The sequence below is a fragment of the Lycium ferocissimum genome, chromosome 11 (genome assembly GCF_029784015.1).
Source record: "Lycium ferocissimum isolate CSIRO_LF1 chromosome 11, AGI_CSIRO_Lferr_CH_V1, whole genome shotgun sequence".
NCBI lineage: Eukaryota > Viridiplantae > Streptophyta > Magnoliopsida > Solanales > Solanaceae > Lycium > Lycium ferocissimum.
Window position 1 is genome coordinate 53,866,585 of NC_081352.1, and position 62,513 is coordinate 53,929,097.

Below are 62,513 nucleotides of genomic sequence, written 5' to 3' on the forward strand. Positions count from 1 at the left end.
CACCTTAGGCGAATCGCACATCGGAATGGGACAGGAAAGTGAAGAGTTTTATAAGGCATAGCTTTTGAGGCTCGATGTGGCGTAACCCGAAAGACAAATCCGTGCAGGCCTAGGCCCAAAGTGGACAATACGTACCTTGAACTTGGGTCGTGACAGAAACAACTGGCTAGATTACATCAATTTACTGCAAGAGTTGTTTTTATTACATAGGGGATCCTCTCTTTTTATTTTTGTATAGGGGGATCCCAAATTATTTGATCCCCAAGCAGTCTTAGTGCTTGGATGTTGACATTTATAAAATCCTTACCTGTTTTAAAAACACTTCTCTTCCGTCTCCTACACAAGACTACTAACTTAATGAGATAAATGCTTTACAAAAATATTTTATGAGACTTACAATTTCTGGATACGTATTAAAATTTTGTTTCAGTACACCAAGAAAGTGAAAAACATCTACATAGAAAAGGCCTCTGAATTCACTTTTAGCACTATAGTGAATCTATTTAGTCCACAATTACAGAATTAACAAAAGACATGTTACACCAATTAGACGCTATAACATCTATACTTGGAGCAAAAAATAGTCATGACTTTGTCTTCATACGAATTCTTCCTTTCGACATTATGCAAAAACTACATGTTTGGTGTACTGTGGTGTTCCCCCTTGATAGAACCTATGGGTTCACACTTTGCTAGTTCACAATCTGAGAGTTTACTAAAACAGTCTAAGGGACCTGGTCCCTAAACTGTTTTCACAGATAATAACAAGAAGTAAATAAGGCAAGAAATTTACGGGGAAAACTCCTTGCTCAAGGGATTAAAAACCACGACCCACCGGAGTAGGATTTACAACTTCACTAAAACGAGCAACTTCAGATTACAACCTAGGAATTAAACTCTTAATCCCTAACCCTTATAATACACCCATTGTAAGCACCTTTACAATAATCCTATTGCAAAGCTCCAAGTCTTGACTAACTCTAGCCAACGACTTAACTGATATTTAGCTAACTCTAGCCAAGAAAACAAAGTTACAAAGATTGAAATTTGTCCAACTATGATGCTTCTTGATAAGCAGTGTAGGAATACAAATTAAGAACATAAACAAGACTCAACTATCTTAAGGACTTCAGATGTCTTCGGTGGCAGGAACTGGTCCCTCTGATTGTTGAGATCTTGTTCTTATGGGCACCTTGAGAAAGGTGGCGGCCACACTTGAGAGAAATATAGCCTTTTAGATTTTTGAAAGTGTTAGGTCAAATAATCCCAACATGTTGTATATATATGAGACCAAGAAGAGAGCATGTGAGAAATATGTGACCATGGATGGTGACTTTTCAAGAACTTTTAGCTTTTAGCATACATCCGAAAATTTGTCTTCGATTCTTCACTGTCGGAACAATGCGGCTTACGAGTAGTATCATCTGATACTCTCAAGGAACTTTGATGGAGGACACAGTACTTGGCTTGTTTATCAAATCATCGAACTATGAAATGCTATAACTCATCAATTTTCCCCTTTTTGATGATGACAAACTTGTAAGTGATATTCCCCCTTAGGACTAGGTTTCTTCTTCATAGTAAGCTCAGGTAGGGTGGACGATGCGGCTTTTTCATTTGTTCCTGTGAGACTAATTTCTCCCTAAGTACTTTTCGCAACTGTGCAATATTCAAGCAGCTCATATCCAAGAACTTCCCCCCGAGGACATGTCCATCAGCATCATTGTACCATATCAAGACCAGGTACCTTTGCATAGTTAGCTTCAGCAATATATTGTTGAATCTTTCGTCAGCACTGGAGAACTAGGTTCCTTTTTTCAATTTAGCCTTTAGACAATATGTGACATTTTCATTCTTACTCCTGACCACAAGGAGCTGGTTAAGCAACATTCAATATTTTGAGGATTTCCCCCTGAGATCATGATTCTCAGCATCATGTACCATATCAATTTTAGACGGGACTAGGTCCCCTATTGCATATGATGGATGAGAATGCAATGTTTGCATTTGAAGGATTACACCTTCCACATTCACTTCATGTTGGAGATTTGGAACACGATTGCGAGCGATGCACTATCAAACACTTATACACGCTTAACTCTCACAACACTTCAAGCATTAACAGGAACAACACGGTTGCGAGTGATGCACTATTAAACACTTATACACGCACAACTCTCACAACAATTCAAGCATTAACAGGCACAACTTTTTCCCCTTTTAGCATCATCGAAAAGAGAAATACAAAAATACAGGCAAATAGAAGTCTAGTGGCATTAGCTTAGAGCCACTTGGGCAACACAGCATGACAAGAGCAGGGCATATAGAGTAGAGTAAACAATGCACAAAACAGAGTAGTTGCCCATAAAACAATCAATGTCATAAAAATAGAAAAAGATAGATAAAACAAGGTTTGGGAAGGACAGGATAGGGAAAGGACTGGGGTTGGAAAGGATTTATCGAGAGAAAGCTTTGAGGGCTGCTCTTTGATCCTGGATCATTTGATCACGTAGCTCATCCATCTTGTTCCTCAACTCCTCGTTCTCAGCTCTCAACTTTGCATTAGCAATGGTCAGTTCTGTGATGGGACCAGGTTCACACGAGCCTTAGCAGTCAGTTGCATCTTCAAAACAACTACCTCAGCTTAAAGCTTCTCAATTTCTGCAAGAGCACGCTCCTGTGCCTCAATAAGACCAGAGATGATTGAGTTGCTGCCAATACTTCCTTTCTTTTCCACACATTCACAGTCTTCCAAGGTTTCTATCGTGAACATCTGCTTTCTAGTCCCCATAGTGGCTTTTCCTGTCTTAATATTGAAGTGTTCAAAAACTTTAGTCAGGAAGAAGCCATATGGAAGACCATGCTTTCCTTCTCTGGCATTAACCACCTTGATCATGTGTTCAATCATTATGGCTAGTAAACTGATGCACTGATGGCTTGCTAAAGCTTCAAGAAGAACCAGATCCGCGGCAGAGGCAATGCATCATCTTTCCGCCCTTGGAAGTAGTGTTTTGTTAACCAACTCAAACAACAGCTGGTACTTAAGATGAAGCTGCTTCTTATAAAGCCTCTTCCCAGTCACAGACACACCCTTTTTGACTATCGCCTCTTTGAAAGCTAGTGAGGCTTCCCCAATAACCGTTTTTAAACCATCAGTTGGAACATCAAGAATTGCTTCCAACTTTGCTTCATAAATTTCAAACTCTATCTTGTTCACAATCATGACCAAAGTTGAGTCATCAGTATACATCAAAGAGGCATAAAGTTCACTAACTTTATCCTAAAAAACACTTGGAGCATGGGAAACAAACAGATGCTCCTATTTTTGAAATTCAACTATCTTTAGCAGCTCCTTCATCCCTTCCTTTTCAGCAATATCATCGTCAAAGACTCTTCCAAGTAAAACTTTCTGCATTTTTAAATTTTCCTGCCTTTGGAATTCCAAATCCTTAACCTTTTTCCTGTTCTTAGTAGAACCAGGTTCCTCTCTAGCACCTCTCTTTCTTTTCCTAGAGACTCCAGTCTCATTCTTCTCCTTTTCACCATCAACTTCTGCCTCATTTTCCACAACTTTCTTCCCTTTGTCTTCCTTTTGCTTTTTGGAGTTTTTCCTCTTTAATTGAGATTTCCACTTCTTTTTTTATTCAGACACATTCACAGTCTCTTCCTCATCGATCACACCATGCTTTACTAAACTTCTTCTCCTCCCTCCAACACTCTTATCTCTGCCAGCCTTTTGAGTCCCCTCACGTTGAGCCATGTTCCTTTGTCTATTTGTAGATGGCTTAGCAGATATATGCTTTCTTGCACTTTTACCACGTTGTTTCGCACGACTTGATGACCTTTTGAACACAGTTCTCAAATTAACGTCATCATCTGAAACGGCTTTAGAGAAGAATTTAGGAAACCAGGTTCCTTCTCAGGAGAAGCGTCACCTAAAGGTACAACTATAGTGGACAAGGTGTTTCCAGTGTCTACAATATCGAAATTTTCTGTCAAAGGACCAGGTCCCTTATTGGCATCCTGTTATATCCCGTATTTTGTACATTGGAATATTTTAAGCTAGTTGCGATAAGTTAAGGACGAGGCTATTTTCCGATTTTGTTTAATGCACAAGTTGCTTATGAATTTTATTGGATGGTTTGTGCATGGTGTAGTGTGTGGAAATGGATGAAATTTATGGAACTCTAGGTGTTGGTGTTGAGCCATGTATGTGTTGTGTTGTGTAGGAGTGATGAACTAATTTTACTTAATATTTTTAGATTGTTGTTGTTGTGGACTCTATGATGAAAATGAAGGTTTGATGGTTCAAGTTAAAGTTGTAATCGTTTGTGGGCTGTTTTAGAAGCTAATGTGATTTTAATATAGTTTCTTGTATTTATGAGAATGAAGTTGTTAACGTGTGGATTGTTGGTATAGTTCATGAATTTGGAAGAGAGGAATGTGTTGTTGTTGATTTTATTGAGTTTGGAAGATTGCGGGTTGTGTTGTATGTGATTGATTTGAATATAAATGAAATGCCGTCGAATTATGTAGAAGGGAGTTGCTAACGCTAGAATGCGTTTTGAATTAATTGTTGATATTGTTAGTATGGTGGTTGGTATTGTTGTTGATGATTTGGCCGAGTTGAATTCTCGGGGTTTGTTGAATTTATAAAGGAAATGCTACCCAAATTTCTGTAAATGAGGTGCTAGCCTAGGATTGGATCCTTAACTACCTATAGCTAATGTTTGGTGTCTAATGACATTGTTGTAGATCTTGGGAAGCCCGAGACTTAAGTTCGGATTAGCTTAGGAAGCGGACGAGGTATGTAAAGCTATCCCTTCTTTCTTTTGGCATGTCTTAGATGTACGTAAGCTATGATACGAGCCTTGGGAAAACTCTATTCATAAGATCCGAGCATGTCTACGATTCTTACTCACTTCTTGATGTTAGCATTCCTATTATAGTCGAACTATGGTCCTTGTGTCTTTCGTATGATTGGATAGTAAATGTTGCATAAATAGTTCTTATTCCTAAAGGGTTCTATGTCGAATAATGTCCCTAACTTTCTTAAACGGGCTCGGATTGCTTTGATTCGTTCTTAGAGGATTCTATAACGAATAATGCCCGTAACTTTCATGGGCGGGCTCGGATTGGGTTGATACATGTCTACGACCCCTGAGATTCTCTTTAACGCAGTCCTAATGACATTTAGAATGGATTTATCATGACTATCGTTTGATACTTGAGCGTTGATTTGCCTACTTATCTATAGATTCTTAAAAGATGATTTATATGCATATGGTTTCTCACTACTCTGCTCGTACGAGCTGTTATTACTTCGTTCACTGAGTCCCGGGCCAGGACACGTATTCGTGCACAACTCCACTGCATTATTCACCGAGTCCCTCACTAGAGGGCCGGGACACGTTATATGTATATGTATATGATGATATGATGACATGATGATATGATGATATGGGGATGGCAGCCAGGATGGCATATGATGATTCTATTCACCGAGTCCCTCACTAGAGGGCCGGGACACGACCGAGTCTCTCACTAGAGGGCCGGGACACGTTATATGTTATATGTATATGTATATGTATATGTATATGTATATGATGATTTTATTTACCGAGTCCCTCACTAGAGGGACGGGACACGTTATATATGCATATGTACAAGATGATTATTCACTTATGTTTCTAAGTCCCATAATGAATTGGATATGATATTGACATGCATGATTTATGTTTCAGAGGCAAGCCTTATGATTTTCTATACTCCTTATTTCAGTATGATCCTGTTTACTGTATTTCATGCTTTACATGCTCAGTACATATTCCGTACTGACCCCCTTTCTTCGGGGGCTGCGTTTCATGCCACGCAGGTGTATACAGATGAGTAGAGGATATTAGTAGAAGATGTTCCAGCTGGATTGGCGAGCTCCAGTTCTTCCGAGTGCCGCCGAGTCGAGTATCTATGTTATGGTATCTTGATTTATGTTAGAGAGACTTTGCGGACAGTGAGTCACGTATATAACATGTCGATCTTGTAAGCGGCTCTGTAAGCCGAAGTATCATTATGCATTATGTTACAGATCTCATATGATTACAGATTTTACTTGATTTGAGAAAGACGAAAAGCATGTTGTTCTTTGAAAAGCTTTCATTTTGCACTCATTTCATGATTTAAGAGTCCAGTAAGATTATGAGTATAACGAGAACCAGCGGGTTCGCTTGGCCCTAAGTAAGGGTCGGGTGCCCATCATGCCCTATCAAAAGTTGGGGTGTGACACATCCCCTGTTTCCTGAACATGAACATTTTCCCCGTGAATCCCTGCACTACCTCATTACATGTAACTTATCGACAGAACCAGTCACAATATCCACTTCATTTTCCAGACTATTAGAAATACCCGATTTTATTTCAGATAGATTCCCATCAAGAACTACAGTAGAATCTGATATTCTTTTATTACTAGCAGGAGGAGCAAAATTACCTGATTTTGGAGGGTTTTCCTCAGAATCTTCTTTATCAACTCCATTTTCTTGTTCCTGTCACCATCAACATTGATAGACTCATGCATGACCATAGGAATAGATTGTTTTGCACCCCTATTTTGATCCTCGATACCCATATTCTCCATGGCCTCAGTTTTGCTTGAAACTTCGACTCCAATGTATTTCTCCTCAAGCTTCTCAGTATTTTGAAAGAGATTTGAGATAGAGAGAGTTTGACCGCTTTCTTCTGATTTGGCCTTTTCATTCGGAGCAGGAGTTGTAGAGGAAGAGATGAATTTCTTTGGGGTTTGATTTTTGCGAGTCCAAGAGGGACCAAACACTATAGGCTTTGGTGGTGAGACGGATGAGTTTTGGTCAGTGGAGATTAGTGCTTCTGAGGGTAATTCTAGCGGTTTTAGGTCTGATGGAGTTGAGTTATCCGAAAATGGGAGAGAGGTATTCATTTCTGGTATGATAGAGGGGATGGAATCATCTTAAGACATGATCAATTTTGGAGCAAAAATGACACAGGAAAAGAGCGTTACACAGAGATAGAAGGTGAAGAGTTTTAAGTAAGAGAAGGAACAAAGGCTTTGGCTTAAGAGAGAATGTAGAGAGTCGATTTTGATAGGTCAATTTTCTTATACGTCGGGTTCCGCTCAGAGAAGATGTATCGATTGGGCTCCAATTTTGAATTTTAGGAAGGAGGAATTTAATGACATTGCACCTTATTGACAATTTAAAAAAACATATAAGTGTTGAAAACACCACTAACCTGAGTCACACGGATCAGGTTCCTGGACATTTCTTTAAAAAGTAGGCAAAAACTCTTAGAGATGCAATGAAACCAATACCTATGCTATTCGAAAGGCAACCTATGTGTATACCTGTAACGGTATAGAAGTGAGTTAGATGCCACAAAAAAGACACTTTTAGCATTGTACCTTTCCTTTTGACATAGCCAATCAATTAGGGAATTTTGATGAGGCGCAACTAGTTGAGCTTGATAAGCCCAACTCCAAGCGGTTTCTGTCAAAACTTTCCCTGCCCAGTGTCTTGGTGAAAATGTCAGCTAACTGGTACTTTGTCTTGCACTTTTTACTATTACATCATAAGGGCACATAGTCGATAAACACACCCAAAACCTCAAGCTATTGTTTGATCCATAGCAATTTAGCACAATAAGAGGCAACAACCACATGCTTAGCCTCAGCAATAGAAATAGCCACATAATTATGTTCCTTTGTGACTAATGAAATCAAGCGTTTCCCCATAATATATGCCACACATATTCTCTTTCTATCAAGCATCCAGCATAATCAGCATCAGCATCTCCAGTCCAATCAGAATTATCTCCTGAAGGATAGTAGAGGACCAGGTCCTGAGTCCTCTTGGTACCTCAAGATTCTCCTGCAGCTTTCAATTGAGATTTCTTTAGAATTGATTTGAACCTTGCACACTCAACATATTTCTTCCTCTTTTCATGCCCGAAAGGCTTGCTTTAAGCTATAAAGAGCCTGGTCAAGCTTGAATAATGCTCTGGATGCTCATGACTTTCAAAACCAAGAGGTTGCTTCTTCTTGACTGAATCGTTGAACCTCCAGCCTTGCCTTGTTCCTTGTGGTGTTTCCAGATTCATCAAGCTTATTGTGAAAAGGCCACCTAGTCCCAACACTGTTCTGTTTGAAAGCATGGGGACCAGGTGCGACACCATGTTTCTCTCAAATTGATGGAGCTCTTTTTGTATAGAAGCTATCTAGTCAGCATCCTTTAATACTTCCTTGATATATTTGAGTTCAATTTGAGACAGGAAGACTGAGAAGACAAACATGTTTCTCACCCTAGACCTAGTTTGAATTCCAGAATCTAAGGGAGTAATTACACTGGAGTGGATGAGATCCTTTGTGCTTCCAATTTGATAGTTGGACCTCAAGGTTCAAGGGACCAGGTACCTTCATGTTTGATTCATCATTGACATCTATAGATCCATGACTTCTGCTTCTTTGATCATCCTCAAGAGTGCATGAGACAAAGATCAGCTATCTTATGTTCAGCTTCAAGTGAAATAACGGAGGGACCAGGTTCCTCTGTGCCTTCTGGAGATTCTGCTGCATTTTACTTCATTGACCTGCTTGACTTGACTCGTTAATTCATTCTTTCCATTTGAGATTTCTATGGCTTCATTAGGAACTTTTGAAAATTCCCCATCTACAGCTTCATCATTGTGTGTCCCATTGTCACCCAATTTATTTGATTCATCAAAGATCCCATGCACACTATCTTCCACACACTGCGTGCTCTTGTTGTAGACTTTGTATAACTTGCCATGTGAAGAGTAACCAAGAAATATTCCTTCATCACTCTTTACGTGAGTCCTTGCAATGACCAATCTGATTATAGTGAGTGCACAACCAATTTTCAGTCGCAGTAACATGCTTGTTATGAGGATTGTAGGAGGTTTCAACCTTTGAAAATCAATCCCCCTCCTGCCACCACAATAACTCTTGTACATAGAGGCAATTTCATCAGAGGACCAGGTCAAATGAAGTGACTTATCAAGATCACCTTTAACCTTCTTTAAATCCTCCTGTAGGTGTCTATTCTTATCTAGGTCGGAGGTGAGATTCACTTTAATTTTCTTAAGCTCATTTTGAAGCTCAAGTAGAGTTTCACAAGCTACCTCTTTTCCTTTCAAAGTGTTCATCCATTTTTTCATTTGGCTTTTTAACAATAGAATTTTCTCTTGTTAATTCATCTATTTGTTCTTTTAGATCTACAATGGAGACTGCCATATCATCCCTTTCATGTACTAAACAACAAATTTCTTCATTTAGAGCATTCTTCTCTTTAACAAGGATATGAAAGGCATCGATTAGCATATTTGCAGGAGATATTAATTTCTTTTGGAAAAAGCTTTTCAGATTTTTCTGAACATCAAGAGAGTTTACCTCATATTGCTCATTGTTATCATTAGTATCAGATCTGGCCATAAGTGCAAGGGTTGACTCATATTCTGAAGGTTCTTTGTCAACAACTATCATAGATGTATCACCCTTGTCATCTTCATCTTCAGATTCACTGGAGAAGTATCCCCAGGCAGCCAGAGCTTGATTTACCACGTTGTTAGCAGCATTTCTTTTGTTGATTTTCTTGTCAGGGACCTGGTTCCTCTTAGCCGCCTTTTCAGTGTTGTTTTTGTAATAATCCTGCTTATGAAGAGGTCACTCTTTAATGAAGTGTTCAGGCTTTTCACACTTGTGACAACAATCATTTCCTTTGCAGTTCCTGCTGGATCTTCCTTTCTTTGGGATCCCACTATTTTTTCGAGCCATATCTTGGAACCTCTAAGTGAGATACTCTATGTTGAGGTCGTCACCTTTTGAGTCATCTTCAGCATCTGAGAAAACCAGGTTCTCATCTTTCTTTGACTCTCCTCTCTCAAGATCTTGAATAGGCTTGCTATCCTTCATTTCTATAACCTCCTGCACTCTTGCCTTCACCATTCATAATATTCTACATTGAATCTTGGTGGTCTTGTGCTAGATTCTCCTTCCTCTAGGTTTGGTGAACTGGCCATAAGAGGATCCTTTCTAGGTATTACCCTTTTAGAAAGTCTCTGCTCTGGTACCAATTGATAGAACCTATGGGTTCACACTTTGCTAGTTCACAACCTGAGAGTTTACTAAAACAGTCTAAGGGACATGGTCCCTAAACTGTTTTCACAGACAATAACAAGAAGTAAATAAGGTAAGAAATTTACTTAGAAAACTCCTTGCTCAAGGGATTAAAAATCACGACCCACCGGAGTAGGATTTCCAACTTTACTAAAATGAGCAACTTCAGATTACAACCTATTGCAACCTAGGAATTAAAATCTTAATCCCTAAACCTTACAGTACACCCATTGTAAGCACCTTTACAATAATTCTATTGCAAAGGTCCAAGTCTTGCATACTTTTGCCAACGACTTAACTGATACTTAGCTAACTCTAGCTAAGAAAACAAAGTTACATAGATTAAAATCTGTCCGACTATGAAGCTTCTTGATAAGCAGTGTAGGAATACAAATTAAGAACATGAAACAAGACTCAACTATCCTAAGGACTTCAGATGTCTTCGGTGGCAGTAACTGGTCCCTCTGATTGTTGAGATCTTGTTTTTGTGGGCACCTTGAGAAAGGTGGCTGCCACACTTGAGAGAAATATAGCCTTTTAGATTTTTGCAAGTGTTAGGTCAAATAATCCCAACATGTTGTATATCTATGAGACCAAGAAGAGAGCATGTGAGAAACATGTGACCACAGATTGTGTATTTTCAAGGACTTTTAGCTTTTAGCATACATACAGCTATGCTACTGCAGTTCTGCTTGTCGGAACAGTGCAGCAGCTTTACAACTGTTAAGTATCGTGCAATACTCCCAAGGGACCTGATGGAGGACATGGTCTTTGGCTTGTTTGTCAAATCATCAAAACTATGAAATACTATGACTCATCACCCCTTAACGAATATGTGATGTTTCTCTCAATAATGTTCATGTAGTAGCTTAACAGATAATTCTCGTTAGACTATCACTTTCTGTGCTTTCAGGTTATGGAACAAAATGACACAGATGGCAGTATGAAATGAGCTTGCATTAGACCTGACCCCTCGTAGACTATCAATAACTCCTGGATATCATATGGTAACTCCAAATGTATGGATGGTTCATTCCTTATGAGGGACAACTGAGGCTAATTTAATCCGAAATCTAGAGTTAGTGGATTCATAATGAGTGTAATCTTATTATATATAAACCTTATAATTTTTTCTTCATATATATACATCATTCGAGCCAACTCATAAAATAAGCTAAATGTTGAAATCCCCTGGAAAACCCATTAATAGTAATAGTTCTCCAAATCCAATAATCATGGAGTAGTTAGTATAGCATCTTCAGTATTACTCTCCATTTCCTTGATATTAGGTACCTCAAACACAACCTACACCGCCTATGTGTGATGAGAATCAAAAACTCCATTATTTCTCTCGTTCAAACCTTCAAACCTGCAACATCTTTTACCAATTTCTGAATCTACACATGCCAAAAGTACCATGTGCTAAGTTTGAATTTCCAACTTCCATGAAGATTATATTTCTGCCACAAATCTGTAGTTCCTATAGAAGTGAAAATCCATTTGAAACACTTAAATTGCAGGAACGCTGCTGGTCATGGTTTGGGATCCAGATATTAGCATCCTCTCCATATCCACACTACTCAGGTTTACTTGCCAAGAACATTTTTGCCTTTTTTCCTCGGTTTTATGCAGCTTCCTGCATATTGAGATGCTGTATAGCCAAGTTTAGTATAGAAACAGGCTCTGGAGACCTTTTTCCTTCTAAAATAAAATTGTTTTCATGTAGTTTGCGACATACTGGAAAATTTTGCGTTTGAAATGTCACAATTCATGGATTTGGATTTGAGAACAGAAATTTTTATCATAGAATTTTAAGTAAGTTTTTTGGACAGTCAAACCAACCTGAATAATGATTAGTTGTAATTTTCTTGGCAATCTATAGATAAGTAATAGCAAACATACCATGGAAGAGCTGACAAAGAGATCAAAGCCTCTTATTTTGAGAAAGTACAGAATGATCAAGACGCTGAAATGGACTTTCTTGGAGCTTGGTGTATTGTTTGATGGGTTAAACCAAAGAGAAAAAAAGGATGACAGAACTGATTTTCATTATATATTTATCGGAAAAGGCTCAAATTTGCCATCAAACTATCAAAAATGGTTCGTTTATGCCACTCGTCAATAATTTGGTTCAATTATGCCATCGCCGTTACCAAATAGCTCATCCATGTCATTTTTCATTAACGTCAGTTTTACAATACCATATATGACATGTGATCTCCAATTTTTCATGATCAGTAACTTCAAGATGAATATGATCATACTATAGGCATACAAAGATCTATATTTTGTATACGGAAAAGGCTCAAATATGCCTTCGAACTATCTTAAATGACTCATTTATGTCACTCGTCAATAGTTTGGCTCATTTATGCCATCGACGTGAACCTTTAATTGGAGGCCACGTGTCATATTTGGTATTCTAAACACGGAAGAAGGATCAGGTAAGCTTCTTCTTCCTGTATTCTCTAGAAAAGAACGTAACTTCTTGACTGCATAGTGAGTTGGTGTCTATGGTCATTAAGCTCTAAGTTAGAAAGGAAACCAAAGAATTTGAGAAGGAAAAAACCTGTATCAACCATAAATCTGTAAGTGGTAAACAATCTTCCACGCTTCCCACTTTATAAGATCTTGGTGAAGGTATTTTTTATTTAAGATTATGATAAAAGGGCTTCACTTCTGTTACTATTGTTGACCAAGGTAGCTGGTAATAACTGTCTAAATAGGTTTCATAATGACAAAACCAAGAAACAAAGAAAAATAGTCATATATGTTGAGGATGACATAACATACACCAAAAGTTGCATGTTTTATATTCTATAAGGTGATAATTTGGATGGCTAATGTTAATTTAGCTCATTTTGTTTGCAGTTATAAAACAACAACATACCCAGTGAAATTCCACAAAGTGGGTCTGGGTATTGTGGAATTATACAGTAATGAAAATCATGTTGTCACCCGTAATGTAAAACAATAATCAGTATACCAGTTTTTGTTTATTAATCAAAACCAGAAACGTAAAATGTAGAAGAAGTATAAAATCTTCCGAGCCCACAAGTTGCTTGTGTATCCTTAAGGAATTATAACCCCCTCACTGTTGCTGAAGGAAATGGGTTACTTCCTCCCAGGATAGAACAGAAGAACGTTTCTGTAGTAGCAGTAATACAAACCACAGAACTCCGGCGAACTCAAATAACGGAGCAAATAACAGGACACTTACAGTGGTTTGGTGAAAAAAAATAATGCAGAATAATTGTCACGACCCAACCGGAGGGCCATGACGGGTACCCAGAGCTAACCTACCGAGCACCTCTTCACATACTTCTCATAGTCATAACTAGATGGGCCACGAAAGGTAACTCATAATATCATAATCTGTAAGGGCATGAGGTCAAAAGATAAATGCATATCTATATATAAACATCATCAACTATGCCAATATGTACAAGCCAACAAGGCTGCCAAAAATGGTATACAAAGATATGAACCGATGAGGCTACAGAACATTTAACTACCTACATCTGTCTACGAGCCTCTACATAGAGTGCATATCATCATAAGAATGGGACAAGACCCAAAATATGTACTTAAAAGAACAATACCACTAGACTGCAGCTCCGAAGCAAATGGACCGCTCTTGAGAAATCGCTAATGTAGCACCTAAGGATTTGATCCATCTCCCTGCTTACCTGCGGGCATGAACGCAGCGTTCACAAGCAAAAGGACATCAGTACGAATAATGTACTAAGTATGTAAGGCATGAATAACAATATAATAAAAGTATGAAAGAAGTATGAGATAGGAGAAATTACCTGTACATCTGATTGCCTCTTGAGGCGGATGTCATGCATGCTTAGCTTCTAAAAAAAACATTTTTCATACATACATATATATATATTGCTGCGGAACGTACAGCCCGATCCATATATCATATCATCCCGCGTCTAGGGCATCTCGCGTCCGGGGCATCCCGCGTCCGGGGCATCCCACGTCCGAGGTAACATCATAAATTACCCACTGCAGTGGTGTGCACATCTACGTACCAAACCCGGCCGACTATAGGGCGGCTCGGTGTGAGAAAATAGCTACATATAAATATAAAGCATGCATGAGAGCCCAAATGAAATGGTACTACTCTATCGGAGTGACGTAAGGTTGGTAAACCTCCGATTTCTATTATGGAATCATCATCATCGCTATATCCCACCTTGAAAGAACAATTACTATAAGATGAGATCAACAACAATGAATAAAATCAATAATCATGGAACAAGCTCAATAATATCAAGAGAACATCAAGAACTATAAGCTTTGGTATCTTTAGAAATGGAATCATCATCATCATCATCATCATCATCATCATCATCATCATCATCATCATCATCATCATTATCATCATCATCATAGGGAACTTTTATCAACAATACCATAAGAACCTTGAGAATTATGAGTTTCTAGCAATTTTAGGAAATAGGACATTATAGATATCATGTATGGGTTTACGATAAGAGAATCATGCATTTTGAAAGAAAGGATTAGCCTTAACATACCTCGTCGTCTCCTTAACTACTCAACGCCTATCCTTCTGAGCTCGTAAATCTACATTCAAGATAATTTGCACTTCGGGTAAGTCATTGAAACACTTTATGAGGTCAAACTAGACTTAATAAATGAGCCAACGAAATTCGGGCAACATTTCCCCTATACCACTTACTTGCTCCAAATCTTAAAACAATGTCCAAACAAAACAACAATATCAACAATACCATAGCCAACAGATTATATTCAAATTAAACTTAAATCAATCCACAACTCTCTTTAAAAATCAACCTATAGTCATCAACTTCAACTTAATACCTCATGACTTCTCTATCTCCATTCTCTTGACTTTAAAACTTACTAAACCTCCAAATCAACTCAAAGATAAGCACTAAGATGAAGAATATACCTTGTATTAGAAGAACTTCAACTCACACAACTTGTTTCAAGGCCAAGTTCACCACAACTCCATGTAGAAACAAGAGCAAGCACCTTTCTATAAACTAGTTGAGGCTTTAGGAGTTTGATCCTTTCTTGATTTGATTTGGGGTTGTTATGGATGTTAAAGGAAGCTTAGAGAGGCATTAGGGATTTATTTTTGGGTGAAAAATGAAGCCTAGGTCATGGAAATAGCTATTTATAGGCTTAGAAAAAAATTTCACCGACTTCAAATTCTGAAAATTTTGGGCAAAGTACAAGTTAATGTTCATCTCATACTTCAAAGTACAGGTTACTGTTCATCCCGTACTTTGGAGGTAAAATTTTTTTCAAATTTTCAACTTTCTGGAAATTTTGGTAAAATACACCCAAAATGTACGGGACTACATTTTTGTGCGGGCCGTACTTAATCCCGTACTTCACAGAAATGCGATTTGTCAGTTGCATTGGAAAGAAGACTCGCTGAACTTTAATTTACATAGGTTATGGATTCCATAAATCCTCATATTCTAGGAGATATGCCTCTTTGAAGTTGGACCAAAAATCTTGTCCAAAATTCTGCCAAGTTTTTCCAAATTTTCAACGAACCTAATTTCTTCGATTCGCTTGATCCCGAAACCTTTAAATACTTGTCTAACACTTATTAAAAGTCTTCCTTAACCTAATAAGGGTATCATAGCCTCTCTGGACGCACGTTAGTTTTCTTACGACGACACAAAAATTTACGAGGTGTAACAATAATATTGCAATGCAGGAAGTATCAGAAATTTTTTTCATTGTGAGTGCTGAAAATGAGGAGAAGCCTTTGCAATTTATAGCCAAGATTTTTGAACGAAAATTTATGTTCCGAACAGGCATGGTGCCTATTCGGAGAAGACTTGCCTTTTCTTTTCAGAAAAATGGCCGTTGGGGTGAAAATTAAATTTCGCACGAAAATGATATTTAAATAATATACGAAATGAAGGTTAAATTATGAGTTTGGAAAAATAAATTTGGTCCAAAAAGATTATCAATCAATCAGATCATTTGACCAAATCAAAATCCAAATCCGAAGCCGGGCGACGACGACGGCGCAAGGGGAGGTGCTCTTCTTAACCCTTTATGAGCTAGAGGATGTGCTTTGACATATAAACACACAACTCTCCGTTTCCACTACCAATGTGGTACAAAGTGCTCTTCTAAAAGGAACTTTGCTCAAATTTTTAATTTTCCCTCCATTTTTCTTCCCTTCATTTCTCATTCACACCAACTTATCTTTAAAGCTTGAGCTTAAAATCCCAACAATCCCCCACATGAATGGGGAATAGCTATAATGAAAATAGGCATGAAAAAACTGTGTGATTTGCAAATAAGGATTAATCGCATCTAGATAAGTAGGTTTCCCTTTGAACTTTTCATAGTGAACATATATCGGGTATACTCGGTCAATCGGTAGATTTGATATCTTTGAACCGTCGAGCTTTGGTGTATACCTAGACAACATATGTCACACAATTAATCCTTAACCATCTTTGGTTCTCATTATTGTGTTCGTTTCAGCCGTGAACACTGCCTGGTTTCATAAGTGTGTAGAGAATTGACCTTACAAAACTCTCTTTGAAACGGCTTCCACTTCTCACTTACATAGGTGATTCCTAAACGTGTAATCCTTTAAAAACACAATTTGATAGACCTTGTATCAAACTTAGAAACCATTAAAAAGCCTTAATACTTTATCCTTGGTACTAAACATTGTCTTCATCATAAGAATGGAGCAAAGTTGTAGTTTGACAATGTTGAACCATCAATCATAACTTTGTTTGATCTCTTTGAACCTAGAGCTTGGGATCTCCAGTCTTCTAGGTAGAGTTACTGCCATGATGGCTTGTCCTCGGCCATAGTCTCATTCCCTTTAATGATGTTTCAACTGTCTCTCTAGCTAGGCCTTTTGTAAGTGGATCCGAGACATTATCCTTAGACTTGACATAGTCAATTGTAATGATTCCACTAGAGAGTAGTTGTCTAACGGTATTATGTCTTCGTCGTATGTGACGAGATTTTTCGTTATACATAACGCTTCCAGCCTTTCCTATTGCTGCTTGACTATCACAATGTATGCATATAGGTGCCAAAGGTTTGGGCCATAATGGAATGCTTTCTAAGAAATTCCGGAGCCATTCAACTTCTTCACCTGCTTTGTCCAACGCTATGAATTCAGACCCCATGGTAGAGCGGGCAATGCACGTCTGATTAGGCGACTTCCATTATATTGCTCATCCACCAATGGTAAAAACATATCCACTAGTGGATTTAGTTTCGGTTGAACCGGTGATGCAGTTTGCATCACTATACCCTTCAATTATCGCGGGATACTTGTGATAGTGTAATGCATAATCTTGGGTATATTCCAAATACCACAACATTCGTTTCATTGCCATCCAATGATTTTGGTTAGGATTACTTGTGTATCGACTCAGTTTACTTATAGCACAAGCTATATCAGGTCGTGTACAATTAATTATGTACATCAAACTTCCCAACACTCGAGCATAATCCAATTGAGACTTGCTTTTACCTTTATTCTTTACAAAGGAATGGTTCAGATCAATTGGATTGAAATTCAAATATTTGAATTTTTCAAGTACCATTTTAATACAATGAGACTAAGACAATGCTAAACCTTGAGGAGTTCTTTGAATTTTAATTCCTAGAATTAAATCAGCAACTCCTAGGTCTTTCATATCAAATTTGCTAGCAAGCATGCGCTTAGTAGCATTTATGTTGGCAATGCCTTTACTCATTATCAACATATCATCTACATATAAACAAACAATGACTATATGATTTGGAGTGTTCTTAATATACACACATATATTACACTAGTTAATCTTGAACCCGTTTGCCAACATTGTTTGGTCAAATTTTGTGTGCCATTGCTTGGGTGCTTGTTTTAGTCCATAAAGAGACTTAACAAGTCGGCACACCTTCTTTTCTTTTCCTGGAACTACAAACCCTTCAGGTTGTTCCATATAGATTTCTTCTTCCAAATCTCTATTTAAGAAGGCTGTTTTAACATTCATTTGATGGATTTGAAGATTGTACACGACAGTTAACTCTATTAGCACCCGAATGGATGTAATTCGCGTTACCGGTGAGTATGTATCAAAATAATCGAGACCTTCTCGTTGTCTAAATCCTTTGACAACAAGTCTTGCCTTATATTTATCAATAATGCCATCATCCTTTATTTTCTTTTTGAAGATCCATTTGGAACCTAAGGGTTTATTTCTCGGAGGAAGATCAACCAATTCCCAAGTATGATTGTTTAAAATGGATTCTATTTCACTATTGATTGCCTCTTTCCAATATTGTGCTTCTGAGGAAGACATATCTTCTTTAAAAGTCCGAGGCTCATTTTCCAACAAAAATGTTAGAAAATCTAGTCCAAAGGATGTAGACATCCTTTGACGTTTGCTCCATCTTGGATTTTCCTCACTATGAATATTGTCAATTACTTCTTCTCGAGGTCATTTAGATCTTATGCTAGACGTCTCACATTCATTTTTATGCGGATATATATTTTCAAAAAATTCAGCGTTGCCTGATTCAATTACCGTGTTCACTTGAATCTCGAGATTTTCTGATTTATGAACCAGAAATCGATATGCTTTATTATTCGTTGCATATCCAATAAAAACACAATCAACTGCTTTTGGTCTTATTTTTACCCTCTTAGGTTTAGGAACTTGTACTTTTTCCAAACACCCCACACTTTGAAATATTTCATGTCAGGATTTCTTCCTTTCCATTTTTCATATGGGATGGATTGTGTTTTGCTATAGGGAACTCGATTAAGTATTCTATTGGCAGTAAGAATAGCTTCCCCCCACAAGTTCTGTGGTAAACCAGAACTTATTAATAATGCATTCATCATTTCCTTTAAGGTTCTATTTTTCCTTTCTGCAATCCCATTGGATTGAGGTGAATATAGAGCAGTTGTTTGATGAATAATGTCATATTCCAAACAAATTTCTTCAAAAGGAGATTCATATTCACCACCCCTATCACTTCTGATCATTTTAATCTTTTTATTTAGTTGTGTCTCCACTTCATTTTTATATTGCTTGAATGCATTAGTTGCTTCATCTTTACTATTAAGTAAATAAACATAGCAATATCTTGTGTTGTCATCAATAAAAGTTATGAAATACTTTTTTTCACCTAGAGATGGTGTTGACTTCATGTCGCAAATATCAGTGTGAATTAAGTCTACAGGATTTGAATTACTTTCAATTGACTTAAAAAGGATGTTTAACATACTTTGATTCCACACATATTTGACTCTTGTTTTTATTACATTCAAACTTAGGCAATATTTCTAAATTAATCATTTTTCGCAACGTTTTGAAGTTGACGTGACCCAAACGTGAATGCCATAAAGAATTTGACTCAAGCAAGTAAGAATAAGCAACATTTTAATTCATTTCAATCGATGTTACATTGAGTTTGAAAAGGCCCTCATTCAGGTAACCTTTTCCTAAGTACATATCATTCTTGCTAAGTAGAATTTTTTCAGAAACAAAAATGCAATTAAACCCATTTTTAACGAGAAGTGCTACAGAAACTAAATTCTTGCGAATATCTGGAACATGGAGAACTTTATTGAGCGTCACCACTTTTCCTGACATCATCTTCAAGCAGATCTTTCCAACTCCTTCGACCTTGGCAGTTGACGAGTTTCTCGTAAAGATAGCCTCGTTTAGACCTGCAGGAGCATAGGATGAAAAGAATCCTCTGTTAGAACATACATGATGAGTAGCCCCAGAGTCAATCCACCATTCTTTAGGTTTCCTACCAAATTACATTCGGAGAGCATGGCACATAGGTTCTCCACTTCCTCGTTTGTTTCAATTATTTTCGCTTGACACTTTTTGTTTTCTTTCTTCGGAGCTCTGCACTCCACAGCCTTGTGTCCTATTTTTCCGCAATTGTGGCAACTGCCTTTAATTTCTTCTTTGGCGGAAAATTCTTAGGTCCAGATGACCTCTTTCTCTTTTTGTCGTTCTTTGGTGCCTCTTCAACAACATTTGCCCCCGCAATTGTTGAACTTGCTCGTGACTTCTTATCCCCAGCCTTATTATCTTCTTCTATTCTTAGGTGCACATTCAGATCTTCAAGGGTCATCTCTTTTCGTTTGTGTTTCAAGTAATTTTTGAAGTCTCTCCACAGCGGAGACAACTTCTCGATAACTGCTGCTACTTGAAATGAATCATTTATGACCATACCTTCAATTAATAAATTAACATTAGTAACACAATCAATGTATTTAATAAAAATATTGATTTGGATTATACCTTTCGCTAGAAGATCATGAATTATGATTTGTAGTTCCTGAACTTGTGACATAACGGACTTGCTGTCCACCATTTTGAAATCCAAGAACTTTGCAGCCACGAATTTCTTCAATCCTGCGTCTTCTGTTTTGTATTTCTTCTCAAGAGCGTTCCACAGCTCTTTAGACGTTTTACACACACTGAAGACATTATACAAGCCATCCTCTAAGCCATTGAGGATATAGTTTTGGCACATAAAATCGGAATATTTCCATGCCTCAAGTACCACAAATTTCTCAATATCAGGAGTTTCCTCGGGCAAGACGGGAACGTCCTCATTGATGAATCTTTGTAGGCTAAGGGTGGTCAGATAGAAGAACATTTTCTGCTGCTATCTTTTGAAGTCAATACCGATAAATTTTCCTGGCTTCTCTGCCTTAGCCAATGCCGGTGCCGGAGTCGTGCGACTTGACGACGCAGTGGTGGCAGCATTCACAGAATCAGTTTGTTGTTCTGCTCCGATAGTCATTTTTCTAAAAAGAAATTGACACACAAATGATATTCGTAAATCAGTGAAGTTTTTAATCTTCAAACCGAATACAAACTCGATGAAGATTTTATATCTTCAAATCAAGTACAAAAAACTAGATTAACTCGATGAAGAGTTTATAGCTTCAAATTGATTACAAATGTTACACCTCGAAAAAATTTCACGTCGTTTACGTTGTGAGTAAACTAACGCCAGCTCGGAGAGGTTATGGAACCCTTATAATGTTAAGGAATACTTTTAACAAGTGGTAAGAAAGTGTCTAAAGGTTTCGGGATCAAGGGATCGAAGAAAATAAGTTTATCGAAAATTTGGCAGAATTTTGGACAGAAATTTTGGGTCAACTTTAGAGGGGTATATCTCCTAGAATACGAGGAGTTACAGAATCCATAACCTATTTAAATTGAAGCTCATTGTGTCTAGTTTCCAATTCAACAAACCGTTCATCGAGCTGACATCGGAGTAGAAAGTTATGGGCGTTTGAAAATCGGCTGGCAGAGGCTGTTCGCGAACGTGAGCCAAGGCCTTGCGAACGCGAAGGCCAATTTTGGAGTCGGTGGAACCGACTTTCCAGGGGTATAAATCCCCCGTCAACCCCAAATTTTCATCATTCTACACCCTCATGAGTTCTAGAAACCTCCTACCACATCCCCCTAAACACTTATAGCCCATTAGATCAAGAATTCAACAAGATTACGCTAAACTAGTCCGTGGAAAATGATTGTTCTTGCTTCTACGTGATGTTCTGGTGAGTTTGGTTTTGAAACAAGTTGTGTGAGTTGAAGTTCTTCAATTATAAGGTATGTTCTTCATCTTGACTTTGATTTTAAGTTGTTTTTGGAGGATTTTAATGGTTTAAAGTAAAGGAAAACATGGCGTAAAGATCGTAGTTTGATATGTTGATGTAATTGGCTATGGACTAATTTTCGAAGGAAGTTTCGGATGGATTTGTATATGTTTGTCATGTAATATCTTGATTATGTCGTTGTTGATGTGTTATTGATGTTTGGGAGTTGTTTTGGAAATTGGAGGAAGTAAATGATATAGGGGAAATGCTGTCCGATTTTTTTTAGCTTACCAATTAAAGTAGTTTGATCTTATAAGCGTTTCAACGACTTAAGCTTGGTGCGAATCATCTTGAATGTAGATTTGCAAGTTCGGAAGGATAAGCGTTAAGTAGTTAGGGAGACGACAAGGTATGTTAAGGCTATCCCCTTATTTCTTAAGGCATGATCCTATTGTTATGAACTTTTACAAATGATGTCCATAATGATTCCTCTCATAGAAATGCTTAAAGCTTACATTCTTGATGTTCTTAAGATGTTATTGATGTTGGTCTCACCTTATAATTATTGTTCCTTCAAGGTGAATATGCCAATGATGTTAGCTCTATAATGGAAATTGGAGGTTTGCCGACCTTACGTCACTCCGATGAATTTAGAAATGTGTTCTTAAGGAATGTTTTGTAGGACATGAATAGTGAGCTATTAGAAGATCCCTAATGAGGTATTTAATGCTAGAAGAGAGGTTTATGATGTATCTCTTATGATTTGTTTAAGGTTTAGTTAATCGGGAAGTAGTCCTAAGGGCTCAGAAATATGCATATAAGTCTTATGTGATCATGTAGGCATTAACGAATAAGTGATGACCATGAGAAGAGCTTAGAAGCTAATAGGTAAAGAATGAGAACTAGAAGTATATAAAGGGTACCCATAGGGATATTTGGATCGGTACACGTTACGCGGCACATGCATTCATATTTACCAGCGAGTGCGCAGCTAGTTGGGCGATTATTACCACCGAGCTACGGCGGTTAGGCGAGATGTATTTACCACCATGCTACGGCTGGTTGGGCAGTTATTACCACCGAACTACGGCCGGTTGGGTAGATATGTATTTACCACCATGCTACGGCTGGTTGGACAGTTATTACCACCGAGCTACGGCCAGTTGGGCAGATATGTATTTACCGTCATGCTACGATTGGTTGGGCAGTTATTACCACTATGCTATGGCCGGTCGGGCAGTTACCACTGATCAGTTGGGCAGTTAGCACCAGGATGATAAGTAAGTTAGAGACACAGTATTGTACATAGATGTAGTTAAATATATGAGGGTATAGAGATATATGCATACTAGATTCTCATTGGTAAGTTAGAAGTGCCAGGTTGATTCTTATCCTTCTTCTTTGCAGTATATGTTTATTATGTTACATTTCCCACCTTACATGCTCTGTACATTATTCGTACTGACGTCCTTTTGTTTGGGGACGCTACGCTCATGCCCGCAGGTATAGACAGACGAGACGAGGACCCTCCACAGTAGGCTGCCTCCAGGTACCAGTTTTGATTGGTGAGCTCCACTTATTCCTGGAGCATTGCCGAGTCTAGGTTTGTATATGTTTTTGTGTGTTATGGGTATGTCGGGGACCTTGTCCCGACCTATGTACTTTGGTCGTGTTCGTAGAGGCTTTGCAGATAGTTTCCTGTATATAGCTTAGTCATGCCTTGTCAGTTGTTATGTTGGCATCGTGGGCCCATTGGACATATATTTATGCATGATATCATATTCGTAATTGGCCTCTTTGGCCTTATTTTGCCATTCGAGACATAGATGATGCGAGTTACAGTTTGATTCGCTCGGCCCCAGTAAGGTGTCGGGTGCCAATCACGCCTCACCAAGGTTGGGGTGTGACAACAAATGACTAAATTATCTCGATGAAGTTTTTATATCTTCAAATCAAGTAGCAGTATGAGTAGAAAGTCACAAGGACTTTAATCTCATAAAAGAGTAAATATATGTACAAAAGAGTTATTGTTTTTTTTTTCCAGATCATTAGACTAAATCCGAAGCCGAGCGACAATGACGGCGCGAGGGGAGGTCCTCTTCTTAACCCTTTATGAGCTAGAGCAGGGGCGGATCTATTAAGGGTCGGGGGGGTGCCACGCCACCCGCAAGCCTCACCCGAAACCCTGTGTATATATATGTATATATACAGAAGCTATGTACAAATATTTAAAGTGGCACCCCCACAACAAAGTAACCCGCTGGTGCCAGCGGACAGAGGCTTTGATTCCTGCTCTCTGGTCGCGGGATCGAGTCTCAGCAGCTGCATGCTGCATTTTTATTTTTATTTTTTTACCCTTGCTGCTCAACAGACAACAATGACTAGTAGAAACGTGACTGGGCAGAGCAATCGGTATAAAACAATTTCCAATTCCCATTAACTTTATATTCTCTTTTCTCATTTCTATAATTGTTGTTGACTTAATTTAATTTATTAATCTTTGACTTTTTTATTTCTTAAAGTTAAAAATTGAAGTTTCCCTCTCTTCCTTCTCATTAAAAAAAAGACACAAACCCTCTCTCTCTTCTCAATTCTCATAAAAAAAAAAAAAACCCTCTCTTCTCAATTCTCATCAACTAAACAAACCCTCTTCATTGCTCCAAAGCCAAAATCCCATTAGGCTACTTCCTCCATTGACCCATTGTAAGGATCTTTTCGTCTTTCTTTCTTGATTTCTTTTGAGTTTTTTTCTTACAAAAATGCTTTTTTGTGTTAAAATTGTAATCTTGCTTGTGAGTTTTGTACATTTATGTATAAAAGTTGTCATTTTGCTTGTGGGTTTTGTACATTTATGTATAAAAGTTGTAATCTTGATTGTGGGTTTTGTACATTTATGTATAAAAGTTGTAATTTTTCTTGTGGGTGTGTACTGTTTTATAGAAAAGTTGTAATCTTGCTTGTACTTTTTGTAGAGTTATGTATAAAAGTGTAATTTTGCTTGTGCGTATGTACATTTTTGTAAAGAAGTTGGCATATTGCTTTGTGTGTTTTTTGTTGGCTGCTTAAATTTGTGGTGCTTTACTTCAAATTGTGAGTTGAATTGAACTTTCATTTTGTAGGGAAGTGCTTTGATTCTTTGAAGATGGATAAATTTCTCACAAAATTTAATTGTTCTCACCAGATGAGTTTGATGAACTACAGATTCGAGATTTGAGTTACCAACTCGATACTTTCATATTTCATATGCAAAGTGGTAATCCCAAGTTCTCCAACTTGCAAGGAATTCGTGATTTGGCAAAAGCATTAGTTGAGGCAAATCTTGTGGATACTTATTCACTTGTTTATTTACTTGTGAAATTAACTCTGATCTTACCTGTTGCTACCGCAACTGTGGAGAGAGCATTCTCATCCATGAAACGGATTAAAAATGAAGTGCGAAATAGCATTGGTGATCAATATTTGAATGATTGTTTAGTTTGTTACATAGAGCGTGATGTATTCACAAATGTAAGTAATGATGTCATCATTGATCATTTTCAGAAAATGAAACCTCGTCGAGGACAATTGTAAATGAATGATGGATATTTATGATATTAGTAATATTATTGAAAGTTTTATGCTTTTCTCTTCTGTATATTGCTATAAATAAATATTTCATGGAAAAGACGAATAACCCGAATCAAAGCTCGAAAAGACGAATAATCCGACCCAAAGCCCAAATTGATTGAATGACGCATGGCACCCGGAAACTTCAAATCCTGGATCCGCCTCTGAGCTAGAGGATGTGCTTTGATATATAAACACACAACTCTCCCTTTCCACTACCAATGTGATACAAAGTGCTCTTCTAAAGGGAACTTTGCTCAAATTTTCAATTTTCCCTCCATTTTTCTTCCCTCCATTTCTCATTCACACCAACTTATCTTTAAAGCTTGAGCTTAAAATCCCAACAAATCAACCATCTTTGTATGGTAATCAATTGTTATTAGAGTTTGGACAATGAAAATGGTGAAAATAATCAGTTGCTTGACTCTGCAGGTTGATCTGGCCCATTTACTGGCAGCTCGAGACCAAGAATTGCGCACACTTTCAGCTGAGGTATTTTCGATGCCTTGTGGTCTTTCGACCTATCTCTTTTCTTACAAAAATTAAGTGCCTGTAGAGATGGAAATACTTTTATCCTGTGCAGAACTAACATGTGAAGCGATTGTTTTAAGATAAGGACTAACTTGTTCGTATAGCTTTCTGGGTAAAAAATTGAACTTATACAATCACGTCCAATTTCCGCAAATACTAGTCATGAGCATGTTTTGCATTTTTATTATTGTTGAAAGTCAAGAATAATATATTTACATATGTCTAGTAATCACACGTCTTGAAGAAGCTATGTAAGGCGAATATTATAAAATATTTTATAGAATACCATTGAATATGTTGTATCTTCCCTTTTTCCACATGGTAAATATGCTGCTACAATCTAGATGGAGCCTCAAGCAACTTCTATCTACGGTGTGAGTTTACATCATCTGCTAGCTCAGAGTTTTTAAAAGAATAATATTCTTGCCTCTTTCTAGTGATTATTCTGGTGGCACCACTCTTATTTTCGACAATTGTTCTAATAGCACCATAATTTTTGGTGATCATCCTCCAACCATTAGAGCAGTCATTCTTTTCCAGATACTTTTCAACTAAAACATTCCAAAACTTCTCCATCTCTTCTTTTTCCTCATGGCATCACAGTCTCGTATTGAGTCCCTCCTCTGCATGAATCTGTTGTCACCTTTCCTGAAAGCTTGTTATCTTTTAGTTTTCGACTTTTCGTTATTGAATTCCTCTTCTAAACATTACATTTCTGGTCACTGATTCAGTGTTCCCGACAAATCTTCTTCTCTTCTTTTTCTTCGTTTGAGTATTGAATCACTCCATTGAATATTGAATTTAACTGATTTGGAGATGTCTTCTCTTATTTTCTGCTCATGGATCAGAGTCCGGATATTTAGACTCTTCTCTAGATATTGAACTTTCGGTTACTATTCTAGAAAAAACCTTCTTCTCTTTTCTTTCTTCTAGAAAAAACCTTCTTCTCTTTTCTTTCTTTATGGCGTCAAAGTTTGAGTATTGAGTCCTCCTCCAAAAAAAAAAAAAAAAAATGTCCCTCCGAAGAACAACCGAGTCGCTATTAAAAAAAATCTTTCCTCACGGACATAGTACCATCATTATCCAGTTAGTCTCATGGCTGTGAGGAGGAGATTAAAGTCTAGCCAGCTTACTCAACTTGATATTTTGGTGTTAATTTGGAAACTCGAGTTATTTTACCAGCTTGAGTTTGAGAGAACGTGCTGACAGTTAAGAAAATTAATGAAGTTATATGTGTCTAGATGCACATGGCATTTCTTATTTCAAGGTCTTGGCTCTTGAGGATAAGCTTAACTTGGGTGTTTTCTAAATGGGAGTCCATCCAGGTGCTCTATGTTGTGGCATCTTATTTCAAACTCTTGAGAATAAGCTTTATCTTGGATCTGTTCTAAGTAGGAGTCCACTGCATACAACTCATGCCTTTTATGGAATTATAATCTCACATTAATGAAAAATATTCTCGCGGAGTTCTTTACATGAGGTGTGACCATTGCTTTTGAGTCCATATGTTTCATCTGTTGTTTCCCCCAATTCTGTTTCGGTATCTGTGGAAGGACTGTTTTTAAGGACAAATGTCATTTATTCGTCTCTGATATTTCTTTCTTTCCAACTAGAAGTTTATTCAGCATTTGTTATCCTTTTACTTTTGGCTCTTATCTGCTAAAACATTTCTGCTTCAGATGAATCAACTGCAATCTGAGCTTAGGCTTGCTCGATCTCTAGTAGAAGAGAAGGGTGCTGAGATGCAGCGCATCCACAGTACAAACAATCAGGTGTTTGAAACTCTTTTGGAAAATAAACGTTTTGCTTAGTTTAAGTGCAAATTATTTGGCGTAGTCAGGGATGGGGTTGCCTTTATACATAAGTTGCAACTTCGTGCTGCTCGTTTGTCTCTTTTGGTGCAACTGTTACCTCTTTGCCATTAAGAATGAACGATGATGTATCAAAAGAAAAGTCAAAGTATTTGGTTAACCTTGTAAAATAAGGTCAAGTATTTGGCTAAGATGTAGGTATTAACAGCCTAAAAGAACAATCCAAATTTGGAAGGCATCAACAATCCAAATTTGAAAGGCATCAGTCACCAATGAGTTATACCGTTTTGTATTTTTTCTGATCTTAGGAGGTTCTTTGCTTCCGCTCTCGCTTGTAGCTGTGTCCCATTTTTATTAGCCATCTAGGTGGTCCATTCTGTCATGAACCCACTTTAATGAGTGGTCACATGAGAGGCACGTGCCATTGACACTTCAACATAAATACACCTGAAATTATTGTGGAACGGATATTAACGAAAATCAGGTTTCACTTCTCTTCCCCAAATTCTTCTTCTTCTTCTTCTCAAATGGAGCTCAATCTATCTTCCATTTTCTTAATTAGCTTAGTTAGTTGTAATCACAATTCAGTTTTATCAATATATAGAAAATCGTCCTAAAAATGGGCGCAATATCCATTTAGTTCGTTAATTTCTGTTTTGTGTGATTGAGATCATAACACATTCCATGAGTCCTACAAGGCAAGTCTGATTCGAGTGAAACAGCGACAGTTATTCCAAACCTACACTGATTTATAGCATGACTCATCTATTATGATCAAACCTTTTTGCTTTCGTCAGAGAAACATTTTGAAGTTCATGTCTAAGTAGAGATTATTTTTCCAAATCGGCAAGTAAATTCTTGTAGTTTTGTATATTATGCAAATCGACTTCCTCTGTTTTTTTTTTTTTTTCATGTAAGGAAGTAGTTTACAGTTATTACTAAATGTTATTCTAACTCCATTATCCGTCTTGTTTTAGTATTTGGCTCTCCATAGCCTTGCTAAGCTTCTTTTACACCGAAAGGTCGGATGATATTTCCTTTTTATCCTTTTGTTTTGGGTGTTCTGTAACAGTATGTAGAGGACAATGAGAGGCTTAGAGCAACTCTAGGGCAATGAAGCAATCGAGCAGCTAAGGTAGTGTTTTATCATTATTACCATGTAGCTAAATAGTTATTATTATTATCATTTCCCTAAACTAATGCATATAGTATTATTGTCGGAAAAGATGGAACGTTCTTTGGAGCTCGAAAGGATATCAAACTTGGAATTGCAGAAAAAAGTAACCACACTGAAACACCAAACGCATGAATAAGTTCAACCAACATAGCCGCTAGGTTAGCAACTTGTTACTTCTCAATAGACTAGCCAATTATTTGTTCTTTTAGGTCTTCCGAAGAGAATGATAGTTTCGACAAAGATACTCACTTGTCATCTGGGAAGGTTGTTGTGCTCCATGCACATAGACTATATGCCATTTTAGGTTTTCTCGTGAGTAGCTTGTTGGATGCAACATTTTGAGCCTCCCATCTAATGTGCACATTTTCGTTTAGTTTCCTACAGTGAATGTCTTTATTAGTCTATTTCTTGACAGTTTTTGTTTACCTGTACTCAGAACTAGTACCATTTGTTTCTAACCAGTTCTTACTCATTGAAGGTTATATTTGCTAAGAGTGTACCACAGAAATGGAGACACCCCAGCTGAATATACAAGATTGAAAGATACAAACAGCATTTAGTTTTAATGATGAGACGCTACAACATTGTGGTATTGCAAACTTGTAAGATAAACGTCAAGAAATTGGGGATTGTAAGAAAACAAGGCACTTGCACAACTGAAGGCTTTTCCTCCTTTCCCTTGGAAGTATGCATAAAATCAGCATATTATTTTAATAGAAATAACATGTGATTGTATGCAGTTCTAAGTGAACTTAGAATTATTACCAACCATTACTGAAAAGGCATTAATCACTTCTGCAACTGAACAAGGAACAAAATTGGAAAACATAAAGAATAACATGGGTTTTCAACCATGTTTACAGGCTACAGACATGAAAAAACATATTGGGAACAGGCATTGCACAAATCTTACCCAGAGAAGATGCCATGGTATATGTGACCCAACACTTTCAACCCTGCTCCAACCCTCTCAACCCCAACAAAGATGATATAAAAAGCGAACATAGCAATGTGAAGACGACGCTGGAGAGTCTTCCAAGACCCTAAATAACAGAGCAAAATAACTCTAACAGACCATGGAGATATGATGCATCTCTCACTCCGAAAGAGTTGTGGAAGAGGGAAGGGTCGGTGAGGCAGTTCTGCATAACTCTTTGGTGGTGTGATAAACTAAAAGCTCTAAAGTCCAAACAACTCAGACCTACTTTTCCATAGATTACATGGTGTACAAACGACTTTTTGCTTGTATTATTCTCTTGATACACACTTGTTTAACTCAAGAGTTCTACTCTGGCATCCAAATAACAGCAAAGAGCTCTACATGCCTGGGTTTCACTCACAATTGGGAAACATGATTAGTTTCATTTAGGAAGAGACAGCCAAAGATATAGTGGTAGAAATCTTTTCCTTCAACAGTTTCTCCTCCACCAACGACAGCTTCAGTATCGTATTTGACTGCCCTAGTACAGTCAGGGCAGTAGGTAATCTGCATCCCAAAAAAAATATCCATCTGGTTTTAGAGTTCATCATTGCAAATTGAGCTTAACGAGGGAGAGGGTGCATTTCCTGTCTCAATAAGATGACAATGGCACAGGAAAATAGCAAGCAGCAAAATCCATAACAACATCGACAAAAGTAAGATGACCAGTAATAAGGTCATGCTTTGAGCAGTCATCTTTCAGAAACTACTAAACACTGAAAGTGCTATAATGGAGACAGTATAGCTGTCATACCTCCAATAATTTAGGCTGAAAATGGCAATCAAGCATGACATCAACCCCATAAATTGCCCTAGATTCGCTATGATGCATTTCTGGATGCACAGCAGCTGCTGCTGCAAAAGACAATTTAAGCATACTTCTAATCCTTGAATGGATATCCAGCCAGTTAACTACAACAAAGACGAGAGTAAGATTAGTAACTAAATCACGAGTCCGGAACCAAAATGCCCCAAAAAAAACCATGTGGAACCAAAATACCCCAACAAAAAAAAAAAAAAAAAAAAAAAAAAGTGACAAAAGTACCTTTAGCGCAGTAATTTACTGCCCTAAAGCAGTTCACGGAGACAGAGCCGTTAATTGCTTTTAGCGCAGTATTTTACTGCGTTATAGAAGCAGTTAAAAAAAAAAAAAATCTGTAACGCAGTAAAATACTGCGTTATAGAAACAGTACCAAAAAAAAATAAAAAAAATTGGCCAACTTTATTTTTTGCAACACTTAGTGTTTTTTTCCATACTTTGACCAATGATTAGTCGTGTGTCAAGACTCCGAAACGTCAATATTTTATATAGAACACGATATTTTTTTTTCGTACAATAATGTAGGCTCAATACATCAAGGATACGTAAACATTCGGATCGTCATTTTAGGGGTTGAAAAGGTGCCCGAAGTTAGTTTTGTTTGTAAACTTTAGGTTTAAGTGTTCTATATACATAGACGCCCATTTTTGTTTGAAGACTTGTTGTCATTAGCTTAAAGTTTTTTATTTTTAGGGTTTAGATTTAAGTGTGTTATTTTTTAAAGCGTAACTTTATTTCGAATATAAGCGATTTTTTGCGCTCGGACGTTCGATTTACGCAATTTTTTTTGTAATATATTCGAAATAAAGTTACGCATTAAAAAGTAACACACTTAAGGAACACTTAGTGTTTTTTTCCATAAAAAGATCGCAACATCTTATTTTAATAAATCTTTTCTTTGCGGCACTTAGTGTTTTTTCCATACTTTGACCAACGATTAGTCGTGTGTCAAGACTCAAACGTCAATATTTTATATAGAACATGATATTTTTTTTTCACGGACTATAATGTAGGCTCAATACATCAAGGATACGTAAACATTCGGATCGTCGTTTTAGGAGTTGAAAAGGTATCCGAAGTAAGTTTTGTTTAAGGTTTAAGTGTTTTATTTTTTAAGGTTTTGATTTAAGCGTGTTATTATTTAATCAAGACATAACTTTATTTTGAATATAAATATAATTCTAAAAAATATAGGGAGAAAAACTAGTTGTAAAGTGGTCAAACTTTAGATGGTCATAACTTTGTGCTCGGACGTCCGTTTTACGCGTTTTTTATTTTTTTGAACTTGCGTATTTTTTTGAGATCTATGCGGACAAACTGCGGCAAGGCGGTTTGGCCAAGCCGATTTTTAAAAAAACACCTTTTATCCCATTCAATTTTAATTTTTCCCTAAATTGGCATGAAATTTTCAGTTTTATTTACTTATAAGATGATGATACGCAATAGATTTCAACGTAAAAATTCCAGGGTAATGTAGTTGTGAATGTCAATTTCATTTCTGCGTTTCAATTTTTGAAAATAAAGGCCGACTAATTTCTCGACATATAAAGTTGACTAAAATAACCTTACAGTCAAACACTAAGTTTTTTCAAACAAAACTTACTTCGGGCACCTTTTCAACCCCTAAAATGACGATCCGAACGTATACGTATCCTTGATGTATTGAGCCTACATTATTGTACGCAGAAAAAAATATCAGGTTCTATATAAAATATTGACGTTTCGGAGTCTTGACACACGACTAATCGTTGGTCAAAGTATGCAAAAACACACTAAGTGTTGCAAAAAAAAAAAAAGTTTGCCAAAATTTTTTTTTTTTTTTTTTTTTAGTGCTCGCTATTTTACTGCGCTATACAAAAAAAAAAAAAAAAACACTTTAGCGCAGTAAAATACTACGCTAAAGCAGTTAAAAACCTTTTGGCAACGGCTTTATTTTCAATAAATCTAAACCCTAAAATAAAAAACCTTAAGCTAATGACAACAAGTCTTCAAACAAAAATGGACGTCTATGTATATAGAACACTTAAACCTAAAGTTTACAAATAAAACTTACTTCGGTACCTTTTCAACCCCTAAAATGATGATCCGAACGTTTACGTATCCTTGGTGTATTGAGCCTACATTATTGTACGCAGAGAAAAATATCAGGTTCTATATAAAATATTGACGTTTCGGACTCTTGACATACGACTAATCGTTGGTCAAAGTATGCAAAAACACACTACGTGTTGCAAAAAAAAAAAAAAGTTTGCCAAATTTTTTTTATTTTTAGTGCTCGCTATTTTACTGCGCTATACAAACAAAAAAAAAAAAACACTTTAGCGCAGTAAAATACTACGCTAAAGCAGTTAAAAACCTTTTGGCAACGGCTTTATTTTCAATAAATCTAAACCCTAAAATAAAAAACCTTAAGCTAATGACAACAAGTCTTCAAACAAAAATGGACGTCTATGTATATAGAACACTTAAACCTAAAGTTTACAAATAAAACTTACTTCGGGTACCTTTTCAACCCCTAAAATGATGATCCGAACGTTTACGTATCCTTGGTGTATTGAGCCTACATTATTGTACGCAGAGAAAAATATCAGGTTCTATATAAAATATTGACGTTTCGGACTCTTGACACACGACTAATCATTGGTCAAAGTATGGAAAAAAACACTAAGTGTTGCAAAAAATAAAGTTGGCCAATTTTTTTTTTGGTACTGTTTCTATAACGCAGTATTTTACTGCGTTATAGATTTTTTTTTTTTTTTTAACTGCTTCTATAACGCAGTAAAATACTGCGCTAAAGCAGTTAACGGCTCCGTCTCCGTGAACTGCTTTAGCGCAGTAAATTACTGCGCTAAAGGTACTTTTGTCACTTTTTTTTTTTTTGTTGGGGTATTTTGGTTCCACATGGTTTTTTTGGGGGCATTTTGGTTCCGGACTCCTAAATCACCATATACTGCTAAATCCACAATAGGACAGAGGAAATCAAAGTATTGATATTGAAAGAAACACCTCTCACCCTCATGTTCCTTCTCAAATTCTTTCACAAAATCTGGTGTATTCATATGGTTCGACCTGCCTCTGTAGTTCTACAGGAGAATATTACGCTAAATGTCATGAACCGAGTCAAGGAATGAAATCATGCAATTACATCAAATAAAATACTCAAATAATAACGGAGCTGCAAAATCAACAAATAGGGAGATACGTCAGTGCTTACCATAACAGTGAAATGAGTCTCATATTGATCAAAGCTATGTTTCTCCAAAGTGTATTTATTGTTTGCCAATCTAACCTGAAAGAAAAATGGAAATAAAACCAGCCAGAGACAAGAAAACAATTTTGGATATCATTTTATTATACATAACGTAAAGTATCTTAGTGAAAACAGTTCTCGTTTCAACTTCTCGACCACCCAAGAGAACACCTACACCATGAATATACATACCCAGAAAACATCTGCAAGGAAGATCTCCAGGGGATTCATACTGCGAACCAAGACAATATAGCGGAGATCAAATTTTCTCCCTTGAAATAGAGCAGGATGCTCAATGTACTTCTGACGGATTTTAGGGTTCCATGAGACGAATAATAGCAGATAAATTGCTAGTTATTGTCGTATCAATAGTTCTTGCCATGTTCCATGGCTTCAAGATCCACAAATTGTCTAGTTTTTCTCTTTCACGTGGGTGAAAATCTCCAATAAGTTGACTTAGTTGTGTCTCAAGATTATAAGTAGGCTGAAGCCATTTGACCAATCCATGAGCCCGTTAAGTGGACTAATTTTAGCATCAGCATTCTGCATAAAGAACAAGTGCTCTACCACTAAATATAAAAAACATGATATCTATGATGACCTTCTGAATAGTTTCCGCTAAATGATGTTTCATAACCAGGCAAGCCTCATGGAAATTGATTTATACACTGTTCATCATTTATTCCTGTTGCCTTCTTTGTCTCTTCATCTATCTGCCTGCTTGTCCATAAAATGTCGGCATCTTTGGGCTCAGTTGCTACAAAAAAACACCAGTAATGTTCAAGGTATTTTATAAGTAGTCTTGAGCCAATAAAATGTTCATAAAATTGCACTCAAAGAACCAGTACATATTTTCTTGACTGTAAGCAATTTGAGTGCATGGAACATCAAAGACCAAGACCAGACAGTGATAACTACACAGAAATAGTCAACAATCTAATAAAAAGGAAATTTTAGTGGCATCAAAATAGACATACTGATAAAAAAACTCAGGACGAGTCCGATATTCTTCCACTTGAGGTATGTCAGAGTACACACATAAAACACTTCCATCACCACGAGACAGACTACTTGTAATTGATGACCACTGTATTGGGCTAGCAATTTTGATCGATTGCAACTTGTTCTTGTATTTTTCATATTCCTGAAGAAATATGGTAAACCAAATTTCTCTTTGAGCATCTATTCAGTTAATAAGAAGAACTGAACTGAAAAAGTAAATACGTACTTTGATAAAATAGTTTGGGAAAATGCATAAAAACACCCTCGAACTTGTTCCGAATTATTAGTAACATACCTATACTTTACGGAGGTCCTATAACTCCCCTGAATCATTTTAAACTAGAATATTGACATCATTAAAATGTCACACCCAGATCTTTATGTTGCAGTGTATAAACGCGTCCTATTTTCCAGTACTTCTTTATCCTTTTTTCTTTCTTTATTTGCATTCTTCTTATTCCACCCTCTCTTCCAATCCCACCGTAAGACAACTGTCAAACTGCCATAGCCCTATTTTATTTTTTCCTCGACAGGGAAAAGAAAAAATAATCACAAATTGATCTCTTTAAACATGCTGCTAATTAGATAAGCTTTTTCGTTGATATATGTCAATATTCTTGTTTCCAAAGCTTCGTTGCTGACATTGAATGCCTCCCCTAAAATATTCTTTTTTCTCCATTTTTGTGTTTTTACTTTGCTCGTTCCCTTTCCTTCTTGAATCACTTCCTTTTATAGTATTGCATTTCTTGAATTTTTTTATCAACAAACCCCATTTTTTCATAGAAAAGAAAAAAAGTTAAACTATAAAATAAAGAGTTACTACTGAGATGTCAATTGATTATGATTCGTAAAGCTGCAAAAATATTATTCATCTTGATTTTCCCTTTTCACGTGTCATTGTTCGATTTGGGTGATAACTGGGTGGGACTAATTAGAATAAAGTTTCATGACAAGTGAAATCTACAAGCAAGCTATCCATTTGATTGTACTTTACATTACACTATTTTTTTTTATTTTTTTTTAACAGTTTACATTACACTATTAATATATTATGTGTTGATAAATGATCGATCAAGTGGCCGGAACTTTTTTCCAGCTAAGTGAAGAAATTGAAGGATTGTCTTTTGTTTCTTTTAGTGGTGTTGTGTGATTTTAGGGGAAGATAACGGAGGTTCATGAGAAAAGAATATTGTGGATGAAAAATGAAAGGAAGAGAAGAAAGAGATGGCTGGAGGGGCTGGTGGGTGATAATTTGCCTGCCATGGCTGATTTGCAGAGGTAAAAAAGAGGGGAAAGGGTTAGAGGGAGAGAAAGAGAGAGTTATTATAGTATCCAATTAGACAAACTTTGACTTATTTTTTTGTCTCACACGCCTACACGAGAGTGAGCACACTTGCTGTGCCACATCATCACTTAAGGGTTTATAATTCCAATTCAAAATAGTCCAGGGGGGTTATAGGTCCCCCGCAAAGTATAGGTGTGTTACTGGTAATTCGGGACAAGTTTGAGGGTGTTTTTATGCGTTTCCCAAATAGTTTCTTGGTGTATGGAACCAAGCAGTTAGGCGAGCAGATCGTTGCTTCTCTTCCCCAATACCAAATAGGTAATCAAGAGTGCACTCATCACCTTCTCGAATATCATCAATCGACCAAAGAATTGAATAACTAAATCATCAATAAAATTAGTAAAGTTTCAGAAATATATGGCAGTTCACACAGTTAAAAGTTTAAATGCATAATAATTTCATCGGAGAAGCAGAAGAAGGGCGTAGCAAACTCTGTTTTAAACTCTTTTTTTTTTTTTTTTGAACTGGTAAATATTGTATTCCTCAGCATTAAGGACATGCTGGAAACCTTCAAAAAGGAGCAAACAGAAATACTTACAGTGATCTTAAAAACATCTATCATTTCTTTCTCGGTTTTAATTTCTTCATCAGCCTTTCCATTGAACAAAGACCTTCATCCTTAGGCCATAGAAGAGACTATGAGAAGGAACAATATTCCATTGAGTAGGATACACTTGTTCTACACAGTGGATTTCATTTCACTCGCTAAGCTTTTCCCAAGGAGAGTTACTTAGCAACAGACATTTTTCTAAGATCCACCTACTTTAATTGGAATACAAAGGAAAAATAAGTGATACGTTATTTACTGTTTAAAACCTAACAAAAATTATTACCAACATGTTTTATTGATTAGAAACAGTGGTTCAAATAATTAACAGATACTTGAACCGAGTAGAAATTAGCTTCTTTCTCTCTTTCCCCCTATTATTTTGGATAGTCATGTAAGAAATATATTCACCAAAAGGAAAAGCCTGTGTACTACAATGAGTACCTTAAAGACCGGGATTACTATCTACTAGTTCCAACCAATCATCCATACAAGTGATATCTCTTGGTACCCCAAAAAAAGGTTCACAAAATCCCAATATGTAAGCAAGACACAAGGTGATTTAAGTACTTTTTCCAAAATTCATTTATTACCAAATCATGGGAAACAATAGTTTTCAAATAAACAATTGAGACACTTGAACAGCGGAAGGACATATACTTTTTAGTATTTTCTTTTTGGAAAGGTACCTTTAGAGATTTATTCACAAAAAGGGAAACCCCTGAAGCCTGGGACAAGAGGTATACAATCTGAGTACTTCAGAGACGGGCATTCCAAGCTACAAATTCCAAGTAATCAGCTACGCAAAGTATTTTCTGTATACTCCAATATATACAAAATGTAAATTTTTTTAGAATGACTATATACAAAAAAAAGGTTCACAGAAAAAGAAGATCCCAGTATGTAAGCAAGAAAGCAGATGGTTTAAGAAGAGAACCTCACAGCTGATGCCAAGTTCCCCTCCGGCATGTAGAGAAAAGGAGATACTCTAAAGTTTGGCTTGTCAATATGGCGCAAAGCAGAACCAAGTTTATCCATTAAATACCTATGAACACAAACAAACATGTTGATAAGAGGATAATACGTATATAAGCATGAGTTTAGAAAACATTGCTCACAATCACAAAAGGATTGTATCATGATAGTCCAGCAACTTTGGCACAACCAAGTTGAAAGACTTCTTAGTTGCAATAGCAACTCTCACCAACTTAGTCAAGGAGCCAAGTTAAAAATTTGACAAAACAAGAAGTTAATAGAACTAGATATACCGAGTTATGGGAGCTTCTGTACTCAAAGACATTTTTAATTCCCAATTGCTAAAATTACAAGTGTGTAAGTTTTCACAACTAGAATCCCAGTGACTTCAACTCACAGAAAAGTGTGCTTCTTTTTCTAGGTCCTGTCGAGTCTGCAGATGCAATTTTCAGAACCAAACAAGAGAAAAGCTAGAAATGCAAAGTTTCTAGATGTCGAGAATGGCTAAAAAACTGAACTATTCGTGTTGCTTAGAGCAGTTGTCTAATGGAAGCAGGACATCACATGGAGATAGCAACTTTGGATATGATCAAATGTAATGGTAAATTTCAAGCTCGCATACCATACAGAGGTTTCATCAATCTTTTCCTCATCAGCAAGTCTATATGTCATTAAGTACAGCCACATAGCATTTATGACACAATCTGCTAGAGGTTCTCCAGCTGCCCATTCAGGAAGACGTGATTGCAACATTGAATTGACCCGAGACTTCCCGGACTCCAATATTTTGGACGTGTTTACTCCATTTAGTAGAGAAAGATTGGGCAGGGCTTCAACAATTTCAGCAGCGGTTTCTCCTAAAGGCCCTGGAATATCCACCTGTTTCATAGATTATATAAACGCTATTATGTGCTCACACTAAAGCAGCAGTAGTTAAAAAAGGTACCTCCAGAGAATGCAAGCAGCTGAATCCTTTAAGAAGCTGCAATAGATCGCTAAGAGAATTCTGGTCCAATGGATTTCCACGCAGATTTAAGTAAGAAAGAGATGGCATCTCATCAGGATTAAATGCCTAAGAAAAAGAAGCAGCATGAACAGGGGAAGATTAGAAGGTTAAGGAAAAGACCACAACATCCATAAAGGCAGCCATAGTTTTACATTATCTCAAAGAATCTTACTATTCTTGGAAAAGAAGGAAAGACCTGACCTTGTTGATCAGATTGTGAATAGACCTGTTACTAAGGTCTAGAGATGGCACCCAGAAATAATTGTTCTGCATAGTTCTTTAATTGCAAACTCCACACATGTATAGTGATTCAAATTCTAAGATAGGAAATATAGCACCCTACAAACAGTCTGTCTATTCAAAAAGCATATTCTCCCATGAATCACCACAAAGATTTCAAAGAGCACTCTCTCACAAGCACCATCAATAACCAATTTTGCAGTGAAAGAATTACTTCTTCTTCAGGAGGAAAGAATGTAAAGAAGGCATCTAATACAAGGGGATTTAAAAACATTACACCTGGGATTTGAACACGTGACCTAAAGCAATTTTTGAACCCTCTTTATCACTTTACTAGAATTTTTCTCATGTCAAGAGGAGTCAAGATTTCAACAGCTTATATATAACCAAAAAACTTGTTCTAACCCTATTTGGACAGTATAACGAAAAAACCAGTTTTAAGCCAAAAATTTGTTTTAAATTCTCCAAGCTAGCTCCGCCACTGCACGGAATATCCTACCATCTCACAATAAGGAAAGGAAATGGAATAATATAAACAGAAGAGGGAAGCAGATAATTTTATCCATAGCTTGCAATGCTTAAGAAAGAGAGCCTTCCTGAGTTGCAGCGACCATTTGCAATAGCATTAATTGTCATTCTTATTTATTTTAAAGCCTAACAGTAGCCAAGAGAAACAACTCTTTGAGGTGTCCCATATCAATTTCTCGTGTAATCTACATATTTGGGGATTAATGATTTTGATAATGTACGAGGAAGATGACTAGAAGAAACTTAATTACCTCAATTAGCAGTTAACATGGCTCTCTGAGGCAAAAAGATGGATGAAACTGATAGGACCACCAAATAAGTGTTTCCCTGAGACAGGAAAATTGATCTGAAAAGCATACTCAGCAAACGGTTATTCCAACAGGTATCAACCGCCCACCTGCCCCACCAGGGTGTGTTGCTTAGCTCTTCCATCTAAAACGAACAAGACGAGTATTTTCCAAAGCAAATGATGCAGCAACATAAGATATATGAATAACTAGCATAATCCAGAACTAACGTAGTGCCTCTTGCAATCAATCATGTCAGTCACACAGATCCATGGATAAGAGACAACAGATCAAGCTGTCAAAGAAAGGGAAAAAGGAAAGAAACATATCAATGTGTTAATTTTTGTCCAATGCTTTCAAGTAAAAAAGTTTAGCTTTTCTGCCAATACGCCTTGGAGCTTCCTAAGTTTCTGATGCCACTTGATCAGTGTCATGTTCACCCTCACTGTGCTTACATGAAGCAACAGCTTATCAGGTCTAAAAGACGGTGAATACCGTAAAAGTTTATCAGAAAAGGAACCATGAGTCCCTATAGTCTTGAACTACAACGAAGATGCTTAATGAGTTTCACTTCCACAAGTCCTTGCAAAATCATAGATATCCTCCTATGCAGATCTCTAGCACCAGAGAAGCTCTATTTTATCGGTAAAAGTAGGAGATATGATGTACCTGATATGATGTACCTACATTTTTTACTGAACCCAACTATCTTAACTCATTCTCAAGTGGCGAACTCTCTTTGCCAGAAAGCTAAACTACTATGAAAAATGAACTAGTATCATTTTAAGCATGAGATCAAATCTCTTGAACAAACTATTGTACTTCTTCTATTTCAAACTATTACATTAAAGACATTATCTAACTCAAGTGCAATAATATGAATCAATTTCGTTATCTTAGTAATATCTTTTGACAGAAGGAAATCTCAAAGGATAAAATACTTCATAAGAACAAATTTAACAAAAATATTGTTGGATAAAAAAGATAAGAAATTGCAATATTTGCTCTTCTTTGCTCTTCTTTTTATAAGTAGCATATTTAATAATATTAGCTAGTCAAAACTCATATGGGGTTCATTAAGGAACCACAACTTAGTCCTTGTTCACATTGAAATAACTTATGAACATTGCACCACAAACGTTTTTAAATCCCTAGCACCAAAAGGAAATTGAGAAGAGAAAAACAGTAATTCAGATGAAAAATTGAAGTTTGACTGCGGACATCCAAATTTTCTTCAGGAGAAAAGGAAACTTGCATCATGCTGATAATGATGCAGAGATTACATATATGCGCTTAGTTTCTTGGCTTGTTGATGGAACCAATTTGGCTAAAATAAAAATCACGAGTAGAATAAGCAAGTCTTCAGGAAAGATCATATGACAAAAAAATGTAATGATCTCCATTGACAACAGCAAGGTATATCCATATTATTTTAAAATTCTCATAATAACAAAGAATAATCAGTAAAATAATTGGATTACATACAAAAGTATGGCTTCACATGTAGGTTAGAACTCAATCACCAGTAGTCACCACAAGAACAAGTGCCATTCTTGAATCGATGAAATCTGCTGGCATCCCTAACAACAATTTCTCGTTTAGTAATCATGGCTATCAACTTAATTGCATTGTGGCAATCGTCACAAATCCTATGGCTCTGAACAAGTTGCAGTGAGGTTGAACTGGATGTGCTTATGAGCCCAAAAGATATTGCCAACTTTTCACTGTGATAATGTGGCAAATTTTGTTCCTGTTCATCTACGTCGGGTAGTAAGGTTTTTCGCCCCGTAACATAGCCATACTTAGAGATCTCCAGCATAAGCTCATCCACTTTTTGATATATCTCTTTGGTCTGCCCATGGCACTTATCTCCGGACAGGAAAACATGTGGCTGCTTCTTTATTTCTATCCATGTGCATGCAGGCTTTATTCTGAGTCCTTTTCTCTTCAATGTTTGAACGACTGCAGCAGCTTCATCTTGCTTGTCTGAGCTGTTATAGATATTCAAAAGCATCACGTAATTGCTGAGTTTTTCTGGTTCCATCCCGTAAAGTTTCTCAGCTGCAAATTTCCCTAGCTCAAAATTCTTGTGGACTCTACAGGCTGTCAGTAAGGCCGCCCACATATTTATAGTAGGCCTAAAAGGAGCATCTCTGATTAATGCAAAAGCTTCATCTAAAAGCCCTTCTCTACCCAACAATTCAATCATACATGCATAGTGCATTGCTCGAGGCTTCACCTTGTATTCTCTATGCATTGATTCAAATATTTCCCAACCATAATTTGATAAACCTGAATAGCGACATGCAGATAAAACAGCCAAAAAAGTAACATGATTGGGCATCATTCCTTCGCGAACCATTCGCTCAAATAGTTCGACAGCCTCAATCCCTCGGCCATGATTACCATATCCACCAATTAAGGCATTCCAAGAAATAACGTTCTTTTGGGGCATCCCCTCGAAAACATTACGAGCATCTTCTATCCTTCCCCATTTGATATAGAAATCCACTAGTGCTGTGTTGGCAACTATATCTAATCCAAATCCATGTCGAACTAGCCCAGCATGAGCTTGTTTAGCATGCTCTAGTGAAGCTAATCTCGTGCAAACTCTGATAATGATTGAAAATGTGAAGTGATCCATCTTGACACCAGCATCTCTCATCTCATAATACATACGTAAAGCCTCCTCACTATGCCCATGGAGAGCGTACCCGGCAATAATCGTATTCCACCCTACGGTGGTCTTCTCTGGCATCTTATCAAAAACAAACTGTGCGTCCTCAATGCTACCGCACTTTCCGTACATATCAATTAAACCACATGAAATAAAACGATTATCGCCTTCCCCCATTTTCAAAGCACAACAATGCAATTGCTGCCCCAAAGAAATAACTTCCAATCCAGACGATGCTCGAATCATCGTCGCAAATATCCGAGAATCAGCAGCAGAATTCTCTTCCCACATCATGAAAAACAACCTAAACGCCTCTACAAAATCCCCCAAATCCACTAGCCCTCCAATCATCGTATTCCAAGAAACCGAGTTCCTTTCAGGCATATCATCAAAAACCACACGCGCATCTAACATCATCTTACATTTCACGTGCATCGACAACACCCTATTCCATAAATACTGATCTAACACCAATCCAGAACTAACCATATGATTATGCACCCGTTTAACCCCTCTAATCGACCTTAACCCGATACACGCAGTTATCAAAGCATCATAAGTACTACTATCTAACTGACATTCGCCTTCACATTCTAACAACTCGAAAAAATCAAGCGCCTCGAGATACCTCTTATGAAAAACTAACTTCTCTATTTGAGCACTAATCCCTGAACTTGGATCCCCAATTTGAGTAACTTCCAAAATGGGTTCTTCACTTATATTTTCCTCCTTCTTTAAAGGTCTCATCATGGGTCTTGGTTTTATAAACCCATGTTCAGAAATAGAACTTTTGATCTTAAAGAAGGCATTTTTGTACCTTTTCTTGCTGAATAAAAAGCAATGACCAGAAAGGAAAAGTCTTTCTTGTGGGTCTGTCAAGAAAGCTGCATATTTATAGCTGTTTCGTAGCTGATCCAGTGGCAATGATATGTCCATTTTCAGGATTATTGAGCACCAAAAGGATAAAAGGTGTTTCAAGAAATGAGTTAAAAGTTACAGTTACCCTCAATTCTTGAATTAGATTTGGAGAAATTGCATCAATCAACCATCCAGCTCTCTGTTAGTTTAGTGTGTATAAAAGTGAAATGGGTGAATTTGGTGATTTCCACAACCAACTGCGAGAATGTTGGAAAGAAACAGAAACCTTATTAAGTTTTTGAGAAGGTAAATTATTGTTTTTTGGGTATGTCAAAAGGGGGCAGTGTTGTTTGCAGCTTTGGAAAATCCGCAGCTTGCTTTATTTGTTTTTATTTTTCGTCTTTTGGACGTTGGGCAGTTGACAGTTGGTAGAGAAGATTTTTGGGAAAACAATACAAAATACCCATCAAAAGCAAAATATTTACCCAAATTTGCCCCCATGACAATTAATTATACTACTACCCAGACGGCAGAAACAATTTGAGTCCTTCCAATTAGGGGTGTTCATGGTTCGGTTTGGGTCGGTTATTGGTTAAAACCATAACCAAACCAATTTAGTCGGTTTTTAAATATCTAAAACCATAACCAAACCAAGTAAAATAATAACCACCGGTTTGGTTATTGTCGGTTTAGTTCGGTTTGGTTCGATTTTTCAATTTATGACTAGCGTGACAATTCAAATATTCTCTCTCTACATACTTCAAATTTCTTATGAAGCTCTTTTTCCTCACTTTTTTTTTTTTTTAAGGGCGAACTTTCACGATATTGAGGAAAAGACATCTTGCGAATGTAAAATGAAAAGAGATAGTAGGGTTTTACTTTTTACCCTTATGCTTACGACTTATTAGAGTTGGGCTTGGATTGTTGGACTTGGACATATTCTTTTAAGACATGGGCCTTAAAAATACGTAGATCAAAATTAAATTAATAATTAAAAGGTATAAAATATCTTTAATTATTTATGAAAAGTTAATATTATACAGATAAATAATTATAAATTTTATGTATATAATTATCGGTTTGGTTCGGTTATTTATTCGGTTATTTTTTACTATAACCATAACCAAACCAAATATTATCGGTTTTTCAAATTTAAAACCAAACCAAACCAAACCAAACCAAATGTCGGTTTTTTTATTCGGTTTGGTTAAATTTTCGGTTTGGTTTTGGTTTCAATTTTTTGCGCGGAGTGCCCTTCTTTTGGGGTGGTCTTTAAATTTTGCCCCTCATATTTGTGGTCTTTAAATTATGCCCCTCATATTGCTGGTCTTTAATTTTTGCCCTTCGCGCGAGTTACGAGTTCGAACCCTCGCTCGAAGCAAAAATTAAAAAAAAAAAATCGCAAGACAAGGGTTGAATCGCGTGTATGCGGACCAGCATACTTTTGTTAAGGAATTACAAATTTTATGCCGAACCCTATACTCATACCTTATGGGCGATTTAGGCATAAGTATGCTGTCCGCATAACTTTGATAATTTCTTCACAAAGTTATGCCGGTGGGGCATACTTTTAATGGGCAAACTTTCTTCATCACAACACTTGCACATAACACAAATTGGTTCTACACTCAAGCCCCATTGTATGATCCTATTAGCAATCGAGCCTTCCATGTAAGCACAATCACATTGTGAAATATATTTTAATCGAGTGGCATGTTGAAACACCATAAATTTTCGATTGACTCTTTCAGATAACCTAATAATTGCAAGAATTTAGTTCGAATCAAGCTTTTTCCGGTTGAGAAGAAGTATGCACTTGCTCCGGATTCTCCAAGAACCAATAATTTGTCTAACCATCCAATATGTCCGGCCAAGCAATCGTTAAATTGGTCAAATCCTACTCTTTGACATAGTAGGCATGGATCCACTTTATCCATAAACTTTTATGCGGACCGGCATAACTGTGAAGGAATTATCAAAGTTATATGATCCGCATACTTATGCCAAGTCCGCCCATAAGGCATAAGTATGCCGGTCCGCATAACTTTGATAATTCCTTCACAAAGTTATGCAGGTGGGGGGCATACTTTTAATGGGCAAACTTTCTTCATCACAACACTTGCACATAACACAAATTGGTTCTACACTCAAGTCCCATTGTATGATCCTATTAGCGATGCTAGCTTCCATGTAAGCACAATCACATTGTGAAATATATTTTGGTCGAGTGGCATGTTGAAACACCATAAATTTTCGGTTGACTCTTTCGAGATTACCTAATAATTGCAAGAATTTAGTTCGAATCAAGCTTTTTCCAGGGTGAGAAGAAGTATGCACTTGCTCCAGGATTCTCCAAGAACCAATAATTTGTCTAACCATCCAATATGTCCGGCCAAGCACCGTTAAATTGGTCAAATCCTACTCTTTGACATAGTAGGCATGGATCCACTTTATCCATAAACTTTTATCACCGGACCGGATAACTTTGTGAAGGAATTATCAAAGTTATGCGATCCGCATACTTATGTCAAGTCTGCCCACAAGGCATAAGTATCTTAGTCCGGCATAACTTTGGTAATTCCTTAACAAAAGTATGCCGGGTCCAGCATAGCGAAATTTAAACTCTGCCTTGTGAATTTTTTTTAAAATTTTGCTGCGCGTGGGTTCGAACACGAAACCTATGGGTGTTAGCCGAAGGGCAAATTTTAAAGATTTCAAATATGAGGGGCAAAATTTAAAGACCACCCCAAAAGAAGGGCAATTCTGCGAATTGCCCTTTTGGTTTTAACCAAAACTGTGAACAGCCCTGCTTCCAATTAGGGCTTCAGTTCTTTTGAATTGAATTACGTGTCTGCAGTTTCTCGTTTCCGTTCCTATTCTTTAGATTTTGTTCTCTTTTATCCCTTTTTTCTCTTAGTTGGCTTTGTTTTTTTAATTTTGTTTTGTTCTCTCTTAATTTCTTTTTTTATTAGGTTATCTTCTTCTTGTTTTGTCCCTTTTTCTATTTTGATCTTTTTCCTTCTTAAAGATAAAAATACAAAATAAAAATATTAACTAATTATTTTTAGATTAATAAAATAATTAGACTACAACAAGAATACCAAAGTCGCTAGCTTATTTATTAAAATTTAAACTAATAGAAAATATATTTTTATAATTTTTTCTCTTTCGCATATAAAAACAAAACTTATACTCCTATCTAGAATATGCTCTACTTTTTATATAAAAAAATTTATAAAATTTAACTTGCTGAAAATGATATAAAAATTGAAATATCAAACTTTAAGTTTAAACTTTATTTTTTGTATTTTTTATAATCTTTTTTTTCTTTCTTTTAAAGGAATGAATTTGTGCTTTATATATCATGTCGGTATATATATATATATATATATATATATATATATATATATATATATATATATATATATATATGGGCGAATTTATGTGTAAAAAATGGGTCACGTGAACACATGATCACCGGATTAAACTCGGTAGATTATGTGTATAATTCTTATAAATATGTCTAATATTAACTGAAGGAACACATGGTCAAACTAAACTGAATAAAGCACTAGTTAGACGCCAGGCTCAAGTGCTCAAGGTTGAGGGATCGAATTCCTGCTGACCTTTTGTTGCACGTTCTATTTCATTTATTTCTTCATTTCCCTTCTTCTAATGCAAATAAAAAAGTAGTGCTTGAGATTTGAACTTGGTACATCAATGTAAATTTTGAACCTCCTAAACCACCGAGCCAACTTCTAGTCTTGGGCCTATGGGATTCAAAATTTATATGTGCATAAAAAATAAAAATATTACCATATATATAATGTGTAATTGTCGAGGGGGTTCGGGCGAACACCTTCCCCGCCTTGATGGTGAACCCATACTCTTAAATTCTTGGATTCGCCTCTGCATTTATATACACACTACGTGGGTATCATTAGAGGTTAAGGATTTTTTTTTTTTTTTTTGAAGGAATGGATCAGTCCTTTCTGATACTCTGTTAGTATATGATATGTAAACAATGGGGTATCATAGAGGACTGAAAAGTGTTTTTTTTAGTGTTTAAGAAATGAACTAGTCTCTATGATATGCTGTCAGTATACGATATATGCCACGTGAGTATCATATAGGACTGAGAAATATTTTTTTGTTTGATAAGGAATGAATTAGTCTCTATAACACCCTGTCAGTATATGATATATACCATGGGGGTATCATAGAGGACTGATGAGTGTTTTTATTGAAGGAATGAATCCTTCATATACGATACCCTGTCAGTATATGATATATATACCATGTAGGCATCATAAAGGACTGAGTAGTGTTGGAATGAATCTATCATATATGATACCATATTAGTATATGATATATATCAGGTTGGTATCATAGGGGACTAGGTGTTTTTCTTGAAGGGATCAACTGTCAGCCCTCTACGATACCCTGTCAGTATATGATATACCATGTGGGTATTATAGTGGACTAAGTAGTTTCTTTTGGATGAATGAATCAATCTCCTATGATACCTTGTCAGTATATGATATATACTATATGGGTATCATAGATGATTGAGTTGTGTTTTTCTTGAAGGGATGAATCAGTCCTCTGTGGTACTCTGTCGGTGTATGATATATACCAGGTTAGTATCATAGAAGACTGAGTGTTTTTCTTGAAGGAATGAACCGTCAATCTCGTATGATACCTTGTCAGTATATGATATATACCATGTGGGTATCATAGTTTACCACAACAGTATACTTCAACGGCTACTGATTTGTTATACTCTATGCTAGAATAAATTATTTTTTGAAATATAAAAAAAATAAAAAATATAATACATCACTTATCCTTTTTATCGATATAAGAAAAAAACAAAAATAACAAAGACAAAAGGTGTGTACAATTAGATTATTAAAAAAAACATGAAATAAAGAAAAAAAATTGGAAAAAATAAAATTAAAAAAGGAGAAAAAAGTAAATAAAAATCATCAGAAATTAAAAAAAAAAAGAATAAATAAAAATAGCAAAAATGGTGAATGAAATTAGATTATGGAGATAAAAAGAAAAAAATGAAATTTAAAAAGGAACAAGAAATAAAAAATAAAAAAAATAAAAAAAAATGAAAAGAAAGAAGCTAGAATTAACTATGGAATCAGATTACGGTGAAAAAGAAAATAAAAATAGTGTGATTTGAAAAAAAAAATGAACAAAAAGGAGAAAAAAAGAGAGAGAGAGAGAAAAAGGAGAAGGAGAAGAAGAAGAAAAGAAGTAGAGAAATAAAAAAGCAAAGAAGCATAAAAAGACAATTATCTACAAAAGCTACAATAGGTAGAAAGAATAAATAGTTTTGAGGGTATGAAAGTAAGGAGGCATCGAAGAGTAATTATTTTGTGTGTAGTGGACATTAGTGTTCTTTTCCCAAGATTTTCCTCTTTGAAGGAGATATCATAATATCCATAGTTTTTTTAAACTTTGGGCTGAGTAAGGAATAAATGGATTGGGCTCCTAACCGTACAGCCCATTTCAAGATAAAGGAATATTACATAGGGCAATTTGCACGATCGCCCTTATTCGGGGGTGGTCTTTAATTTTTGTCCCTCAAATTGCTGGTCTTTACTTTTTGGCCTTCCCTAAAAAAAAAAAAAATTATTCTGGATTCGAATCCCCGCTCAGTCAAAAATTTAAAAAAATTCGTAAGGCAGAGTTTCAAACTCTACCTTCAGGCAAAATTTTTGTAAACATCTGCCTTAAGGCCTAACTTTTGCCCTAATAGACCTAATTTTAGGCAAATGTTAGGCCTTAAGTAAGGCAGAGGTTTGCCTTAAGGCCTAATTTTGTGTAAAAGTTTGCCTTAAGGCCTAACTTTTGCACGAATAGGCCTAATTTTTCTCAAAACCCCTGCCTTGCGATTTTTTTTTTTTTGGACTGAGCCGGGATTCGAACCCAGAACTTCAGGGTATTAGGCAAAGGGCAAAATTAAAGACCACCAATTTGAGAGGCAAAGATTAAAGACCAGTGCCTTTGAAGGCCAATCCATGAAAAAAAAAAGTATTAGATGTAGAGCATTCTCTTAAGTTATACTCCATCCGTCACAATTGATGTGAACTCATTTGACTGGGTACGGAGTTTAAGAAAGAGGAGAAGGCTTTTTAATTTCTGGTGTTAAATGAGTCACATATATTTGTGTGGGTATAAATCATTTCATAAAGGTAGATTGTTTCCAAATATAGAAAGAAGTATTCTTTTTTGCACAAACTAATAAGAAAAAAAGTTCACATAAATTGAAACAGAGGGAGTAGTAATCTTCAAATTTTCTAAATACTTGAATCAATCTATCCAATCCAAATGGTGCTCGTGCCATTGATTTAGCAGTAGCTCAAGGTCAATTTTGCAGGTGGATGCTTATAATGAGTCTCAGGTGGATATATTCTTAGAAAATCTACATGGTATAGAGAAAAATAGGTCTTATTTATATTTAGTGGCTATACTTTGCCTAAATTACATCTCATAGTGAAAGGTGTATCTCAATTACAATACATAACTAATACAGTAAAAATAAGGTTATGAGTAAAAGCAACCGTAACAGGAGGCCTGTATGCACAAATCACCCCCTATTCAAACCATTTTCTCTCTCATTGTCCCTTAATCTCTTCCGTGTTTTTCTCCATTTTCCTTCTCCACGATTCCCAATCAAATTTGTTTACCTAAATACTAGCTGCGCACTAATAGGTAAGTTTTTTAGTTGTTTTATACGTTTATTTTGTTAAATATCTTCTTCTATTTTTGTGATTTTAAGCAAAAAGGTGTCTGCCATTGTTAGGGTTTCTGAACAAGCTTCAATTTTGGATTTAATGGCGGACAGAAGCACTCCAACTAGAGTCACTAGAGGTATACCCAATTATGTACAACATTTTGATGTGCTCCATCTGCAGGCTCAGTTGCTAGAATGGTTGTAGAGAGTAGTATTAAGATGCGACATAACCCGATAAGTATGGAAACAATGGAAGAGGAAGGTTCAAAATTGTTATAGCCCGCATCTTGTACGTTGGAAATTTCAAGGCTGTCGTGGAAAGTTACGGGCGAGACGATTTTCAAAAATTATTTTAATGCACCAGTGGTTATGAATGTTGCTTATGAACATTATTAGTATGGAAATATTGGGAAAGGCCAAGGGTAAACGAGGAATTAGCAAAATGGCTAATGGAAATAATGTGGAAGGCTAGGGGAGAAACGGTAATAATGCGAAAAGTCGAGGGCAAAATGGGAATTTCACTCAAGTTTCATGAAAACTCCAAAGAGGCCATATTGGCCATGTGACTAAAAAGAAAGAAAAAGAAAAAGAAAAAGAAAAGGGAATAATAAAAAGATGACAAAATTTAGTCATCTTTCTAGAAAATTAGGGAAATTTCTAGAGAGGGGCATGTGCCCCTCACATGCATGAGAATTATATGTATATATACATATTTGTTCATCTTTCAATTGAAGACAAAGCAAGAAGAAAAAAAAAAGAAAGATGAAGAACAAAGAGGAAGGCCATTCGGCCATGAAGGAAAAAAAAAAAATTCCAAGCCATCCAATTTTGATCCAAAAATTCCTCTCTTCTTGAATTCTTATTAAGTTCAAGACTCTCTTCAATATGGTATAATTGTTTTGGCAAGAAACTATCTTTTGTGGCAAGTGAGAAGTTGAAGGAAAGGTAAGAATTTTATGTCCTTATTATGTTATGGAAGCTTATATATGTTGTATGTGTGGAAATGAATGGAAGTATGAAATTATGGGGTGTGTGTGTGTGCATGTGTGGCCGTGGGTGCCAATTGGTGGAGGGAGGTGAGTTGATTTTTACTTGGTATACTAGTTGGTTGTTGTGGTCTTTATATAGAAATAAAGACTAATGGTTTAAGTAGCATGAAAAATTGGTTGTGAATGGTTATGGGAAATTATGGGATTTTATTATAGATTTTATGTAATTATGGAAATGGAATTGTAAGATGCAAATTACGATTGTCGTTAATGAAATTGGAAGACAAAAAATGTGTTGTGGAAGTTATGTCTAAAGTTGGAAGCTTTGGGTGAATCATGGTTTCGGTGGAACTTTTGAATAATTTATGGAAACAATGTGAAATTTTCTTGATTTGCCTTTGAATGGCCTTGAAGTAGAGAATGAATATGAAAATGGTAATATTAGTTTGATAACGAGAAGTTGGAATGGAAGTTGTCGCCTTATATAGAAATAAAGACTATTTATGTTATAGTGCTTATGACAATTGTTGATGTTGTTGTGTTGTTGTTGTTGACATTAAAGGGCCGAGCCATATTCTCGGGACGGTGCATTTACGGGAGGAGTCTTTATGAGATTTCGTTAAAAATAAGTGAATTTATTTGAAAAATTAAGACAAGTGTTGGTTAAGAATGAATTCTTAAAGCCTTATGGTTGATATTTGGTAAATGTGACCAAATTGCGGCTTTTAGCGAACTTGGAGCCGGGATTTGGAGTAGCGTAAACGGCGGAAAAGGTATGTAAGGCTTCACTTTCCTTCTTTGGCATGTCTTAGACGTAATAGGCTTGAATATGTGCCTCGGGGACAATTCCTTTCTTAGAAATTCGAGATTGAAATTAACTACTATTCATTCAGTAGAATTGAATTAGAAATTGTGTGAAATGATGGAAGAACTCCCTAAACATTTAGAACTTGCACGAGTAGGACCCGACTACCAAAGGCCAGTTGTTTAGCTACCTCATTATGTTCTATAATGTACGTGGTGGTGTGACAATGTTCCTAATATAATTATTACTTCGGTTTTCCAAAAAAATGGCTTCGAAACGCGTTTGTGGTTCAACGATGATTTTTAAAGAATTAGTTTTGTACAAGGAAACACAAAATTGATTTTTCTAAAACCACTCCGTATCGGGGGTGTGAGATTTTAATATCTAGACTTTCTAAAACCACTCCGAAAGGGGTGCGGTGGCCTCGACTTATGCCCGAGCGTGCTATGGGCTCGGTACGTATGCAGCGAGCTGTGGCCTCAGGTGATCCCGAGTGTGCTATGGCCTCGGCTCACGTCGGGTGCACTATGGCCTCGACTTATGTCCGAGTGAGCTATTTTTCAAAAAACGACCCCGAAGGGGGGTGCGATTTTACTATTTCATTTCACTTACTACTTATGTTTACATTATCATTACTATTATGCCCGAAGGGCACCTTTATTGTTATGCTTAGGAAGCGATGCCCGAAGGGCCGTCTTTATTATTATGCGGAAGCGGCCATGCCCGAAAGGGCTATCGTTGTTATTATGCCGGAAGCGGTGCCCGAAGGGGCCATCTTTATTACTACGCCGGAAGCGGCCGTCGAAGGGACTATTTCATTGAATGTCGGAAGCGACGCACGGGTTAGATTGCATCCTTTACTTAAGATGTGTGTGTTCATTTGCATTATTCACTTAGGGACTACATGAGACCCGTATATATATATATATATATATTTATGCTTCTTCCAGCGAAGGCTGCAGGTATTGAATTTGGTTTGCGATTTCTTCTCTCGTAAATTAAGCTGTGGTTATTATTGGTCAACGCCGCACATATTCGGTACATTCTTCGTACCGACCCCCTTTCTTCGGGGGGTGCGTTTCATGCCACGCGGTACACCCGAAGGTAAAGACTTGGCTAGAGGCTGTTCCGGCGGGATTGGCGAGCTCCGTCTCGGTTCGGAGTGTTGCCGTGTCGAGTACTTATGTCATGGTATTTGTACATCCTAGAGACTTTGCGGTACGGTTGTCTGTGGATAGGGTGTCGTGGAGCGCGAATCGTTATAGATGCTAAAAGAGTGTGTATTTTCGATGTTGTCGGTTGGTAAAAATTATGTGATTATAAAAAGTTTTCCTAATCATACAAGACGGTGATCTCTATTTTGAAAAGTTTCAAGTTTCTTAAAAATTTTCGAAATGGCAGGTTTTAATACGCGAATGTCTAAGGGTTCGCTCGACTCTGAGGAGAGTCGGGTGCCCATCACACCCTAGTAAGGTCGGGGTGTGACAAAGTGGTATCAGAGCAGGTCTGTCCTAGGGGTTGTCTGCAAAGTCGTGTCCGAGAGAGTCCTGTTTATAGTGTGAAGGGCGCCACATTTATAAACAGGAGGCTACGGGGCATCTAGGGATTGTTGACCTTCTGTCATACCTAAGATCGTGCGATAGAGCCCAGTCATAGGACATGAAGTCCCTTGTACTAACCTTTTAGTTCAGCTAAAGGACGACGTCGACAAAAGAAAGCGACCTATCACGGCCCGACGATTCTGGTACGAACAGAGGTAAACAACGGTGCGGACGAGGCATGTTGGATGAGGTAAGAATATTGAAGTATTCTTGCGGAATGTAAGTCGGGAGAATGGAAGTGAAGGTGAACATTAAGAATCAAAAAGGGCAAAACGGTAATTGCAAGAGAAGGGACGTGTTACGAACACGCCTCGGAATCTGTAAAACTTTGACTGGCTCTAGATTATGTAATAAAGGCCATATGAAAAAGCGTACGCGATTATATCAGTATTAAGGTACTGAATTCCGTCAAAGTTTCGAGGTTAAGCGTGCTCAGGTGGGAGCAATTCCAGGATGGGTGACCCCCTGGGAAGTATGCAAGAAATTCCAAAGATTTAGCTGAAAAGGACAAATGAAAAACCAGAATAGTCTAAGTGAAATTAGAATATACGAGATGGTTGGAGACCTTAAAAGGCCACGTAGCACGTGACAGGCCAGACCAGAGGAGAGACAGCAAGTACGTCACGGCTCTGGAATTTGGATAGGTTTGGATAGTGTACGGAAGTATTTTGTGGGTTAGTTGATACTAATTATATGTGTATATGTATATGAACACGTATAATATCTCATATGTGAGGGCATCGACAGAAAATGAAGGGAAAATTTATAATAAGGAATTTTGCTATGTTGTACGCGGAATTGGAAAGAAGAACCGTTGGTGCAAAAGAAACCCCCTCCCGAAGTGCTACAAGACCCCATAAGGTCAGTTGAACATTCGAGGACGAATGTTCTAAAGAAGGTTCAAAATTGTTATAGCCCGCATCTTGTACGTTGGAAATTTCAAGGCTGTCGTGGAAAGTTACGGGCGAGACGATTTTCAAAAATTATTTTAATGCACGGTGGTTATGAATGTTGCTTATGAACATTATTAGTATGGAAATATTGGGAAAGGCCAAGGGTAAACGAGAGGAATTAGCAAAATGGCTAATGGAAATAATGTGGAAGGCTAGGGGGCGAAACGGTAATAATGCGAAAAGTCGAGGGGCAAAATGGGAATTTCACTCAAGTTTCATGAAAACTCCAAAGAGGCCATATTGGCCATGTGACTAAAAGAAAGAAAAAAGAAAAAGAAAAAGAAAAGGGAATAATAAAAAGATGACAAAATTTAGTCATCTTTTCTAGAGAGAAATTAGGGAAATTTCTAGAGAGGGGCATGTGCCCCTCACATGCATGAGAATTATATGTATATATACATATTTGTTCATCTTTCAATTGAAGACAAAGCAAGAAGAAAAAAAAAAGAAAGATGAAGAACAAAGAGGAAGGCCATTCGGCCATGAAGGAAAAAAAAAAATCCAAAAAATTCATCCAATTTTGATCCAAAAATTCCTCTCTTCTTGAATTCTTATTAAGTTCAAGACTCTCTTCAATATGGTATAATTGTTTTGGCAAGAAACTATCTTTTGTGGCAAGTGAGAAGTTGAAGGAAAGGTAAGAATTTTATGTCCTTATTATGTTATGGAAGCTTATATATGTTGTATGTGTGGAAATGAATGGAAGTATGAAATTATGGGGTGTGTGTGTGTGCATGTGTGGCCGTGGGTGCCAATTGGTGGAGGGGGAGGTGAGTTGATTTTTACTTGGTATACTAGTTGGTTGTTGTGGTCTTTATATAGAAATAAAGACTAATGGTTTAAGTAGCATGAAAAATTGGTTGTGAATGGTTATGGGAAATTATGGGATTTTATTATAGATTTTATGTAATTATGGAAATGGAATTGTAAGATGCAAATTACGATTGTCGTTAATGAAATTGGAAGACAAAAAATGTGTTGTGGAAGTTATGTCTAAAGTTGGAAGCTTTGGGTGAATCATGGTTTTCGGTGGAACTTTTGAATAATTTATGGAAACAATGTGAAATTTTCTTGATTTGCCTTTGAATGGCCTTGAAGTAGAGAATGAATATGAAAATGGTAATATTAGTTTGATAACGAGAAGTTGGAATGGAAGTTGTCGCCTTATATAGAAATAAAGACTATTTATGTTATAGTGCTTATGACAATTGTTGATGTTGTTGTGTTGTTGTTGTTGACATTAAGGTGAGCCATATTCTCGGGACGGTGCATTTACAGGGGAGGTGCTGCCGAGATTTCGGCAGAAAATAAGTGAATTTATTTGAAAAATTAAGACAAGTGTTGGTTAAGAATGAATTCTTAAAGCCTTATGGTTGATATTTGGTAAATGTGACCAAATTGCAGCTTTTGGCGAACTTGGAGCTGGGATTTGGAGTAGCGTAAACGGCGGAAAAGGTATGTAAGGCTTCACTTTCCTTCTTTGGCATGTCTTAGACGTAATAGGCTTGAATATGTGCCTCGGGGACAATTCCTTTCTTAGAAATTCGAGATTGAAATTAACTACTATTCATTCAGTAGAATTGAATTAGAAATTGTGTGAAATGATGGAAGAACTCCCTAAACATTTAGAACTTGCACGAGTAGGACCCGACTACCAAAGGCCAGTTGTTTAGCTACCTCATTATGTTCTATAATGTGCGTGGTGGTGTGTGTTCCTAATATAATTATTACTTCGGTTTTCCAAAAAAATGGCTTCGGAAACGCGTTTGTGGTTCCACCATGATTTTTTAAAGAATTAGTTTTGTACAAGGAAACACAAAATTGATTTTCTAAAACCACTCACGTGGGGGTGTGAGATTTTAATATCTAGACTTTCTAAAACCACTCCGAAAGGGTGCGGTGGCCTCGACTGTGCACGAGCGTGCTATGGGCTCGGTACGTAATACCGGCGTCGTGGCCTCGGTCGATCAACGAGTGTGCTATGGCCTCGGCTCACGTACGGGTGCACTATGGCCTCGGCTTATGTACGAGTGAGCTATTTTTCAAAAACGACCGAAGAAGGTGCGGATTTTACTATTTCATTTCACTTACTACTTATGTTTACATTATCATTACTATTATGCCGAAGGGGCCACCTTTATTGTTATGCCGGAAGCGACGTGCTTGAAAGGGGCTTTTATTATTATGCGGAAGCGGCCGTGCCGAAGGGGCTATCGTTGTTATTATGCGGGAGCGGCAATGCCGAAAGGGCCATCTTTATTACTACGCCGGAAGCGGCCGTCCGAAGGACTATTTCATTGAATGTCGGAAGCGACGCACGGGTTAGATTGCATCCTTTACTTAAGATGTGTGTGTTCATTTGCATTATTCACTTAGGGACTACATGAGACCCGTATATATATATATATATATATTTATGCTTCTTCTCGAGTGGTAAATTTGCGGTATTGAATTTGGTTTGCGATTTCTTCTCTCGTAAATTAAGGCGTGGTTATTATTGGTCAACGCCTTTACATATTCGAGTACATTCTTCGTCATCACTTTCTTCGGGGGCTACGTTTCATGCCACGCGGTACGCCGGACGAGTAAAAGACTTGGCTAGGAGGCACATTCCGGCGGGATTGGCGAGCTCCGTCTCGGTTCGGAGTGTTGCCGTGTCGGTACTTATGTCATGGTATTTGTACATCCTAGAGACTTTGCGAACGGTGTCTGTGGATAGGGTGTCGTGGAGCGCGAATCGGTTATAGATGCTAAAAGAGTGTGTATTTTCGAGATGTTGTCGGTTGGTAAAAATTATGTGATTGAGTGAAAAGTTTTCCTAATGCCGTACAAGACGGTGATCTCTATTTTGAAAAGTTTCAAGTTTCTTAAAAATTTTCGAAATGGCAGGTTTTAATACGCGAATGTCTAAGGGTTCGCTCGACTCTGAGGAGAGTCGGGTGCCCATCACACCCTAGTAAGGTCGGGGTGTGACAAAAATCTATCAAACGAAAAGATGTCGTTCAGCCATCGAATTTCGAAGTCCCCGTACCAAGTACTGAAAAGCGGAGAAAAGTCATCGTTGGCGCTTCAGTTGGCAAGGGCAAAAATGTTGTTGAAGATGGACCTTCTAAAGAAATGGAGGTACTGTATTTCATTCATATTTTTATGAATACAATGTATATTTCTTAGTAGTCTATTTGGATACAATTTGTCATTGCATTATTTTAGTGATGAATACAATGTATATTTATTTTGTAGGAATTTTGTATATGTTTTTAATACTGAATACAATGTGAATAGAATGATTTGTTTTGGATACACTTAGAATAGCTAACTTTGGTTTTGGCAATAGCATATGTATATACGGATACATTTGTTTTGGATACACTGTATACTTGATTATAATTTTGAAGACAGTGCACCAGTAGATGTATTGTTGTATATGATATAAGTGTTGAATACAATGAAAAATAGATACACTTTATAATTGAGTTTAAGTGTGAGTTTCCTTAGCCGCATACTATTTGATTAGGCTATATTTTTTTGTTAATTAGCCGCATACTGTTTGATTAGGTTGTATTTGAGTTTCTGTATGATTTTCTTTAGCCGTATACTGTTTGATTAGGCTGCATTTGTTGAACTGAAATAATGCAGAGTAACTTCTTCGTGAAAGATCCTCCTACTCATCCGGTGCACATGAGTTGTTACACCATTACCGAAGTATTTAAACAACTAAAGGACAAACTAACCGACAAGCAGTACAAATTATTTGGGGAAACTTGCTTTGGTGTATTCCTTCGGATGCAACACTGTGACGTTCAAGCACAGATGTTGAGGTGTTGCATGGTGAGAGAGCTTATGGGAAGTACTCCAGATGCTTTTTTGATTGATATAGATGGTAAGGAATTGCGGTTTTCTATTAGGGAATTTGGACTCATAACTGGGTTGAAGTGTATTGGCGATGAAAATGCTTTTAAATTTAACCGAAAAGGAAAAAACAGGATTTTGGAGAAATATGTTGGTGGGTCTAAAAAAATGCCTTATAAGGCAGCTTTGATGGATTGCTTCAAAGACAGAAATTGGGGCCTCAATGATGTTGTTACCGTTAAGATTGCCATATTGTATTTCATACATACGTACATCTGGTCCAATGAGAAGAATGTTATAAAACTACAAAGGCTACATTTTGAATTGGTAGAGACTAGAAGATACGCAGAATACCTATGGGGTAAGAAAGCATTCAAAGAGTTGATTAAAAGTATGACACACAAGATGAATTTTGAGAAAAAAATTTATAGGCTTCACGGAATGCCCCTTGCAATGCAAGTTTGGTTATATGAGTGTTGTTCATATGTTGACGACACTCTTGCAGTCAAGTCGGGAAACAACATTCCTAGAATGCTAAATTGGAGGACCATAGAAAGTCAGCCAACTTTCAAAGACCTGATGGACGGCATGTTTAAAGAAGATAACAACCCGGTAATTTGTTATAATCAACCTTCTTATATCATTTTTACCTTTTCATGTATCTGTTGTTTTTTTACATATGAACTGTATATCGTGATGTATTCATTTTGATGTATTCAAGTTTAAAGATGATAACATGTATCTGTTTTTTTTTTCTACATATGAACTGTATATCGTGATGTATTCATTTTGATATATTCAAGTTTAAAGATGATAACAGTCCTGTCATATTGTTGATACACTGCAGTCAATGACACAGTGTATCAAAATAAGACAAAAAAAAATAGTATATACAGTGTACCAACTGTATAATTTGATTGTGTATATGCTATATTTATTGTTGTATTCACACATATAATTTGACTGTCTACATTGTATGTTTTGTTTTTAGGTTTGATACACTGTATACTTTACACATTTGTATTCAAAAAATAGTACTTGCTGAATATACAATGTGTATCTTTGTATTTTATTTTTTTGATACAATTTCTAATAGAATTAAAATGTTGCTTAGGAGATGCGTGTTGACACCTAATTTTCACCTCATAAAACGCGTATTCTAATTTTCAAATTTCCCAAGTCCAAGACGGAGTAAGGAAGCCTTTTAAAAAATTAAAAAATCCCGAGAAATTTGCCAAAATTGACGTTTAATTATTATTCTGTAAAAATTGAAAATTACGAGAAATTACGAGTTATTTACTTTCATAAAAAATAATTCAAAGAGAAAATACACATCCCGCTCCGTCTAACTTGGGAAAATTGTTAATTAAGATGATGTATGAATTACGGCTCATTTTGACCGCATTTTTCACATTTTCAAATATTCTCCCAAACTATATCAATATTAGGCTCGTTTTGAAGCTAATTTTCTAAATTTGCGAGTATTAAATTTTAAATTAGCCTAAAATAACTATTTTATTCAGTTATGTGTTGTTTATATTATTTAGTTATTAGTTGATTTAAATTAAGAGTGGTGGGGTGGAAGGGGGGGGGGTTCGGTTAACTTTGTTTAAAAGCTTAAGGGGGGATTTGTTAAAAAAAAAAAGGATGAAAGTTTGTAAAATACAAACTCTCACCCTCCACTTTCATTTCTTTTTGCCCGACTCCCTTTCCTCTCTTCAGGCGATTTGAGGCGGCTCTAGGGTTCTGCCTCCATGGCTATTTCGCGGCTATTTTTTGCCGGATTTTTGAGGGTTTTCACCCTTCGTCTCATTTTATCATCATTTCAGGTTTAATTTCGTTCAAATTGGATCAATTTAATGGGTTGTTGCTCGGGTCCTTGTGGTCTTTTGGTTGTCATGGGCGAGATTTAAAACCTTTAGCAATCTTGTGCACCAAAGACCCCAAAAGCAGGGACCTAGGGTAAAAACCCGTTTGAATTTGGGTACTATTTCGGGGTTTCTATCCATTTTTAGTACTGTGTTTTGTTATTTGTTTGTCTTATATAATGACTAGGCGACCTATTCAGTTATTCTCCAAAATTTTAGGGATTTTGAATTAGGGTATAGTACGAATTGGCTGGATTTTTGTTTGTTTGCATGATGTGTGCAATATTTGAGTGGATAATAGTACTAACTGTACAATTTTGCAAAAGAATCCCTAATCCTATATCCTAAATTTCAAAATCTTTGAATGGGGCGGGCGGGGAGGGGGGGGGGGGGGTCTGTTTTGGTATATTTTCCCTACCATTTTCTACCCCTAACGGATGGAATTTTCCTATAAATAGAAAGTTTTGTTCATTATAGAGGGAGGATTTTCGGATACCCTAGAAAATACTAAGCATACTAGCCTATACATCACTATATTCCTACAATATACCCTGGATATACTATAATATACAATATACAATACTAGTATACTTTACTATATAGCCTACACTACTAAAAAATACAAGATTTTTTGGAAAGTTGAAGAAAAAGTTTAAGGTCTTGGTTCGTGTTGAAGCTTTGGATCCCAATCTCCCCTTTGATCTGTTGGTTGCCCCATAGAAAGACCTCTCAAAACCCACTGGTGGGTTTCCACGAGGCCCACCAATGTGTATAGATCGAGTCAAACACGAATCATGAACGAGCAAAGCATTTGAAGCGGGATTTGGAATGGGCTTAGAATTTTGATGAGCATTTTTCTGTTGGGCTTGGTAGGCCCAACTCCCTTAAACTTTGCAATTCATGCTTTATGTTGTCATTATATGCGTTTTAAATTTCATATTGGAACCTATATGATTAAACTGCTCATTAGAGTTGCCTAAAACAATTTTCATACGCTAATTAACTGGTGGTATAAAGTTGGAACAATGGACCTCGTTTGGATTTTTAAGGGATCGAATCGCTTTAATTTAGGAAACCTTGGGACTGAAATTGACATTTTAAAATTTAAGGAATCGGATTGACATGGACCGTTTTGGAATTGTTGGACTGATTTCGATATTCTTAGACTTGTATAAAAACGGATAAAAATGGGATAAAAGTTGGAATAAAAATTGGATAACTTAAGTACAAATAACTTAGTATGAATAACTTGGTATAATTATGGTTTATATATGATTACCATATTATATACAAAAAACTATTTTTCGTATAAAACTATTTTCTATACTTAAAACGCTTTTTTCAAAACTTTTTTGAGTGGACTTATGTGGGGTCCTGCTTAGGCTAAGAGCCTTCGGGTATTAGCCTAAGTGTTCTAGTCCGACACCCCGAACGCCCAATTTTGGGCATAATTCTACCACTTTTGATTCTTGAAACGCGCTATTTTTTGCATAAATGACTAATATTTATTTGCGGAAGTATTAAACAGAAAACTTTTCTCTATCGCAGACCAGTTTATATCTATATGAACATATTATTAGAACTCGTAGGTAAATCGCAATTGAGTGGATCCTTAATACCGGGGTGCTGAACACCTTTCCCGGGGGATCACCAGAACCCTTACCTAGACTCTGTGTAGATTAGGTTTCTTTAAAATAATCATACAATAATTGTTTTAAATGAACCCTGTTCGACTTGGTTTTTCCTAATTTCCTAAAAATTAGGTGGCGACTCTAAAAAATAAGTCAATTTAGAGTATCATTACGTAGAAGTATATTTTTTCCTTTTTTCCGGTACGATTGACAACCGTACTTCCCCGGGATACTTTCTTTTTTAAATGAGGCAAGTACAAATACGAATCGGAAAAAATACGACACGCTACAGATGGCGACTCTGCTAGGGACAATCTAAGGTTTTAACCATAAGGGTTCCAATTATTTGTGTGTTTGTATGATATAAATTGTTTATGTATTTAAATTTTAGCAAAATATAACTGTCATTCATGCATGCATACTCCGCCACTCCTGGCATTTATTTTATATTTTTTCTAAAGGATGATGACGACGCGGGATGAACTGTGGTCATACCTTCACTAAAAAACCTTTAATACATTCTTTGGAGGTCTCCAAGGTTGAATGGGCACGCGGTCATCCCACAGCCTAGAGAGCCCACCCCCAGCTTGTCCGCTTGGGTAACCTGTGTCATTCGCTTAAAAATCACTCAAGTTGGGAAAC

At 36.7% G+C, this 62,513-nt stretch overlaps 2 protein-coding genes and 1 pseudogene across 5 annotated transcripts; 1 reads left to right on the forward strand and 2 right to left on the reverse strand.

Annotated features, from left to right (window-relative positions):
- The first annotated feature begins 25,028 nt into the window (after positions 1–25,028).
- LOC132038481 (uncharacterized) lies at positions 25,029–25,355 on the forward strand. Its single transcript, XM_059429144.1, has one exon. The coding sequence runs from the start codon at positions 25,029–25,031 to the stop codon at positions 25,353–25,355; it is 327 nt and encodes a 108-aa protein (XP_059285127.1).
- Positions 25,356–29,043: 3,688 nt separating this feature from the next.
- LOC132037278 (uncharacterized) lies at positions 29,044–39,846 on the reverse strand (annotated as a pseudogene).
- On the reverse strand, positions 38,569–43,978 carry LOC132037276 (pentatricopeptide repeat-containing protein At5g50390, chloroplastic). 4 transcript variants are annotated; one of them, XM_059427774.1, is made up of 4 exons: positions 41,375–43,978; positions 40,000–40,184; positions 39,854–39,929; positions 38,569–38,707 (listed from the first exon to the last, which is right to left on the reverse strand). In XM_059427774.1, the coding sequence occupies exon 1, from the start codon at positions 43,500–43,502 to the stop codon at positions 41,409–41,411; it is 2,094 nt and encodes a 697-aa protein (XP_059283757.1). In that variant the 5' UTR covers positions 43,503–43,978; the 3' UTR covers positions 38,569–38,707; positions 39,854–39,929; positions 40,000–40,184; positions 41,375–41,408. The 4 variants fall into 4 exon arrangements, with proteins under 4 accessions (XP_059283757.1, XP_059283753.1, XP_059283756.1 ...); XM_059427773.1 differs by lacking the exon at positions 38,569–38,707 and adding an exon at positions 38,763–38,900; XM_059427770.1 differs by having other exon boundaries at positions 39,854–40,184.
- Positions 43,979–62,513: the final 18,535 nt, after the last annotated feature.

Bases quoted from the DNA above. Each gene is read 5' to 3' on its own strand.
- LOC132038481 (XM_059429144.1), top strand. From the start codon at position 25,029: ATGCAAAGTGGTAATCCCAAGTTCTCCAACTTGCAAGGAATTCGTGAT.
- LOC132037276 (XM_059427774.1), bottom strand. From the start codon at position 43,502: ATGGACATATCATTGCCACTGGATCAGCTACGAAACAGCTATAAATAT.